A 53,791-nucleotide genomic window follows, 5' to 3' on the forward strand; every position below is an offset into this window, starting at 1 on the left:
ATCTTTAAAAAAAAAAAAAAAAAAAAAAAAGAATAGAATAGAAGATGTATGGTATATCTTATTCAATCTTTTTACTTTTAATCTATCACATTTTTAATTTAAAAGGGATTTGTCTTAGATTGTAAATAGTTGAATCTTTCATTTTGATGCAATCTGACCATCTTTCACTTAAAATTTGATGCTTTTAAATTTGATGCTTAGACCATTTTCCTTTTATGTAATTATTGATAAGGTTTGGCTTATATCTTGCTATTTGATTTCTATTTATCCCATGGGTTCTTTCTATCATTTTCCTCTTTTCCAGCCTTATTTTGAATTGAACATTTCCATGATTCTCTTTTGTCTTTACTTGAGGCTGATTAATAATACCTAATTTTGGTGATTGCTCTGGAGTTTATAAAGTAACATGTAAGGAGGTAAGAGAATGAGCCATGTGGATATTTGAGGGAGAGACACTGAAGACACAGAGACAGCAGAACTTTCACGATGAGGTTGGAGTATTCTAGGGATGTTTGATAAACACAAAGGAAGCCAGAGTGGTTAGCGGTTAGTGCTCCCAGTCTTACTGAGCTAGTGAAGTTATTGGGGAACCTTGAGCAGAATAATATGATCTGACTTTTCATTTTATAAAGATCATTCTATTATATGTTGCAAATTCACTCTAAGGGCATAAAGTGAAAGGGGAGAGATCAGTTAGAAGTCTATTGGACTATTCCCAGCCAAAAAAAAAAAATCTTTAAAAAAAATTGATAGTAGATTAGATCAGGTATTAGCAATGGAATTAAGAATAAAAAAAGGGTCAAATATAGAATATATTTTGGCCAAGAGGATTTAACAATGACATGACAGAAAGAAAGGGACAAAAAATACTGAGTTTTTGATTGTTCATTTTTGTTTTTGCTTTGCTTTTGTTTGGCCTAAATAACTGGAAATATGGAGTTGCCATTTATAAAAATGAGAAAGATGAAGATTGGTGGTTATTTGAGGGAATATCAGAAATTTAAGTTTGAGGTTTTCATTTAGAATCCAACTGGAGGAGCACCTGGGTGGCTTAGTCAGTTAAGCCTCCGACTCGGTTTATGCTCAAGTTACGATCTCATGGGTCCTGGGATCCAGCCCCATGTCAGGCTCTGCAGGGAGTCTGCTTGAAAATCTCTTCCTCTGCCCTTCCCCCGCAGCTCTCTCTCTGGGGTTTCAGTTTATAGATCATTGAAAACCATGAAACTAGATGATATCACCAGAGAAGAAAGTGCGGATAAAAAGAGACCTGAGTCCCAGGACCAGAAGCACTCCACTGAGAAGATCTCAGGGGAAAAGATAGATGGAAAAAAATGTGATTGAGAATGAGAGAGAGATGGAAAATGGGGTGTGTGTGTGTGTGTGTGTGTGCAAGGGAGGATTATGATGACTATAGAACTTAATCTGTATAAGAAATAAAGAGAAATAAGAGCAGAATGAGGAATTTTAAATGCTAGTATAATCCAAGTATTGTAGAAATCGTTAAGTATTGGTGGGAGTGACCTAAAAAGACAGCAGGTTACAGTCAGTAGCCTATTTGATATTGAGATTATAAGGTGTAGTTTTAACAAAAACTACAGTAAGGAAGTAAGGAAGTCTAAGGCATGATAATAAGGAAAAATGGTTTATGCAGAATAGAGGACAAAATCATTAGGGGAAGCACAAGTCAAAGAGGTCCATGTTGCTGGTTGTATTACCTACATAGATTTTGAAATCCCAAATTGTAATACTGAAGTAGTGACCATGAGCTTAAAGTTGAAATTTTTGAAACATGAGAGGCAGTGACTCAGAGGTCAGCAGTTGACTCCATAATGGAAGGGTAATTGGTGATACAGTCTGCTACCATGAGACAGGAGGCCAAAGGAAGACAGAATAGTCTGGCAGCAACAATGATCAAGGAAGACACTTACCACACATTCAGCTACTATGGTATGATTAATGTGGGAAGAAGAATAGAGGAAGTATGGTCCTCAATTAAGTATTGCATCTCAGATGAAAGTTAATGAAAGGCACAGATAAAATCTTCAGGATGTTGCTCGTGATGATCCACAAATTCCAGAAAACACAGTGGAAAGATGATAGAAATTGGGAAGAGGTTGGGAAAAGGACAGAATCAGGGACAGGGAATGACTTACAGAAATTAAGGTGTGGAATGAAGGTGATTGGAAGTGATGACTGATGTGTAGAGAGGGGTAAAGAGCAACTAAAATAGCCAGTCTTAGCAACCTAGGATCCAAGAAGTCATGTGGTAAGGTAGGAACATCTGTAATCATTCATCCTATTTAATGGCATATAAAAACCAAAGTAGAAATCTGGAGGGACTTTTGTACCAGAAATTTAATTTGTGGGAAATAACAGAATTCCTTTGTTGCTGTTTCTTTGTTAGTTATTGCTCCCTACAACTACATCCTCAGGCAGGAATTCTGGGAAAACAGTACAATTAATACCAATTTGCTGCATCATTATTATTTATGTAGTTTTAATAATGTATATTGTGTCATAATTCATGTCCATGTTTAAATGTAGCTTATAATTCCAAATTAAAATTATGTCTCCACCCAGTAATTAACATATATTATTTTTATTGATGGGAAGTTGGCTTAAAGAAGATTAAAGAGTGAGACATTGAGATGCAAGTAAAAAAGAAAAAAGAAAGCCCTCTCAAACTGAGTATACAAATAACCCAATGATGCTCCATTGGAAACCATAGGTATGATTCATTCGTACATCTGTCTCCTGTAATATATGACCCTAAATGTTTCTATTTTTCACACATAATTTAAACCATTTACTCCTATAGAATTTGTGGACTGCCTGTTGCTTATCCATTTCTCACGGTTTTACTTGAAAAAATACTAACTTTGTTCCAGATGATACGCCCAGGTTAAAAAATATGACTCCTCAAGCAACTCTCACAGTGTCCCCGTGAAATGCAGTTTTGTAAAATGAGACATAAAATGAGAAATATATTGGTGAGGCTTCCAGGCCTGCTGTTGTATTTGTTGATAAAAACAGAAATGAAAGTCTGTGGTTTTCCCATCCCAAATGCAACACCCCTTTCTGCCTGATAATAGTTGAGCAGAAAGGTAAAGACTTGATTTCTGGTGGCTGTGAGAAGCCACCATACTAGTCCTAGGCTGCATTCCTCAGTGCTTCCACAAAATTACCAAGATTATATAGCATACAGTCACTATAGTTTATTCTCCATGGTCTAGGTTATAGACTAAATGTTTGTGTCTCCCTATATTTCATATGTTGAAACCCTACCCTTTCATGTGTTGGTATTATGAGGTGGTGCCTTTGGGAGATAATTAGGAATATTGGTGAACCTCATGAATGAGAATAGTGCTCTTATAAGAGTCATGAGAAAGCTTGCTTCCCCTCCCTGCGTTCTGCCAGGTGAGGATGCACTTGCATCTGCAGTCTAGAAGAGGACTCTCACCAGAACTTGACCATGCTGACAACCTGAGCCTCCAGAACATTAAAGAAGTAAATTTCTATTGTTTGTAAGTCACCCAGTCTATGGTATTGTGTTATAGCAGCCCACAGTTCAAGTTCATAACATAGTTCAAGATCACAGTTCAAGAAAAATAATTTAATTTCAGTTTTCCTTCTACTATGCCCATATGGACATAAGAACTTCTAGAGATTCAAATTTTTCAGTTTGGTTTTATTATTTCTTCCATATCCTAAGCTTCATTCACCACTACTACATTGTGGAGCTGTTGTCTCCTACCTCAGTCTCCCTAATTTGTCACAAGAATGGAGCTGCTTTTCCCCAAAGTGCCTACATGTGATATCATTGGCATTAAATTTGGTACCTAGCACAGGAAAAGGCTTGTATTAAGAAATGAATTTTGTAGCAATAGACAAATGGCATTATATTGAGGCAAATACTTTGAAAGACAGTTGGCACATAATTCATATTAATGCCTACAAAACAGCATTTCAAAGCTCTAAATCCATGCCAATTGAGGCTCTGGCATTTCACGAGCTAGATGTGTTTAAAACTTTCTTCTCAATCGTAATAGTTTAAGCAATTAAAAAACTAGGGCTGTTGGGGCGCCTGGGTGGCTCAGTTGTTAAGCATCTGCCTTCAGCTCAGGTCATGATCCCAGGGCCCTGGGATCGAGCTGCGCTGCGCATCAGCCTCCCTGTGCAGAGGGAAGCTTGCTTCTCCCTCTCCCACTCCCCCTGCTTGTGTTCCCTCTTTTGCTGTCTCTCTCTCTCTGTTAAATAAATAAATAAAATCTTAAAAAAAAAAAACTAGGGCTGTTAATTACAGCTATAAGAAATGAATAACAGCAGCAAGAAAAAAATATAGGAAAGTAGATATTTTCTAAGATACAGAAGTAAGTAAACAACATTTAGGATAAGAAAAAAGAATCCCCTGATTTATTTTTTATTTTTTTTAACATTCAAATGACATCATTTAATCTTTAACCCAATGACATAATCAGAAATCTTCTGGACCAGATAGAACAACAGTGTGTTTTAGCTTTTACCCTCATACGTCTTAAGAAAGCCATTGTACAAAGTTAGCAACTACTACAAGAAAGATGAAATATAAATTATTTTTTAATTTAAATTCAATTAATTAACATATAATAGTATTATTGGTTTCAGAGGTAGAGGTCTTATATAATATCCAGTGCTCATTACATTACGTGCCTTCCTTAACATCCATCACCCAGTTACCTTCTGATTTAAAAAAAACAAGCAACATGATGGCTATGCAGACTTAGAAGGGTCACAGATGACAAACATCAACCCAAACATAACCCTTTGATTCTCACTAGTTTCCTATTCTGAAGCTTATATATTTTTATGGACCACTCCTCAGATTTTTACTATAGATTTTCACTTAGCCAATTCATATACTGATTTTCTGTTCTATATCCAATTTTAAACCCATAATAGGAAAATGCTCCATGGAATCCATCCTCAATATGGTTATGGGTCACCGGAACTCCAGCATTCTGAAGTCGGGTGACATACATAATTCCATCATCTCTCAAGACATCATATTGACAAGTGATGACATAGGTCAAGGGTAAACTTCGCAATTTGTTGTCATCAGCCAACAAGGGGGCTGCCCTCACATCTAAAAACCCTGGATATTTTTTAGTCAGCTCAGAACTACCGTAAGTTGGACTGTTATAAAAGTGTCCCTTCTTAAATTTCTCAGGGAGCAAAGAACTCCAATTAACAAATTTGAACAGATGTCTTGATTCCACTGGTACATGTTGATTGAAGAGCATAGCTTTTGCAAGTGATCTGTCCTCAGTAAAGTATCCACTCCACCACCTGACCATCATTGATTTGGACAGAGTTGGAAAATGTGAACATTCCCGATATTATGGTAAATCCATATCAAGAGTCTGAAGGGCAGGATAAATTAAAGACTGGGTCTTGAGTTTGATCTTGATATCTGGGTCATCTATGAGCTGAAAATAATTTAAATGAATTGCTCAAATAGTAATTTTCATTTAAAAGATATTTTTATTTAAAAACAATATATTGATACTGGATAAATCCAGAATCTCAAAAAGATAATCAGAAACCACAAAAATATATCTAAAAGAACTTTCTAATTTTCGATATTGTATTGAATATTAGGTGTGTCTTAAATCATGAATATAAACTGATTTGTACTGCTTTCCTTATGGATGAAGAGAGAGACCACCTAATCTGTGATTAAAAAGCAAAATATCTACCCTGACAACTAGGAATGGCAATCAGAGGAAACACTTCTTTTTGAGTAAAAAACTTATGTACATATATTATTATATCAACAGGCATTAACATTTAAAGGAAAGATCACATTACTAGGAATTCTAATTTGGCTCCGATACTAAACAGACAAATCCTAGGCAAAAGTCTAATTCATTTTAACATTTATGTTTTTTAAATATTCAAATTACATTAGTGCATTAACACAAATTTATCTATAAACTAATATGCATATATATGGGGTATACTAGAAGGTTTTTATTAAGAAGATACATGACCAAAAATATTTGGAAACCAGTAATATTGAGCATTACAGTTTAGCAGTTGTTTTTATGTACATTTCCTTGGTCTTGCAACATTGAAATGGCCTATTGTGTCTCATAGGTTAATTAACTTCTCTTTTTTTGAATTTTTTTTAGTTAAATTCAATTAATTAACATATAATGTATTATTTGTTTCAGGGGTACAGGTCTGTGATTGATCAGTCTTATATAATACCCAGTGCTCATTAACAGTGATAATTAACTTCTCAAAGTGTGGCCCCTGGACCAGGAGCATATGCATCACGTGAGGATTTGTTAGAAATTCAAATTCTTGGGTCCTCACCCAGACTTACTAAGTCAGTTAGGGAGGAACCAGCAATTTGTATTTTAACAAGTTTCTCAGGTTATTCTCATGCATGCAAAGACTTGAGATACGCTAGTATAGATCACAAATAGTAATTATTAAAGCCATATGTACTCTGATGCTTTTCAAAGTATAATGTCTAAATTGAAGTCTATTTCTTGAAACTTAATATAGACTTGAAGAAAGAGAGCACTCTGGCATTTTTTCCTGTGGTATACAGATGACATTTTACACACATAACAAACACATACACACACACACAAACACTAGCAAAAGCAAATGACAGCAGTGTTTTTTTCATTGCCTTTAAAGCACAGTTAGTAATTAGATCTAGTTAGTAAAATAAAATATTTATAAGTCCATTACCAGATTGTTTTATGTAAAAATAATTGTTTTATGTTGGAAAAATGTACTGAATTTAAATAATCATTTCAATGTTTTGTCTCATGTAAGATTACCACATTCCTTTTAGCTCAGTATCTAGTATGAAGAACACTGTTTACATTAGTAGAAGTGTGGTAGTAATTAAATAAGTAGCTAACAGGTGGCTGATTTTAGATTAAGTTAAGAAGAAATACAAAAATATTTTCTATTTCACCAATAAATCGAACTTGACAGGTAGCTAAAATCTTTGAACATATATGTTTTAAAAAACTGTCTTTGTACTTAAATATAATACACATAAAATCAAGTATAGAAATTCCTAAAACAGAAATGTAAAATATAACTATGTTTAAAGATAGGGAGTTTCCCATATCCCTGAATTGACCACACACCCTTCCTCCCCAGTAGGACTGCACACCCATCTTCCTTCTCATCCTTCATTCTATGGAATTCAATAGTGTGTATTTCTTTAAAATTATACCATTTAATCAATGTAGTTTATCTGGTTAAGGACTTTCCATCTATTCTCAGGGAACCAATAATCGTTATTGTGAATTTTACTAAATGCTTTTTCTGTATCTAGTAAGATGAAGATGATATATGATTCTGCTTCCTTTATCTATTAATGTGGTGAAATTCACTTATTTTTATCAAATATGCTTTTCCTTGCATTATTAGCAACTTGATCATGGTCTATGTGTATATATATATATATATATACATGTATATATATATATATGTGTGCATGTATATGTATATATAGTATATATACATTTTTTTCTAATATTTTATTCATGATAGTAATATCTTAGCCATTGTTTTCCTTCCTGAAATTGTTCTTGTTAAATTAGTCATAAAGATCATGCTTCTCTAAAAATAATTAAAAAGAGTGTACAATGTTTTCCTATTCTCTGGAATATTTTGTATTTATTTTGAGTGATTTCTCCTTGATGTTTGATGTAAATTGCCAGCAAGGTTTCTTACCAGGACTGTTTTTATTACTGATTTAATTTGTTTAATGGTTATAAAATGGCTCAGATTTTCATTTCTTCTTGTGTCTGTTTTGCAAGTTATATCTTTCTTGGAATTTGTCTATTGAGTTTAAATATTATTAAATATTTTTTAACTTCAAATTTCAAATATGTCTTTCAAAGACTACGATGTTCCTTCTTAACTCATCAAAGGCTAATTCTTCTTCATATTGAAGGGCTTGCAGTATTGTCCCTTTTTCAATCCTGATGTTAATTATTTATGCCTGACTTTGTTCTTCTTCGTCTTTCCAGAGACTTAAAATTCTTATTAGTTCTTTCAAAGAATTAACTTTTTGCTTGTTGTTCATATTTACTGCTAGCCTGTTTGAATATCATAATTTCTGTTCTTGCCATTACTATTATCTTCCTTCTATTTTTTTTCTTGAGTCAGATGCTTATTTCAACCTTTCTTCCTTTCCAATCTATGCTTTTGAGGAAATACAGTTTCCTAAAAATATTGTTCTAAATGTGGGGAACATATGCAAGACATATATTCTATTAATTAATGGGTCACTATTAGGTACTTAATGTATTTTTTAAATTTCCATACAAAGAAGGATATTTTCTTATTTGCCTTTTTTCTATTGATTTCCCACCTTGCATTGTGGTTAATAGTCCAAATGTGTGATTTAAATTCTGTGATTTTTTTTTTTTGAGACTCGCTTTATGGACCAGTACTTCGTCAATTTTTTAAAACCATCACATGTATTTGCTTGTTTCCCTGTTTTTTATAAGTCCATTGAGTTAAATGTATTGATCATTATTCCAGTCCTCTATACCCTTATTATTATTATTGCCTGCTTTTCTTAATTACTGAAAGAAGTATTGTTAAATCTCTCATTATGGTTTTGAACATGTGTGTCTTCCCCTGTAGTTCTGTTAATATTTTCTTCATACAGATTTAGAGTTATTATATTTTCCTGGTGGTTTAACCTTTTCTGTAATGATGTGATCTTCTTAACCTACCGGCAATTCTTTTAGATGTTATTTCAGGATATACATTTTCCATCCATTTACTTTCAGATTTTCTGCTTTCTAATCTGACAATCTTGGTCCTACAATCAGATTATTTAGACCACTAATATTTACTCTAATTGCGAAAAAAAATTTATTTTGATCTACCTTATTTTGTGAATTCTCCTTCTTTTCTGTTTTCTCTATTTTTGACTTCTTTCAGATTGGTTGACCTTTTAATTATTCTATTTTTTTCCTGTCATAGTTTATAAGTTATACCCTATTTTTATTCTTTAAATGATTACCCTAAGAATTATAATGTGTATTCGTAACATCTCAAAAACAAATGAAGTTATCAAAGGCCAATTCTAAGTCTTTATTTCTTCTTAGATAATAAAGAGAGCTTTAAAAGGCTTAAAATCTGCCCTCCCCTCCACTCTTGAACTTATGGTTTGTTTTTCTTATACTTTAATTCCATATATCTTATTATTTTAAACTATCCAAGTTTAAGATTTACCCACATCTTGCCACATTCTTGCTTTTTGCTTCTTCCTGTATCATAAACTTTTATCTGCATTTTCAGTGTGTCTGAAACATTTATTTAAACCACCTTTTACCGTGTTCCATTAATAGCAGTTTTCTTAGTTTTGGTTTATCTGAATATGCCTTTATATCTCCTTTATTTGTAAGTAATATTTTTGTGCACCATAGGATTTGGTTGACAGTAAAAATTGCTGCACTTTGATAATATTCCACTAACTTAGAAATTACGTTCTCGCTATTGAGAAATAAGCTGTCAGTATGACTTGCACTTCTGTGAAGGTACTCTTTTTTTCTCTAAGAATTCCTCTATTTCATTTTTTCAGAATCTCTACACCTAATGTACTCACAACCCTAAGATCAAGAGTTGTATGCCTTACCGACAAAGTCAGCCTGGCACCCCTCTATTTCTTTTTGTTTAATTTTGTGTTGTTGGTTTTCTATACTTTCACCTTGCTGTGTCTACGTATAGATTTCTCTCTAGCTATTTATTTTTAATCTTTTAAAAAAGTATGTTCAAGATTCATGGAGCTTCTTTTATCTGTATCTTGATATCTTTCATCAGCTCTGCACAATGCCCTACTATATTTTTAAGTATTCCTTTCTCCCATTCTTTCCCCTTTGCTTCTGGCATAACATTTAAAAGTCTATTGGATTTTCTTATCTTCTCTTTTGTATTTTCTATCTTTCTGGGGTTTCCATGCTTCATTTTGCAGAATCATCCATGGGTCATAGGACTCATCTTTCAGCTTATAAATGATCTCTTAGCTATGTAAAATAAACAATTCATAAAGTTTTTATTTTGATAATTTCATTTTTTAGTTTTTCAAAAATTTTTCTGCTGAAATTTGCAATCATGGTTGTGAATTAATTGAAGAAATTAGGATAATTATTTTATATTCTGTGGCTGATAACTGCAGTATCTGAATTTTGTAGTGTTTTTCTGTTGTCTGTTGATTCTGCTTGCTTTTCTTCATTGTTTCTTATTTACTTGTTTGCCTGGATATGTTTTATTCTGTGCTGGATACTGATTTCAAAAAATATTTGCATGAATAATTTGAAATCTATAATGACACCATATTTCTCCAGGGAGTATTTTTATACATTTCTGTCTAGTCTACTTGAATATCAACTGTTCACACTAACTTAATTTAAGTTCAAGGACTGAAATTTCCCCATTCCATCCAGGTGATGTGAAGCAGGGCTCCAAATGCATATGAGGTTTGTTCTATATCACATTTACCCTGACCAGTGAGACCATATCTCTTCAGGGCCTCACTTAAAGTTAGAAGTACTTCATAATTGTCACCATTTTCAGAGGGCCCTGGAACTTGACTTCAACTCTCTAGCTCATCTTGGTTGAACAGTTTTCTTTTGATTGGCATATACTATTAGAGCAGAGAGGACATTGAGTGCTAGGCTTATCTTGTGTGTGTGTGTGTGTGTGTGTGTGTGTGTGTGTGTGTCGTATCCTTAAAAAACTTTTTGGCCTAGAAACTTCTCATATCTTATTATCGGTTTAATGCTCTCCAGAATAGTATAAGGTATTTTAACCATATTTTTAATAATTATGGGTCAGAATTCATTGGTTAACCACTATAGGAGTCTAAACTCCATAAGAGGAAGGGTTCATTATGCAACACAGTAAAAAGAAATTGATGCTTGAAAAGATTAGGTGGCTTGTCCAAGGTCATAGAGCTGGACATTTCTTTAGCTTCAAAAATCCATGTCTCCTGATGTGCCCTTTGTACTGCATCAAGATACCTCTCAGAGTGACAATGACTAGACAATATAGAAGTTAATTTCTGGGAAGTCGCAGATATCTGCTCTGCAGTATATTTGTAACAAATCACAAAATTTATATCTTTCCTTTGCCTACAAATCATGAGAAGGTTATTCTGAAGGTACCAATAGGCAAAATTGATATACTTTAAAATATGTGTAAAAATGAATAATACAATCAACAAAATCAACAGCAAGGTTTGTTTGATTGTATAATAAATTTATGTGCAATATTTATGATTAGAGTTAGTTACTGAATTGCAAACATTCATTCGTAAATCTACAAGTAATTCTTTTTTCATACAGGAACACAGCGTCTAAGCCATCAGTGCCTGGTTTCTTTCTTAGGTCGGATAACAACATCAAAAACACTTTACTCACTATTACACTAATTATGATTGTCACTTTAAATTGATAGCCAGTAGATGCCCAGTTTTAGCTAAATGTCATAGAAATAGTGTGATGGTTGATTTCTGAAAATTTATAATTCCTTCTGCAAGTAAACAGTATCCATAAACCTGCTAACATTTTTTGTCTATAGGCAAATTAAGAATTCTGATAACAACAGTTTTCATGCAAGTTTTAGTATATTCCATGAAGGATCCTGGATTAATCTGATTCTGTAGCTATGGTGATGGTATCATTGATTGTTTCACAAATACCAGCCCTAATAAAGCAAAATAGTGTGGCACTTAGCTGACCATATTAATTATGTTTAAACCAATGATCTGAAAAGAGTGTTTTATCATTTTATTTTTTTAAAAAATCTGGCAGAATGTAGGGCCCCTGGGAAGCACAGTCAGGCAGGTGTCTGACTCTTGGTTTTGGCTCAGGTTGTGATCTCAGGGTCGTGATCTCAGGGTTGTGATCTCAGGATTGTGAGATCCAGTCCCACTTCAAGCTCCGCACTCAGCACAGAGTCTGCTTGAGACTCTCTCTCCCTGCTACATGAGCGACCTGTGTCTGAGTACTAGCAGCACCAGGATGCCACAGCTGAGGAGGAGGGCACTTTTGAAAAGGAGGGGGCCTAGACCTGTCTGGTACCCAGTAAAGCATGGAAGCCCTGTGAACTCTATTCACTCACAACCTGTTCTCTGATAGCAGTGTCTCACTGTGTGAGTCCAGTTGCTTTTCTTCCTGTCTTGAGATTACATGCTGTACAGACACCACCATTAAAGCATTTTCAAAGTGGAAAAAAAAAAAAAAAGGCTCTCTCTCCCTTTCCCTCTGCCCCTATCCCCCACATGCTCTCTCCCTCTTTCTCTAAAATAAATACACAAATAAATAAATCTTTTAAAAAAATCTGGCGGAATGTAGGAATAGAAGCACTCAGGATATAAATGTTCTCTAATATTTATCTGTATGTATCTCTAACATATTAACATAACATAATTGCTTTGATATGTTAATGTATGAAATAGATATTTAAGTGTAAAATATTTTTTAAAAGAAGCAAACCTAAACAATGTACCTGTTGAGTCACTGCGGCCACTAAATTCCCTCCAGCGCTTTCTCCAGAAATACCAATCCTTCCAGGATCCACACCATATTTGTCAAGAACATCTTGGCGCAAGAACCACTTTAGTGCATTATATATGTCTTCAAAGTGATTTGGAAAGTGATATTTGGGTGCTAGTCTGTAGCTGTGAGCAGAATAACAATGTTTTTCAAGTCAACTATTTTTCATTAAAAAATGCGCATCTGTGTAGAGCAGGAGGCATACTCTAACCCTAAAAATCAAATGTAGAAAAATTTTCTTTAGCAAACCTGGTATTTGGGGTCTTTATGAATCCAAAGACAAACTTCATTCTTATGATAATGCTTGATATGAAAGCTTTTACAAATTTTTACATTTTTCCACAAGTAAAGGCTTGAATGCAAAACTTGGATTAGACTTAAGAAAAAAAAAAGTGATCATTTCCTTTAAATAAACTTTTACCAGAATGTTATTTTCTTTGTAATCATTATGCTTCATTACTGACCAATAAATAGCAAACAAAGCTTAGGAATTATAATATTCCAGCTTAATCTAATAACCAAGTTGGCATGCAGTCACTATTATGGGTTTTTTTTTTCATAGTTTCTTCATTTTTCTATTTATTCCCATTGGGGTTGTTTTCTTTATTAATTATTGATCTAAAATGTTTTTTGAGAATAGATTTTGCCTGTATTCCTATATGTTATTTGGTGACTAATTGCATTTAATGAAGGATTGTACCATGAAATACACTCTACTAATTGCTTTAAATGCGTTTTATCACTTAATCTTTAAAATAACTCTATGATATAGAAAATATTATATGATTCCCAGTTTATATCTGAGAAAACTGAGCTAAAATGATATTTAGCTGCCACAAAATCATCCAATTAACTCTACAACCAGGCTTTGAACCTGATTCTCTGACTCCAAAGCCTTCATCTTAGCTAATTAAGAGTAAGCTAGGGGTACCTGGGTGGTTCAGTCAGCCTCTGACTCTTGATATCAGGGTCATGAGTTTAAGCCCTATGTGGAGAGCCTCCTGAAAAAAAAAAAAAAGGGAGTAGGCTAGAAAACCAGTAGAGGTCATTCGTCCCTAAGATGCAGTAGTTTAATTTTATTGTAACAATTTTTTGACTTCCTATTTTCGATCCCTGTTTGACCTAACTATACAACTCTTTTTACTCTGACTCTTTTCTGGTCATGTCAAGATCACTTTGCCTATTCTCACCCTCTCAGTTTCATTTGAAACACTTCCAGCATAACCGAGGAACAACCAAGACAACTGAGAGCATCTTACTGTATAAGGCATCTGGCCAAAACTCAGACAAATCAACAGTGTTCTTACTTGGCTGAAATGACAACAGCATCAAGTCTATCAGCCGTCTGTCTTGACAGGAAGTCATAACTGAACAAAGCTGAAATAAAAGAAAATAAAATCAGAAACTGACAAATGAATTGATGAGTGTTTCCATCAGCAGAAAGCTTATCCCTATACCTTTTCTCCTCCCTGAAATGTTCTGGGAAAAATTTTTCTAAGATTTCACCATAGCTATAGAACATGAATTATTCTGCTCAGTGATCCTTTCACATATGTATTGTCAGCGTTCTTGTCCTTCCCCACATTTTCACACTGGATAATTTAAACCAAATTCATTCTTTTTGAGATTAATCTCTTCTCCCTTCATTCAGCAGGCATTAGGTGTTGAAAGAGTAAACACATTCATACTAATTCCCTGACTTGCTGTAAGTCACAATCTACTAGGGACAGCGGCAGGGAGGGGCAAGCATATAAGCAGAAAGCAGCAATGCAAAATATGAGTGGTTTTAATGGGGAGGTAGTTGTATGGAAATAGTACTGGACTTTATCAAAACCGCCAGAGAAAGATAAGGAAAAGTAGAAGTAGGGAAAGCTAAAACCTGATTTATATATTCACATTTTCTAGGCAGACAGAAAAAACTGTGTTTTCTGGGGCGGGCGGTGGTGGCCATGTGTGTGGAGTGGGGATGAGTAGGCTTGGGTAAATGATCCCTTTTGCAGATAAGAAAATTGTAAGATGAAATAGAATTTGCCAGTAATGAGAGGAGGGAGAAATCATAAAGTGTTATGTGGGAAGTATCAGAATATGTAGTTGTCACAAACGTTAAATCATGTGAGCCATGAAAAGAATAGATATTATCTTGAAATGATTCCAAAGTCAGGTGCTGAATATTCTTTTTTTTTTTTTTTTTTTTTTAAGATTTTATTTATTTATTTGAGACAGAGAGAATGAGAGACAGAGAGCATGAGAGGGAGGAGGGTCAGAGGGAGAAGCAGACTCCCTGCCGAGCAGGGAGCCCGATGCGGGACTCGATCCCGGGACTCCAGGATCATGACCTGAGCCGAAGGCAGTCGCTTAACCAACTGAGCCACCCAGGCGCCCAGGTGCTGAATATTCTTAAAATATCAAATACACACTAAGTTTTAAGCTTTTATTTAACATTTACTATAAAAAGTCATTCTTGTATTTTGAATTAGAACATAAATTGTTATGTCTTTTTAATAGAAAAATAAAAAACGTCAGGAAAATACCATTTTGTTTCAGGGCTTATTCTTATTTAGTTCCTTTATCTTGGTAAGCATACTCCCATTCTTTAATAATACTTTGATGAAAGGATTTTTAAAGAAGTGCTTTGGGCAGCAGGGACTCATGGAAATGGACTGAGGCATAGCATAGTCAGATTTTGCCTTAGAAACCTCATTCATCGCCAGCTAATGACTTTACTACCTGTGTTTATAGAAGATGATAGACAGGATCATATCCTTTACTGCTCTGATTTACGTTTCCAATCTATATCAATACCCATCAACACCTCTTTTTCTCCTGTCACAGAGAAAGTGTGTTTCTCCTCCTATGTGTTGCTAATACTTCTCCTCTGCACTAAGTCCAATTTCTTCTCATATCCTCTAGATCAGGCAAACCTCATTCCATCCTCCAGCCACCCCCCATTTCTCCAGCGTATTTCTATTAACTGCCATCTTTACCTTCAGTTTATAAACATATTCATAGATCTCTCATTTGTAAATATAAAATGCATATAATATAAAATAAATATTAATACATAGATAAAATAAAACATAAAATTTTACATTATATACAGGAACATTATATACATTAAAATATTACATATTTCATATATTTATATAAACATTAAAAATGCATAAAATAAACTGAAATATATATTTTTTTAATTTAATTTTATTATGTTATGTTAGTCACCATAAAATACATCATTAGTTTTTTTTTTATTCTTATGTTAATCCCCATACATTACATCCTTAGTTTTAGATGAAGTGTTCCATGATTCATTGTTTGTGCATAACACCCAGTGCTCCATGCAGAATGTGCCCTCCTCAATACCACCACCAGGCTAACCCATCCTCCCACCCCCTCCCCTCTAGAACCCTGTTTGTTTTTCAGAGTCCATCGTCTCTCATGGTTCATCTACCCCTCCGATTTCCCCCGCTTCATTCTTCCCCTCCCGCTACCTTCTTCTTCTTCTTCTTCTTCTTTTTTTTTCTTAACATATATTGCATTATTTGTTTCAGAGGTACAGATCTGAGATTCAACAGTCTTGCACAAATCACAGCGCTTACCAGAGCACATACCCTCCCCAGTGTCTATCACCCAGTCACCCCATCCCTCCCACCCCACCCCCCCTCCAGCAACCCTCAGTTTGTTTCCTACAATTAAGAATTCCTCATATCAGTGAGGTCATATGATATATGTCTTTCTCTGTTTGACTTATTTCACTCAACAGTTTTTGATGTGGTGATCCACGATTCATTGTTTTTGTATAACACCCAGTGCTCCATGCAGTACATGCCCTCCTTAATACCATCACCAGGCTAACCCATCCCCCCACTTTGCTCCCCTCTAAAACTCTCTGTTTGATTCCTGGAGTCCAGAGACTCTCATGGTTCATCTCCCCCTCCAATTTCCCCCGCTTCATTTTTCCCTTCCTTCTCCTAATGTCCTCCATGCTATTCCTTATGTTCCACAAATAAGTGAAACCATACGATAATTGACTTTCTTTGCTTGACTTATTTCACTTATCATAATCTCCTCCAGTCCCATTCATGTTGATGTAAAAGTTGGGTATTCATCCTTTCTGATGGCTGAGTAATATTCCATTGTATATATGGACCACATCTTTATCCATTCATCTGTTGAAGGGCATCTCGGCTCTTTCCACAGTTTGGCTATTGCGGACATTGCTGCTATGAACATTGGGGTGCATATGGCCCTTCTTTTCACTACATCTGTGTCTTTGGGGTAAATACCCAGGAGTGCAATTGCTGGGTCATAGGGTAGCTCTATTTTTAACTTTTTGAGGCACCTCCACACTGTTTTCCAAAGTGGCTGTACCAACTTGCATTCCCACCAACAGTGTAAAAGGGTTCCCCTTTCTCCACAACCTCTCCAACATCTGTTGTTTCTTGCCTTGTCAATTTTTGCCATTCTAACTGGTGTAATGTGGTATCTCAGTGTGGTTTTGATTTTAATTTCCCTGATGGTTAATGATGTCGAACATTTTTTCATGTGTCTGTTAGCCATTTGTATGTCTTCTTTGGAAAAGTGTCTGTTCATGTCTTCTGCCCATTTTTTGACTTGATTATTTGTTTTTTGGGTGTTGAGTTTGAGACGTTCTTTATAGATCTTGGAAATCAGCACTTTGTCTGTAGTGTCATTTGCAAATATCCTCTCCCATTCTGTGGGTTGTCTCTTTGTTTTGTTGGCTGCTTCCTTTGCAGTCAATGAAATATATATATTTTTATATAAAATCAAGATAAAATACCCTTACTCAACTCTGGGCTTCTTTTCCATCTAGCACCTTTCTCATTTCTTTCTTATCTAAGCTGAATGAAAGACTAGAGTCATCATCTCCATTTCCTCATTTCTCATCCACTATTCCATGTACTTCATTTTGGTTTTCATTACAACATTCCATCATTTCTGCAATTAACAAGTTTAATAATAAATGTCTAAGCTCATGAAACACTTTTTCTTCTGACTTGAGATTTGCTACAGCAAATCATTATTCCCTTTCAGAAAGAGATCTGAAATAATTCCTTTAAACTAACATAGCTCCAAGGAAATGAATTTCAGACAGCTGAAGTGTTATTTTTCTGGGATGTTTAACAGATATATCTTCTTGATATGTGAAGTCAACATCTTAATAAAATATATGCTATACGACAAATTAAGATTTTTCAACAAAAAGCACATACCAGCACTCCCCAAACACCAACCACCACCATGAACATAAAATAAGACCCTTCTTAGGCTCTCTGGCTTTCGTTTTGGCACATATACATGGACAGGAATGTTGTTGAAAGTTGTCTCCGTCACAGTGACATTTTCATCAGATGTGGGTGGGACTTCTTGAAGGTTCACAAAGAAAATTGCAATGTTCATGAAATGGTTCATTCCCAATAGTTCAGCAAACATAATCTAAAAGAAGGGGGAGGTACACCAGGTTACAAATATCAAATGTCAATGTTGTTTATGAACATAGAAGTATGCGGTATGCTCCCAATAGTTCTGTATCGGATTGTCAAACAGGTGAATCTGAATGACACAGTTAGAAATACTGGAGATTCAGAATTTTTACCACAATAGTTGCCTCATATAAATAAAGGTAAAGAAATTACGGAGGTATTACATCTTGGCAGGTTCTATGCTTCCTACCTTGAGTACAAAGACAAACAGGGTGAGTTCCCTACTCTAAATAAGCTCAGAGTCAAGTGGGAGAAATGGATATATAAGCAGTTATAAAGCAACATAAACTGCATGTCTCATAGACATATACAATGAACTTTGGCAAAGGTCAATAGGAAGATAAACTAGTTGCCTGGACATGAGACCTGGGGAGATGTTTTCAAACAGTAGGTGAACTCTGTTATGAGTACTGAACTCTGATATGTAAGAGTTTGGCCAAACAAAGGAGGCAATCTCCCTCTAGGCCAAAGTTAAAGACACAGGGACGCTCCTACTGCAATTGGAGAAAGGCAGGTAGCTTAGTAAAGCTCTGAAGTCAGGTCCACACAAGGATGAAAAAAAGAAAAAAGACCTCAGGAGGTGAGTATGAGCCAAACCATGAAAGATCTATAATGTTAGAATTCCAAGAATCAAAAAGACTCATTTTCCCATCTTAAATTGGAAACATGTGGTAATTAATTAAGTAGCTGGGTCAAATTCTAAAAAAAAAAAAAAAAAAGAAAAAGTTGGGTCGTCCTCTTTACCATCATACAAAGGTAAAACAGGTACAAAAGGAATAAGCAAAATTATCTCTTTTTTTTTATTCTTATGTTAATCCCCATACATTACATCCTTAGTTTTAGATGAAGTGTTCCATGATTCATTGTTTGTACATAACACCCAGTGCTCCATGCAGAATGTGCCCTCCTCAATACCCACCACCAGACTAACCCATCCTCCCACCCCCTCCCCTCTAGAACCCTGTTTGTTTTTCAGAGTCCATCGTCTCTCATGGTTCGTCTACCCCTCCGATTTCCCCTGCTTCATTCTTCCCCTCCCGCTACCTTCTTCTTCTTCTTCTTCTTCTTTTTTTTTCTTAACATATATTGCATTATTTGTTTCAGAGGTACAGATCTGAGATTCAACAGTCTTGCACAATTCACAGTGCTTACCAGAGCACATACCCTCCCCAGTGTCTATCACCCAGCCACCCCATCCCTCCCACCCCACCCCCCACTCCAGCAACCCTCAGTTTGTTTCCTGAGATTAAGAATTCCTCATATCAGTGAGGTCATATGATACATGTCTTTCTCTGTTTGGCTTATTTCGCTCAGCATAATACCCTCCAGTTCCATCCACGTCGTTGCAAATGGCAAGATCTCATTCCTTTTGATGGCTGCATAATATTCCATTGTATATATACGCCACATCTTCTTTATCCATTCATCTGTCGATGGACATCTTGGCTCTTTCCACAGTTTGGCTATTGTAGACACAAAATTATCTCTTTTCAATACTGAATCATCCCCACCTGGTTCCTGAAAGGCAGGTCAGGGAAATACATTTCCCACAACTCCATGCCAAATTAAATTATGCCACAAAGAAGCACTCCTACAAGAATGAGAGGGCAGAAATGAAGAAAAAACCATTATTTTCTCTGAGCCCCTATGGGTATTGATTAAACATGTGGCTTTTTTTTAAGTCTGGCTTAATCTGCATTGTTATGGTTTCTTACCCAATTTTGAGAGCTGCCTCCTAGCATTCCCCCAAGAGAACCAGGTTTGGATGAGTTAATATTGAGGGAAAGGGGAATACCCAGACTTTGGAAAGAGAATACTAGGCACTCATTCTGAAATGGCATTAATTCCTAGAGACCCCAAAGCCACCATGGCCATCAAGCAGAGTGAAGCTTAAGGGTATCAAGTATGAAATAGTGTTCTAGATTGATTCCCAATTAAAATGGTCCAAGGGTATAAATATCCATAGCTGTGCTTATTTTCCCAGTTTCTCTCAATGGATAGTTGAAATAGACATACTTGGCAGCTGACAGTGTCCTTACTTTGGCTCCTTATTCCATTAGTCAAGAGGTGTTATGGAAGTACCTGAAACTGCCTCTCCCTACTGAAATAGTAAAAGAAAAGCAATAATAAATCCCAGGGAATCACAAAGATTTGTGCTGCAATCAAAAGACTTGAAACATTTAGAGGTGATAATTTCTGTGCAAGTCTTAAAATGACACAAGATTTTCTCCCTGACTAAACAGTAGCTGGACTCCTCTGAGTCCCTTTCTCAACTGGGCCTCAACCAGTTGAGACACAGACACTCAGCACAAATGACTACATTCACCCCCTTTCTCCCCATTAGCATAGCTCAATGCTATGGCAAAAATGTACTGCTTGTTTTAGCCAACAACTGACAGATAAGCCCCTGATCATCCTTTCTGAGGGTACTTACTAAAAAAGGCTTACAATGGTGAATCCTTTCTCTGCCTCTTTGAAATGTATATGTATCTCCTACAATTTAGGAGGGTCTTTCTCAAGGACCTGAAAGCCATTCCTTGGGAATGTAATCATTAGGAAGAACTGAGAGAATAGAATCCAAACTTCCATAATTGCCAGTGGGCCTAAATGCATGTATAATAACCAACCCCTTGTCACTTCTCATTTCCTGATCCTGAGCCCTCCCTTGCTCCCTTCCTTATTCCCATTCTTCCTTTAAAACATCCATTCACCTCTGTACAAACTGAAGTTGAGTTCAAATCATGCTGACCCACTTCCCTATTGCAGTAACATATTATTGGTTAAAATCTGAACTTACCACTTTAACTAGGGCCTGCTTTTGTTTTGTCAAAGGGTGTATCAACTATATGACTTAAACAGAAGACAGATGAATGTTTGAGAAATACAGAATTATCTTAAACTTAATCAGGTCATAACTCCAATTGCAGCTGCTATTCCAGATATGATCTCTTTAATGGAACAAATTAACACAGCTTCTGGCTTCTAGTACACAGCATTCGTTTGGGCCTGTCTCCTTCTCTACCAGTTAGCAAGGAAAGCAGTACACCGTTACTGTCTTGCTTCGAGTCTATAGGAACTCTCTTGCTCCCCGCATAATCTGATCTACAAGAATTTCTACTGTCTCTGTATGTCACAGGACATCATACTGGTCCACAACACTGTGTCATCAAGCTTATAGATCTGGTGATTGAGAAATAGCAAATACTATGCATGCCTTGGTAAATCATATATGTGGCAAAGAATACATAGTAAACCTCATGAAATTTAGGGTCTTGTTACTTTGGTTTCTGGGTGTTCAGAAGTCTGGGGCTTCTTGGATATTGTCTCCAAAGTAAAAGAAAGTTGCTATTTTTGTACTCTCACCATAAAAAAGGGGTAAAATGCTCAGTGACTCACTTCAGGTTAAGGTAGCAAAATACTCCCAGTTATTTATCAAGTAAGCCTAATACTCAGCGTGCCGGATTTTAGTGGGAACTAAAGACACAGAGTCTTTGCATCAGGTCCAGGATGCACTGCAAACTGCTCTGTTCCCCAGAGTGGAACCAATGGTGATCAAAGGGTCTGGGGCAACTAGGGGTGTGGTAGGGAGGGTGTGGCAAGAACTTATGATTTTGAGCAAATCCATTACTAGTCCTCTTGCATTCTCTGCAATAATGATCCTGGCTTTATTTTAGGCACTGGTGACGCTTTGTACAAATTCCCAATGAGAGCGCCTTACTCCTTCACTAGTCATCTGCACCACTTTTGTCTTAAAACTTTCTATGTTTGCCTCTACTTAAGAAGCATGTATTACTAAAATAGAAAAATATTTGTATTTAATTATATATACGGTGTGTGTTTATATATGAGCATATACATATGGCTATGTATATGAGTAAAAATATGTATACGCATATATCTATGAGTATAAATATACCACACACACACAAACATATATGTAAGTGTATGTGTATATATATATATCACACGCATACACACACACACCCCCATCTGGCAAAGTCTATGTTTCCTTTATGTTCAGATTTACTTTAGGACCTGGGATTTTTCTATGCTTTCATACTCCTTCTTTCACCCCAGTTGCAGTAAAAGTACCTCTAGTTTCTTCCTTTATGCATAGTTCCTGCTATGTATCCTTCAAAGACTCCAGATTCACCAAAACAAAACTGGCATCAGAGAAATAGTCATTAAAATAACCACACATGGGGCGCCTGGGTGGCTCAGTTGGTTAAGCGACTGCCTTCGGCTCAGGTCATGATCCTGGAGTCCCGGGATCGAGTCCCGCATCGGGCTCCCTGCTCGGCAGGGAGTCTGCTTCTCCCTCTGACCCTCCCCCCTCTCATGTGCTTGCTCTCTCTCATTCTCTCTCTCTCAAACAAATAAATAAAATCTTTAAAAAAAAAATAAATAAAAAAAAAATAAAATAACCACACTTTCACATTTCAGCTATCACAAAATCTACCACTTTACTCTCTTTTTTTGTTATTGTTCATTTTTAAAGTTTCCCATTTTTTACAGACTCCTAATTGAATTCTCAAACTGTACTTCCTGCAGCCTTCCTGGGTTTTAAGAAAAAATACATCAAAATTACTTCTAACCTGAGTGTTTACTGGATTGACAAATTCACCAAGGGGAGTCCCCTTTAAAAGTTCTGGGAGTAATAACCCCCTGGGATCCCTTAGAGAAGAAAGCAGAGAGGAGTCAGGATAGCAGCGAAGTCTGTGCAGGGACTCAGGCCCACATCAGGGGAGTCCCTGGAGTGCAAGCTTCTTCAGTGCAAGTGAATGCGGTCTGACTTCACAAAATATACTGCATGTTCAGTGTGTGCAAAGCCCAGTGCTAGAAAGTATATTGATGCAAGATGCCTGGGATAGAATTTTCTTTTTTTTTTTTTTAAGATTTTATTTATTTATTTGTCAGAGAGAGAGAGCCCACAAGCAAGGGGAGCTGCAGGCAGAGGGAGAGGGAGGCAGAGGGAGAGGGAAGGGGAGAAGCAGGCTTCCTGCTGAGCAGGAAACCAGATGCAGGGCTCAATCCCAGGACCCTGGGATCATGACCTGAGCTAAAGGCAGACGCTTCACCCGCCACCCAGGCGTCCCGATAGAATTTTCAACTTTCATGGACTATCGGTAAAAGTGAACATAAATAACCTGCAATAAGAAGCAAAATGAAGAAAGACCTTGAATAGGGTGGTGAGGTAGGAAGAGGAAGGGGACCAATTCTAACTGACTGATATGAAGATAGTGTCTGGTGGGTGCTTTTAATCTGCAAATTATGAGTGTTTAAAAATTTTAGGATTAGTTAAGAGAGGCAAGACAATTTGATCAAAAGCCTGAAGAAGAATGACTAAAGTGTTTACAAAAACCCAGAAGTTTTCTAGAAGCTAACTAGCCTTCTTAGGCCCTATGGTTGAATTACACTGAATTATACTGGGAAGCTCTGTTGAGGCTGCATTGTGGGGAGCTGTTTTCAGAACACGGTGGTCTATTCTTTCTTTATAAGAGTATTAGCAAGGAGTTTAATATGTTTGAACTAGCTAACAACAAAATAAATGGTATATATAATATATATGTATCATTAAATATAATGATCAAAGAAATTATTAAAATTAAAAAAATTTTTAATTTGTAGGCATTGTGAAATATCTGGGGAATTAAACTGATAATAATCCATTTATAATTTTCTAATTCATGTATTGAAAGGTCATTTCCAGTTATTATCCTGTTTTATTTAGTCTAATGTCTCAGACTAATTTGATCCAAAAAACAATAACATTATGATATGGACATATATTGAGGAATTATTAGATTTTCCTGAAGTTAAGAAGTTAGTTATAGTCAAAAGGATAAAAGACAGCATGCAATCAACTAACAGATTGATGACAGATAGATTGATAAATACTAGCAGCTTCATAGTATATATATTCACATGTATATATTGTACTATCTATATTTATATAGTTATAGATGTTATTAATATCTATGTCTAATCCAAGTCCAAATCTGTAATCATATGCATATCCATATCTGTCTGTATCTATCTCTATAAAACTTATAGGTATTTTTCAAACACTAACGATGTAATGTATGGTGATTAACATAACATAATAAAATTTTTTAAAAATTAAAAAAAATAGGTATTTTTACAGAAATTTGACTTGAACATGATTTTCAATATTTATTTTATTCAGTATTGCCAATGTTCAGCTGGAAAATTTTTTCATACAATTGTATCCGGCTGTAAAATTACAAACATCCATGGGCACCTGGGTGGCTCAGTTGGTTAAGCATCTGCCTTCAGCTCAGGTCATGATCCCAGGTGCTGGGAGTGAGCCACACATTGGGCTCCCTGCTCAGTAGAGAACCCTCTCCCTCTGCCTGCCACTCCCGCTGCTTGTGATCTCTCTCTCTCTCTCTGTGTCAAATAAATAAATAAAATCTTTAAAAAATTACAAACATCCAAGGGGAGGGGAGAGGGAGGATGGGTTAGCCTGGTGATGGGTATTAAAGAGGGCACACTCTGCATGGAGCACTGGGTGTTATACGCAAACAATGAATCACGGAACACTACATCAAAAACTAATGATGTAATGTATGGTGATTAACATAATATAATAATTAAAAAAATTACAAACATCCAGTGATAACACAGGCAGTAGTATGGAGATAGATATAAATAACTACTATACCCATTGTTTTTAAATTTTGCCAGATTTGTGCTTGTACTCATTCAATTCTTATTAAGACCTGATCCGTAGTAATATATTCCCAGATTTTCAGTTGAGCACATTGTGGTAGGAGAGCTTAAAAGATCTGTTCATGTCCATCCAGACAGTTAGTGATGGATATGGGACTCAAGCCCAGGTCTGACTCTGGAGCTAGGTGTCACTCCCGACTAGACAATATGCTGTCCCTTAGTGACCATCATTACATACCTATGAGAGACTAAGTAGAAACCTAACTCTCTGGTCACCTGGGCCTGGCCCAGGGTCTAGTGGAATGGTGTATCCCACCACCAGCAGCATTTCCCAACCAACTCATGCTACACCTGGGTAAGTGTTCAACTATCAAGCAAATACCCCTCCTTACTGGTGCCCAGCAACTGTCCCAAAGAGAAGTCAGTTGTTAGACCCACAAAAAGTACACACTTCCAAGAAATGACTGCCCTCATGTTACAATTGCAGCCAGAAGGGGAGAACTTCATTAGAGTAAACTACAAATGCTTAGTCCATGCCTGACAGGCTTTGGGAGACCAATTATTCTAGCTATGAGTATGCTCCATGTCTTCTCTATATTCTGGGTATACTCCCCAAACAGACAGCTCCACATATGCCAACCATGTTCCCCAACACTTGGGTGTCTCCTCCCTGCTCTTCTCCATAATTACACAAGGGGTGGAGACTCCTACCTCCAGCACACCATCTTCTGTCCTTTTTATTTCTACATAATTTTTACAAAGTGTTAAATAATATCCTCCATGTTTCTGCTGGGTATGATTTTTGTACAAGCCCTCCAACCAATTAGCAAAAATGTTTGAAGAAATCACATAAATATCAGGACTGCTGATTTTAAATGTCACCACTGGAAAGTAATAGATCATAAGCATTTATTTACTTAATTTCAACAAATTTAAAATTTCTACAACCTATGACATAAAGTAGGTGTCATAGGAGTACTTGTTTCTAAATATGCTAATTTAGTTGGCCCTCTGGTTTAAATCGAAGTTAAGTACAGAAAATATAAGGCCCTCTTTTAAAACATAAATCACCGGACTCAAGTATTTTATCTGCAAAGAATGAGGCTGGTTAGCCCAAATAAATATTTTTTAAATGATAGAAAATGGTCAAATTAAATTAAACTAAATTAAAAAAATATAAATTACAGATAAGAATTTAGTTATGAAAATAGTAATTGTAACATGTTGTGTAAGACGGTACTAAGTATAAAATTTTGTAAAAAGACTTTATAATCTCACAAACTTTTGGATCCTACTAGGAAGTGTAATAAATATATAACAAAAGACTAAGAAGTTACCGGTGTGTTAAAAATAATGTCCAGTGTCCCTGGAGTCTGAACTGAATCACAATGATTTTACGGTTTCTTTCATTGTCTTTCCTTTAGTGAACTATGATGAATTAGAGCAATAGCTTAGTGGACCTATCTTCTCGGATCACTTCCTCTCCTTATACTAACTCTATACCCTAAACGGAATTTTTTATGTAGATTTGAAATATCAAAGAATAAAGAGGGAAAATTCTGACCAGCTCTGGAATTTATATCCCTAAATTTATGGGCAAAATTATTTCTTGTATCTTAATCTGTCATAAAGAGATCTAGCCCCGAAAGGAAAAATAATAAAACTGAATTTCAGAGCATTCAAAGTTAAGAAACAGTACTTATGCTACGGGCGGCAGCCAAGTTAGGGTTTTGCATAGGAAGTGTAGGTATTTGGTAATTTGGAAACTAAAATCATCATTGGGCCTCAAAACGTTCACCCTTTACAGGCCAACCAGTGTATCTTTGAGGTCACAGTAACAAAAGGAAGTAAGCTGGGCCAAGTGTAAACAAAGAACAGAGATGATAAAACCAGTATTTTTAAAAATGGCCTTAAACCTAGGAAGCTTCAAATTGTGTTGTGATGAGCGCTGGGTGTTACACGCAACTAATGAATCGTTGAACACTACATCAAAAACTAATGATGAACTATATGTGGGCTAATTGAGCATAATAATTTAAAAAAGAATTTTTACATATTCTAAAAAAAAAACTGTCTCAATTCAACTAAGGAAAACCTTACAGTCTGGTATTGTGGTGGAAAACACTTTTCACAAATGCTTATAATCCCAAGCCCAGGATGCGTTTGATAGTGTTATGTTATCTGACTACAATGTTACTTCTTACCAAGACCAGATACAACCTCCTAGTCCTTACAAGGTAATGCTGAGCAATCTATTAGAGTTGGCATTTTAGTTAACTATATTTGATATTTCTATTCTAGGAGATAATGCTGCACCACAAACAAGTTGACAGGTGATTGTATCCCATGACTTCCATTTATCTTCATCATTGAATTATCAAAAGTGTGAATTACTATTCTTTTTCTTAAGTTCAAACTGATCAGCGAAGCACAAAATAGGACCTGATGGCATTAAATTCAAGCAAGAAACTCTTGGGTTTTTTTTTCTTTTGGGGGGAGGGAAGGAGGATTGGCAAAAAACTGGCTTCTTCATCAATGTGTGATAGATTTTATAGAGGTTTGGAAAGATGTCATATTATATGTTAATCTGATGTATTTAGTAAATAAATTCAACTTTTTCTTAAAAAAAAAGGAGTGAAGGCTTTAAGGTAAATCTACATATTCTGTAGAAAACCACACAGAAAAAGAAAGAAAATAACAAATCAATAATCACGAAGATACCAATTACCTCTGAACCTTCCTGGGTAGTTTCTGAGTTTCTTTACTTTTCCCAGAGTCAAGCCTTATTATGTTTTAATTCTGTTTGTGAGAGTCTTTGATTTGGTGAGACTCTTTCATTTTTGAGAGTATAAATATATATGTATATATTGTAGCAGTTTTGTGACTTAGCACAAAAACTGAAAGAAAAAAAATATATTGACCCTACCTCTATTCCTCAGGACATTCTTGTAATAGTTTGTCCAGGAAAAGCCATTCAGTCAAATAGAAATAATACAAAAGTTGTAGATATAATATTCATGCAAGATACCAGGTACTATATGAAAAATAACAGTTTCCAACACATGAAGAAAATGAAAAAAACAAATTAGAAACAAGTTGCTACAGGGGCGCCTGGGTGGCACAGTCGTTAAGCGTCTGCCTTCGGCTCAGGTCATGATCCTAGGGTCCTGGGATCGAGCCCCGCATCGGGCTCCCTGCTCAGTGGGAGGCCTGCTTCTCCCTCTCCCACTCCCCCTGCTTGTGTTCCCTCTCTCGCTGTGTCTCTCTCTGTCAAATAAATAAATAAAATCTTAAAAAAAAAAAAAGAAACCAGTTGCTACAAAGTGGGTGAAATATATTACACAATATTGCAGAATGGATTTTAAAAATAACATAAGAAGAAATATCACAAAGGAGAAATGCACATATTCATGGAAGATATAGACAGATGTTTGGAGGTAATCACTAGTCAAAAGAAAGGAGTGACTGAAAACCGATACTGGTAGAAATTAGAAAAGGAATATTAAAAACAAAGGAAAATAATTTCAGAAATAAACACCAAATTCAAAGAAACCCAAGGTAGTATATATGATAGAAATGAGAAAAACGAAAGGAAGGAAAAATGTAGAAAAAGATTAAAAAGTACTAGGAGAGAAAGTGACATTGTTTTAGAGACATACAAAGAGGACCATATGTGTATTTAAACATGTATATGTAACTATATACACACATATAATTAACCTAAATAATAAAACAAAACTATGAACAAAAATATTTTATTTTTAAATTTTTTTCCAAAATAAATATTTTAAATATAATTCAAGAATAATTTACAAAAAATAAGACATGAAGCTATATTCCAGTGAAACTGACCCAAATCCAACAACATATGTGCTAATAAAATTACTACAAATGATCAAATCACTAATAAGAAAATGAAAATAAGACATGCATTGCACTTATTCAGAGCTATATTCAATTCCAGAAGAGACCTAATAAAACACCTTAAAAAAAATCCAAGGAAAGAGATAATGAGCCAAAGGTTTAATACCCAGACTGTCCTTGAATTACTGTTATTTTATTTTGGGTTTTATTTTGTTTTGTTTTTTTTGCTATAGAAGGCAATTTACTACAGAGATGTTTAAAGGAGATAAAAAATGGTTTCCATTTCACATAATGAGCCTTGTTAGGAAAGAACCACGGGTCTTTGAGGGGCAGCGCCAACACCAGCAGCCTGCCAACCAGCCGCACCGTCACCTTAGTAGTCCAGCCTTTTACAACTGGAAATCGTGTGCGTCCTGTTGCCCTGGACTTTTTACCAGCTGACTTGTTTACAAATATTTCAATACGAATGCATTTTCTTGTCTGAATTCAAGATTATTGCACAAATTCTGTGACTTATCACCGCGTTGTTCAATCCTACCATTTCTGAAGTTCTTAAAAAAAAAAAAAAAGTGCTTCATTGTGGCAGCATTCATGCCATGAAACTCAGAATAAGAATTTTTGTCTTCCTGTCTTTTCATATTTAAAAGATTATGTTTTGTCTTTTAATATTTAAAATTAAAGCTATTGACTACTTCCTCCATACTCATTCTGTTAGGGGTCTGCATTAAGGAATAGTTAAAAAAAAATATATATATATATATATATGGTTTTAACGTCTTCAAGCAAGCTTTAAGAACAAAATTTCCAAGACAGTAGAAATTTTTTAAATAACAATAATACAAATAATTATTTTCTCCTGATTAAAATGTTAAATATTCAGAGTCATTAGAACTATGTACTTACCAAATCTGTTACAGTTTTCAAACATACGGACAGGCACAGTAGTTTCCATGGCTCTTCAATATTATCTAGGAGAGGTATATAAATATAATATGCCATGAAGACCCCCATGATCAGAAGCAAAAGAGTCTTTCTTCCCATGATGGTTCCCTTCTACTTTTTTTTTTTTTTTAAGATTTTACCTATTTATTTGACAGAGAGAGAGACAGTGAGAGAGGGAACACAAGCAGGGGGAGTGGGAGAGGGAAAAGCAGGCTTCCCACTGAGCAGGGAGCCCAATGCCAGGCTCAATCCCAGGACCCTGGGACCGTGACCTGAGCCGAAGGCAGATGCTTAAGGACTGAGCCACCTAGGGGCCCCTCCCTTCTGCTCTTTGGACTTGGCAACACACTAAGTATGCTTGAAATATTCAGCTGCTGAAATTTATACCCACGTTTTGGCACCACCATGAAGTGTTACCTAACTTTCTGAACACAGATTTTACTGCTCAGTCTGTCATTTCATTGGCTGTCCAGAAACAATTAAACTTAGTAAAAGTACAAAGAACTTTATTGTCTGCAAATTTTATCATATCCAACAACCTTATTATGTTGCCAGGCAGTCAGCGAACAAACATTTTTTGCACACTTACTAGGTTAAGAATACTTTAACTATTAAAGAAGAGGCCATAATAAAATACAGAAACTCAGTATATGCTTCAAGTAACAAATCTCTGTGGTGGAGAACAAACAGATATTTTTAAAGTATTGAGAGCTTTTATAAAGTAAGATAGATATGGTCATATGTATTTTATATTACTTTTATTATCTTGCTACAATTGAACCTATCCGTGAGTAGTATCAATAAAATTTTACAATAATCATGGAGAGAGCTAACAGTTTTTGAGCACTTACTCTGATCCAAGAAAGTGTACTAAAACAATGAAATCTTATTTAATTCCAAAGCATTAAATTGTCACGAGAGAGAGAAACTGAGGCAGAGGAAAGTTCAGAAGCTTGTTCAAGTTCATTCAGTAGTATGGAGTGAAGCCAATACAATCCTCCTCCACAAGTATATGTGAAACCCTCACTTGTCCCAGTCTTCAGATTAGAGATTGGAGATTGAAAAGATTAAGTAACTTGCCAAGGTCATACAAAATCAAGCAGACATTCACTGTTCACTAATTACCCAGGTGCACTTGTAATTTTTAGATCCCTTCTCTTGATGCTAAGTGAGGTTATGGGACTAGTGCTGGCAAAAGGGAGCTGATAGAAAATCACATGTCGTTTCCAGACAGAAGATGCATAAGACCAGGAAACTATCTTTTGAAATGGTAGTATCACAGAATATAAGTAGTGTGGATTGTTAAGGGACCCAAGGGTTTAATCGCTCAAACTCCGTAAGAGTCTTCTTCTGGAGCAAGTAAATTTCATGGTGGACTTAAGATGTGTGACATAATCGTCATATCACTTTAAATATATTGCATCACTTAGTTCTCATATTGACACTGGAATGTAAGAACTAATATTATGAAAGGTTTCTTTCTTTCCCAGAGTTACATCATTATATATTTCCAAAGCTATCACTTTAGCCTAGATCCTCTGGCTCTGAGGTCTTTATTCTTAACTCTCTGCAAATCAATGAAAAGTGGAAATCCATATGAGCTCGTTATGTCCATACAGTGTCACCATTAATTTTATTCAAAAAATTTCTTGAACTTTTAGGACTTGCATCTCTTTTTACCTACCTGTATCTGTCTTTTCTCTCTAACTATTCACTGGGAAGGTACTAACATCAGCTTTTCTTTCCATACTTAATTTCATCTGGGACACAGATTTATTTGGGACATAATAAATCGTTCAAGAAAGTTGAGAGAATTTTGATATATAGGGCATCTGGATTAAAGTGTGATTAACACTTCAATTACTTGATAACACATCAAGTCTGTCTACTGTCCATCTTGACAGAAAATCATATCTAAAGAGTTCAAACAAAAGACAAAATCAAAATATTAATGAGAAATAACAAATCATGTGATTTAGTTTTTTTCTTCATGACAATTTTATTTTTCTACAATTTACATAGAAGTCCTAGGGAGAAAATCTGAGTGGTCTCAAACATCAACTAATACTGCTCAGGGACTTGCTCCTGACTATCTTTCTTTTCCATTTCCACATTGGTTATTCCAAACAAGTTCCATTCTCTCAAGACCCAACCAAATCCTCTACCAGCATCCACCATCAATGTAAATGCCTTCATTCAATGTGACTGACATGGTGTTAGGTGCTGGGAATGCAAAGATGAAAATATGTTTTCTGATTTCAAAGAGCTCATCTCTATGGGGGACATATGTTCAAGTCAACACTCTCCTTTAAGGAGGGGAGAGGCTAAAGGAATTTTATAAATTTTCAAATTTTTTTATGAACGAAGATAAATATAAGAGTTACATAATGTGCAAATTGTAAAGGCTTATGGCAAAAATTATACTGAGCCACATGTTTGGGAAAGGGTTATGGGTTGGTGAGTTAGAGAAAGTAACGCTTTCCAGCCAAAACTCTTTCCAAATAAGGAGAACTGAAGGAGATTCAGTAAATACAATTTTTTAGAGAGATTTCTGTTTTTTGTTTTTTTATTTTTATTTTTTTAATTTTTTTTAAAGATTTTATTTATTTATTTGAGAGAGAGAGAATGAGAGACAGAGAGCATGAGAGGGAGGAGGGTCAGAGGGAGAAGCAGACTCCCTGCCGAGCAGGGAGCCCGATGCGGGACTCGATCCCGGGACTCCAGGATCATGACCTGAGCCGAAGGCAGTCGCTTAACCAACTGAGCCACCCAGGCGCCCCAAGAGAGATTTCTGTTTAATACGTAACTATTCTTTCATACAGGTTTTATCATAGTTAATATAAAAATTTGGCTGACAGTGTCTTGTTCTATTCGTTGTTGGTTAATTGCACTGATTGATAGCAAGCTGGGCTTTGGGCGAATGTGTTTTATTGCCTAGAAGTTGGATGAGCACCTCCTTCTGCATTACTAAGGAGATTCCTGCATTGAAACAGGGGGAGTGTAAAATGAAAACTTTGGATTTATAGTATTACTTGCTAAATGCAGTACTTCACATCAAGTGTTCTAACACTAATGCTCTGAAAGAAACATGATCTTAGTAACCTTGCTAAGTCAGATACTTATTGAATGTAAGTGAAGATTTTTTCTAGGCCAAAGAACAATGAGACTTGTTTAACCAATAGTGTACAGACCTATGGAGTCATTTGCCTTACCCTTTGAGCTCATTTTCAATCATTATTTAACCATTAGTTACCATTACCTCCATGAACAATTCTCCTCTTTCTAGCACTTAAAAATTTTGACTTTGACTTTTTCCCCTCAGAAACCTTCCCAGTGCAATTCTTTTCTATCATGTGTAGTGTTGCCTGGCAATGAAGTTGTCTTTTGAAAAATTTTCTGTTTATGTGTGTTCACTTGGGAAGAGTAGTAGACCAGATTAAATGACTGTTTGAGACCCAGCTCAAGGGGAAGTCATGTTTGAAGAGCACCTATCCACGTTCCAGATTCTGTGCTATGAGCTTAAAAAAATTTTCTTCATTCAATTTTTACAACTATTTTCTGAGCTGTGTATTGTTTTACCAATTCTTACTAATGAGGAAACTGAGGATCAGGGAAGAATAAGGACTTTGCCCATCATTACATAGTAAGAGGTTTGTTAAACAAACATGATGCTTCCTAGTTCTTGACTCTCCTGTCAAGAACCGGGGTCCAAAACTAGATATGTTTGACTACAAAACTTCTGCTCTTTCTTTTATTTTGGTGATTTCCTACCATCCTCCAGCCTCAACAGAGTTAAGAAACATATTCCTTAATTAACTTCATTAGTAATGATGATTCGCAGTGGGGTTATATTCAAATGAGATGTTCAGGTACCCCTTGAGCAAAGCATCAAACCCTTAATGGTGCAGGCAGTGTATGTGGGGAGGAGGATGGGGGTACCATAAAAATTTAAAAAAAAAAACGAACAAAAAAACAAACAAAAAAAACCTCTTAAATTATTCTCACATGGCCCTTCCTCCCATAGTATTAAGAATCATTATTATATTGTCCTGCATCTATGAAAACATTCAAAGTAATGTTTATTTAATAGTTCTAACTTAGATTTAATAGAAGGAGGATGGTGAAATATTCCAGTTGATAAAAGTGAAAATCTAGGTAAGTGATTGGGAAATATGAGGTTGTATAAATATATCAATCAAATGTTTTTAACTGAGAATATATTATTACAGAAAAAAAAAAAAGCTTTAAGTCTTCCTTAAACTTGCCAAAGGAGTTTGGACACCAAGAAATAGAAGCTCTCAAGGTTGGATGACCACTTAGACAACCTCTTGTTTCCTAATCACCTAAAGTGCCATGAATATATCTTATTTTGTTTCTAAGTGTTCTTCTAGAAGTCCCCTTGTGAAAAAAAAATAGGATATAGTTTTGGAAGAAACAAAATAAATACTACTCAATACAAAAAACATAAAAGTCGAATACCATGCAAACCACCTTTTCTTCTCTATCCCCTTTTTTGACTTGTTTTAAGTATATTATAAACAAAATTTAAAAGAAACCAACTCTTCTTCCTAAAACTGAAAGCTGCTGATCCATGGGGAGAGTTCTTGCATGGTCACCCACCACCCAGTGTTAGGGAAAGAAAATCTCTGTTTTGATTCCTGCCAGGGAGGAGCTGCTGGGAACCAGAGGGAGGGCAGGCAGAGTAAAAGCAACCTGGGTGTTGGTGGGTTAGTCCCGTGAACAATGCACTGAGAAGTGTGGAGATCAGGTCCTCACCTGGAATCTATTTCCTACCCACACCGCCACTCCAACCTTGAGTTTTGATTTTGCGCTGAGCCAAGGGTCTAGCATTGCCAAGTTCCTGAAGGGTTCATTTGGCCCCTTCTCGAAGACTATCGTCCCAGTGTGAAAGGGTCTGTCAGGAGCTTTGAGGAAATGTTTTCTTTCACCTTACTTTCCAGCCCAAGTGATTGTGTGCACTTTTGCTTCTCTGGGTATGCTCTGCATATCCCACCCTCCCTTCCCCTTCACACCTCTCCTCAAAATTCTCTTACTTTGTATTAGAACTACCTGGCCTTCATCAGAGCTGGGGGTGTGGCATGGTCCATTTCTTGATGGTCTGTAATAGGTAGGCTGTGTCCAGGAGGTAAACTGTGAGGAATGGAGATGGTTTGGAGATGTAAAGCAATTTTATTGCTGAGGCCAAAGTATCCATGTAAGCTGGATCAGTTTTTTGGAACTTGGTTAAAGTCACTTTGATTTCTTTTTCTTTTAACAACTTTACAACGAAATATGTTACAGCATCATGATCCATTGTGGCTGAAATCTGCATAAGGAAGTCCAATTTATCTAAATGATATCAGGCAGGATCCTTTGTGTCATATGAGAAACAAACTAGCAAAACGAGGTGAAAACTGACTCTGTGGGGGGGGGGAGGGGTGGCTGTAAACCAAGAGAGATTTCTTAATGAATATGTCTAACAAATACATCTGTCTTTGCCACTTTTGTTGACATTTATTTCAGAGTATTTTGTGAATTAGTTCAACCAACAGGATGGTTATTTTGTTGTGTTAAAAGTACTTTCCATGATTTTTTAATGTATTTGTTTCAGCATTGTACTGGATTTTTCTAACCTGTGTTAACACCATTGAACGTGTATTTCCTAAGAAAATACAAACCTCTTGCACCATTAAAGCATTACTTTAGCTGATAAGGAATACCAGAAGTTTTTCAATACAGCTGTTCATTAAACAGTTAAAGATGTGTATAAATGTTGCAAAAAATAAAAATAGATTGCTGTCTCTTTAGTACAGTTTTCAGTGCAATTAAACTGAGACGTGTCTTTTAAAAAAATAGTATTTAATAGGTTTCGGACTTTGTGGATCATTTTGCACATAGCTTTATCAACTTCTAAACATTAATAAACTGATTTAAAAAATAACAATAAAAGAAAAAATAAAATACCCACAATATACTACAATTAATAAAAATTCCTAGTTAGCTATGAGTTTAATCTTATCAAGAATACCTTGTTTAGTAAAAATGGATATATGAAAATTTGGTTCTTCATCTTTAAGTTCTATTTTTTGGTTTGTTCTTGCTACAACATTACTAACTTAGAAACATAAGGAGAAGAAAAATTTTAACTTAAATTTGTTAAGATAAATTCAGAAGCAATATGAAGAAAGGATGCTGAGATCAGCAGCCTCCTACAAAGCAGCTCTAGGAAAGCAAGCACCTCACAAACATCATGTTGTGGCCAGGCCACTGCAGACTAGCAGTTGGAGTATGTTAGAAAGCAGGGAACTTGAGTTCTATCTAAGGAAAACCAAGACCCAAAGAACAAAATAAAACTTCCATTCTATCCTATTCCATGTAATAAATGTGCTGGGCATTCTAATAGAAAACGCCACAATAAAACACTGCACTGTGATAGTATGTTGAGCATTTTATGGATGAGGTAACTGAAACAAACAGAATTGCTACCTATATGATATAATGAAGATTACTGATGCAAGATTCTATTCCCCTGGAAGACAGGCATACTAATTCTTAACCTTCACGGTTATTTGTTTAGGTTTAAATTAGGTAATGAAGTTAGAGAACTTAGCATAGGTTTTGACACATAGATAGTCATCAATAAATGGTAACACCACAGTTAATGTTATTACTGTTGTTCATTTTATTACTATTATTGTTATTGTTATTACAGTGAGAAATGACACAGTCGAGATTCAAGCCCAGATGCATCTGCATCCATACTATGTATTTCCTTTCCCCATGCTGTTGCTCAGACTCAGGGACTGGGATAGATGGAAATTCAGCATTTTTTATAAGTCATTTCCAGATATCCCAGGGCTCAGAAGTCATTATAAGAATTGGGAAGGCCATGTTTGTACAGCACAGAAAGGGAGGAGGGGTAAAGGCATATGGACTAATGGGTGTCAAAGTCCTATTTTCTGTTTCTTATGAAACAATCTTTTTTATAATTTTGCAAATGGATAAAAGAGATAATATACAAATTAGTTCTAAGCAGAATTTTAAGATTGAAAGAAGTGCAGCTTGCATATAGACATGAAGAACTATGTGGCTAAACTTTGCCCACTCTCCAGCAGTGTCTTATTCTTCCTTTTAGAAAAGAGTATAAAAGATTGATGCAAGTCAGCCCTCCAAAATGTGGCTGAAGGGAAATGCCTCCTTACTTTTCTATGGGAAATACTGAGTAGAGATGGCACAATGGGGAGTGCGAGCACCTGAGGGAAAGAACAGTGCATTCAGTGGCTAAGGAGCACACGTTTTTTTTTTTTTTTTACAGCTTCACTGAGGTATAACTGATATAGCAACACAGATGAAAAAAGCCCTGAACATATTTATACAATTTTATGAGTTTGGACGTATTCATACAGCTATGACATCCTCACACAATCAAGGTAATAAACATAATCATCACCTCCAAGTTTCCTTGTGTCCCTTTGTTTTTTGTGTGTGTGATAGGAACACTTAACATGAGATGGAGCCTCTTGGCACATTTTTTAAGTGCACAACAGCATATTGTTAATTTCAGGCACTATGCTGCACAATGGGTCTCTAAAACGTATTCATCTTGTATAACTATAACTTTATAACCATTGAACAACTCCCCATTTCCCCTGCCCCATCCCCTAGCAATGACCGTTCTATTTTCTATTTCTATAAGTTTGACTATTTTTTACTTATTCATGTAAGTGGAATCATGCCGTATTTGTCCTTCTGTGACTGATTTATTTCACTTAGCACCATGTCTTCCAGGGTCATCATATTGTTGCAAAGTAAAAGTTTCTTCTTTTTTAAGGCTGAATAACATTTCATTGTATGTATAGACCACATTTTTTTAAAGATTTTATTTATTTATTTGAGAGAGAGAGAGCACAGACAGGAGGAGGGGCAGAGGGAGAGGGAGCCTGCTGAGCAGGGAGCCTGATGCGGGGCTTGATCCCAGAACCCTGGGATCATGACCTGAGCCTAAGGCAGACACTTAACTGACTGAGCCACCCAGGTGCCCTAGACCACATTTTTTAAATCTATTTGTCTGTACACACACATTTAGGTTGTTTCCATATCTTGGCTATTGTGAATAATGCTGTAATGAACATGGGAGTACATATATCTCTAAAAGATTCCAATTTCAATTCTTTTGACACATACACAGGAATGGGATGCTGGATCATATGATAGCCCTATTTTTAAGTTTCGAGTAGCTTCTAGGTTGTCTTCCATAATGACCACACCATTTTTGCATTCCCACCAACAGTGAACATGGGTTCAATTTCTCCACATCCTCGCCAACACTTGTTGTTTTTTGTTGTTGTTGTTTTTTATAATGGCCATCCTAATAGGTATGAGGTGATCTCATTGTGTCTTTTTAACTGAAGTGTAGTTGACATAAAATATTATATTAGTTTAAGGTGTACAACATAGTGATTCAACATTTATGTACATTACAAAGTGATCACTGTGATAAGTCTAGCTATCCATCATCATACAGAGTTATTAAAATATTACTGTCTATATTCCCTATGATGTACATTACAACCCCACGATTTACTTATTTTATAACTGGAAGTTTGTATCTTTTAATCCCCTTCACCAATTTTGCCTGTCTCCTCCCCTCTGGCAACCACCAGATTGTTCTCTGTATCTTTGAGTCTGTTTCGTTTTATTTTTAGATTCCACATATAACTAAAATCATACAGCATTTTTCTTTTTCTGTCTAACTTATTTCACTTAGCATAATACCCTCTAGGTCCATCCATGTTGTCTCAAATGACAATATTCCACTCTTTTTTATGACTGAGTAGTATTCCCCTATATGTATGTGTATGTATATTTATGTGTGTGTGTGTGTATTTCACATCTTCTTTACCCATTCATCTATCTATAGACACTGAGGTTGCTTCCATATGTAATAAACAAATTCAATGAAGTTGCAGTATATAAAATCAACATACAACAATCAGTTGTGTTTCTATATACTAACAATGAACTATCTGGAAAAAAAAATTAGGAAAGCAATCCCATTTACAATAACATCAAAAAGAATAAAATACTTAGCAATAAACTTAACCAATGAAGTAAAAGACATGTGCACTGAAAACTGCAATACATTCATAAAAGAAACTTAAAATGACACAAATAAATGGGAAGATATCCCATGTCCTTGGATTAAGAGACTTGATATTGTTAAAATGTCCATACTACCCAAAGTAATTCAGTGTCATTCCCATCAAAATCCCATGACATTTCTTACAGAAATAGGAAAAACAATCTTAACATTCACATGGAACTATAAAAGATCCAGAATAACCAAAGTGAGCTTGAGAAAAAAGAACTAAACTGAAGGCATCACACTTCCTGGTTTCAAAATACATTGCAAAGCTATAGTAACTAATAGAGCATACCGACCCATAGAACAGAATGGAGATCACAGAAATAAATGCATGTATGGCCATCCAATCTTTGACAAGGGCACCAGGACTACACAATGGAAAATGGAGTCTGTTCAATAAATGGTGTTAAGAAAACTAGATATCCATAAGCAAAATAATGAAACTGGACTCCTATCTTACAACATACAAAATCAACTTAAAATGGATTATAGACTTAAACCCTAAGAACTAAAACTATCACACTTCTAGAAGAAAACTTAAAAAAAAAAGCTTCATGACATTGTTCTTGGCAATGATTTTTTTCTTTGGATATGACACGAAAAGCACAGGCAATAAAGAAAAAATAGACAAATGGTACCACATCAAACTAAAAGCTTCTGCACAGCAAAGGAAACAATCAACAGAGTAAAACGGCAATCCACAGAATGGAAAAAATATTTACAAACCATGTATCTGATAAGGGATTAATATCCAAGATATATAAGGAATTCCTCCAGCTCAATAAAAACAAGAAAATCCCCAAATAATCTGATTTAAAAAGTAGCACACACTTTTAATTGAATCTCTTAAACAGGATCCCAATAGCAAAAGGAAAAATATTATATCAGAACACCATCAGTGACGACCCCAGGATAATAACAACAAACAAAACCGATTTGTGAACCTGGATATTTCTGTGATATTCAACTCTCACCCAGTCAGAGTATTGTTAATGTCTACACCTGCCACTCTTCCAGCTGTGAATAAAGTTCTAAAATGTTCATGAAAATGGTTTTGAAATTTAAATACTAGCTAAAATGTAGAAGTTCATCTACTATGACTCCATTAGTTGCTACCATTTAAATGTGATTCCAAGAGCATGTCAAGGCTTTTCCCAAGTGTTTGGGAGAAAAAAAAAAATTCTGGTTTAGGAGTGAATGATTTGGTTAATAGCTATCTTGTTTTTCCTGATTCTCAACAGTTGAATTTATCAACTGGCTCTTACTGGATGTTACGGAACAAAGAGGCCAGCAACAAAATTCATGGTTATTGCTGCAGAAAGACCTAGAACTAACCCTGATGTAAAACATGCAGCTCATCACCACAGACATTCAAGAGTAAGATGATTATTAACATTTTATCTCTGCAGTCCTCCCCATAGAACCACAAATTGTGCAAAGGAAAGCAGGGAAAGTTGCAAACAAGGAGAGAGACAGTTTGCAGGCTGATTTCATGGTCTGTCCCCTGGAGGAGAGCATTGAATAGACTAGACTCTCTCCTATATATCCAACACTGAGAGATACATTTCTATTAAAGCTATCAAAACATGTATCATGTTTCATTGTAATTATTCCTCTGTCTCTCTGTCTCTGCAAGTCTAGGTCTCTGTGTCTACACTGCCTCAGATTTAACACTAAAAGTCTTGCATCCTGAGGAACTCCTCAACCTCCAGAAAACCACAATGGTTGGCACCCTAACAATGATTTACCATAAGAGCTGCTTTCATCGTTATGTGCCTAATCCCTAACCCAGGCATTCAGTATTCGTTTTCTGAATAAATAAAATTTTTATTTAAGGGTGAGGACATTTTGATGCCCCTTTCATTGTGAAAGATTTTAATTCTCTCCGTCTGTGTTTATGGCCTGGTTACTTTCTAGCACCTCTTCCAAAAAGTTTTAACTGCATAGAAAAGATTTCTAATCATGTAAGATAATATTTTAAATGTATTCTCTAAGGGTCTCTCCCTTGCCAGAGGTAAATAATTTGCTAGAAATCCCCCATGTACCTGCCGACAAAATATATACTCATTATTTGTAAGTAGTTGAATAATAAAAATAAAATATGCTCCAAGAAATTTTCTAATGAATTATAATAAATAAAAGTTAAGAGACATCTAGTTCATTTCTTTTTTTTTTAAAGATTTTATTTATTTATTCATTTGAGAGTGCGAGAGCACATGAGAGGGGGGAGGGTCAGAGGGAGAAGCAGACTCCCTGCCGAGCAGGGAGCCCGATGCGGGACTCGATCCCGGGACTCCAGGATCATGACCTGAGCCGAAGGCAGTCGCTTAACCAACTGAGCCACCCAGGTGCCCCATCTAGTTCATTTCTGAGGCCTTCTCTATTAGTCAAAAATTTTAATCTAAAATTTGCTGCAATGTTTGATAAAATGCTGTGTTTAAAAAGATTAAGTTAATGCAAGTATTTTGCCAAACAGGGTCTTAAAGATATTAATCACAAAATCTGGAAATTAAATGGTCTTAAGACTTTATTTCCATATGACTTAGTTATTATCATAAAGGACATTATTCCAATTCAGAATAAATGTTTTGGCTCTCCAATTAGATAAAGCCTGATTAAATGGTTAAAATAGTCTATTATTTTGATTGTTTGGGACCTGTGAACCTAAAGTATTAAATGAGCTTGGCGCTTAGGATTTTGCACCAGTCTAATACTTTGCTTCCCTTTGCTCAAACCTCCTCCAAGGTGGTGCATCCTCACTCTCTTTTGCCCTTCCCAATTCTCTCTTATAAATCAGTTTAACTGAGGTATATTTTACATCAAATAAAATTCACATATTTTAAGGGTATAGCATGATGAATTTGGCCAAACATACACAGTCCTGTTACCAATACCATGGTTGTTATTAACCGCTCCCCCCGCCCCTTTGCTCTAGGTGTTGGTAAGCACTGAACTGCTCTTTGTCACTATGGTGTTACCTTTCCAAGAATTTTACGTAAGTGAAAACCTACAACTGGTATTTATTCTTTGGTGTTTGGCTTCTTTCATTTAGTAAAATGCTTTTGAGGTTCATCCATGATATTTCATGTATCAGCATTTAGGGTTTTTTATTGCTGAATATTGTTCTTTTGTATAAACATACACAATTTGCTTAGCCATCTGTCCAATGATGGGGATTTGGGTTTTCTCTAGTTTGTAACTCTTATGAATAAGACTTCTGTGAACATCTGCCTACAAAGTATTTTTTTTTTTGAGAGAGAGAGAGAGAGAGGGAGAGTGAGAATGGGGTGGAGGGGTTTCAGAGGGAGAAGGAGAGAGAGAGAATCTTAAGCAGCCTCCATACCCAGCATAAGCCCAATGCAGGGCTCGATCTCAAGACCCTGAGATCATGACCTGAGTCAAAATCAAGAGTCGGCCGCTACCTAACTGACTGAGCCACCCAGGTGCCCGGGCCTACAAAGTATTTTTGAGGACATACTTTCTCATTTCTCTTGAGTAATTTCTAGGGTGATATTCCTGGGCCATATGTTAAACTTTATAAGAAATCTCTAAACTGTTTCCCAAAGTGACTATACAATTTGCATTCCTGGTAACAATATACGAGAGTTTGAGTTACTTGCTCCATATCCTTGTTGACACTTGGTATCCTCAGTATTTTTAATTTTAGCCAATCTAGTGGGTATGTAGATATATCTCATTGTGTTTTAATGTACATTTCCTTAATGACAAATGACATTTACTTTTTCTATATTTTTTGTCACTCATATATTCATTTAGTGAAAAGTCTCTTCAAATATTTTGCTCATTACTTTATCTTTTTATTGAGTTGAAGAGTTTTTTACATGGTCTGAATACAGTTCTTTCTCAGATATGTGTTTATCAAGTATTTTTTCTCTGTAGCTTACCTTTTTTTTAACATTGGCTGTTGAAGGTAAAAATCTTAATAAAATCTAATTTTTTTTTCTTTGTTTAGTTCATGCTTTTGTGTCCTGTTGAAGAAATTGTTCCTGTTCCATGACCACAAAGATTTTCTCTTGTTTTCTTTTGGAAGTTTTAGCTCTTAAATTTAGGTCAATGATTCATTTCAACTTAATTTTTATATATGCTGTGAGGATAATTTTGAAAAAAAATTTTAAACATACAGTTATCCAATAGCTCTAGCATCTTTTGTAAAAAGACAGTACTTCTCTCACTGAATTATCTTGGCAATTTGGTAAAAAATCAGTTGACCTTATGTGTGTGGCATCTATGTCTGGTTTCTATTAATCTGGCAAAACTAGCATTTTGTCCTGAAACCTCTAGCTGCTTTGGTCTCCTCATAGTCTCTCATATCAGGAAGATCATTAGTATCCACCTGGGTTTCCCTTCCTCATACCAAAGCCATGTAGCTCTAACAAGGGAATAAGATGGAACACACATAGGGCTCACCTCCTCTGTTTACAGCCATTCAGAGATCACTGTCCTTCATTTCTTGACCTCCAGTTTCTCAAAAACCGTTGTTTCATATATTGGGTCAAGTTGTTTATTTCAGGCACTGGTACAAATCCAGTCTCTGTTACTGACATCTCAGTAATCTATGAAACTTATTTTATAGCCAAGAATATGGCCTATAGTGGAAAATTACCTACATATGCTTGAAAGGAATGTGTACTCTGGTATTATCGGGTGGAGTCTTACTGAAATGTGAGTTAAGTCAAAATGGTTGACAATGTTCAAGTCTTCTATATTATTACTTATTTTCTGCTTAATTTTTTTCAATTACTTAGAAAAAAAGTGTTGAAATTTCCAACTATATCTTATTGAGATATAACTGACAAATAGCATTTTAGCTTCAGATATACAAAATAATGATTCAATATTTGTATATACTGTGAAATGATCACCACAGTAAAGTCTTGTTAACATCATCACTATGCATAGCTACACACTTTTTTAAGTAGCTCCACACCCAGCGTGGAGTCCAGTGTGAGGCTCGAACCCACAACCTGAGATCAAGACCTGAGCTGAGAAAAAAGTCAGATGCTTAACTGACTGAGCCACCCAGGTACCCCCACAAAATTTTTTGTTTTGTGATAAGAACTTTTAAGATCTATTCTCTTAGCAACTTTCAAATATGTGATACAATATTGTTAACTATAATTCAACTATAATTTTGGATTTGTCTATTTCAGTGTTTAGTTGTATTATTTTTCCCTTCTTCCACTTAGAAGCACTCTTAAGTGAAAAAATATTTATGATTGTCATGTCCTTTTAAAGAATTAATCCTTTTAGCATTATAAAATGTCGTTCTGTATTTCTGGTAATTTTTTAATGTGAAATCTACATTGATACTAATAAAACCAATCTAGTTTTTTAAATTAGTGTTTTATTAGTGTTCTCACTAATTATTGATGTGATTGAGTTTAAATCTATCATCTTGTTAAATATTTCCATTTATCATCTTTCTCAGATTACCTGAGTTTTTTTTTTAATGATTCCACTTTATCTCCATTATTAGCTTAACAGCTCTTTGTTCTATATTTTACTTTATGCTGTATGCTTTACAATATGCATTTTATCACTCACCTTTCAAATATTACACCACCTCACATACTGTGTAACAACAACATAATAACCTGCTTCCATTATCCCCCATCAAACACTGTGCTAAAATTGCCATATATCTTACTTCTACATATGCTATAAATCCCATTTTGTTTAATACAGTCAATTATCTTTTCATTAGATTGTAAATAGGAAGAAACAATTTTTTTAAATGTATCCACATATTTCCCATTTCCAGGAGTCTTCATTGCTTCATGTAGACCCAAATTTCCATCTATCATATTTCTTCTATCCGAAGAACTGCCTTTAACAATTTGTATAGTGCAGATTTGTTGGTTATAAATTCTCTCTCCTTTTATTTGGAAAATATCTTTATTTTGCTATTTTGCCTTCATTTTAAAAATAATTTTTTTCATCTGTGAAGAATTCTACATTGATAGATTCTGTTTGTTTCCATTCAGTCCTTTAGTAATATCACTATATCATCTTTTCCTTTCATATTTTCAGATGATCAGTCTGCACTCTTTGTATCTCCATCATGAGCCTTTTTCTCTCTGTATTTTTAAGATTTACTCTTTATCACTGATTTTCTGGAATTGATTTTGATGTAGCTTGGTGTGATGTTCTTTATATTCAAATTTGGGTTTGAATATAAAGAACATCTGTGAGATTTTTAAAGAACATAAAAATCTGTGAGATTTTTTGAATCTGTGGGGTTTTAGTTTTCACATTTGGGAAGATTCTCAACATTTTTTTCTCTAAATATTCTCTTCTGACCCCTCTTTCCACTTCTACTTTTGGGAATTCAATTACATTTATATAAACAGTTTGATATTACTCCTGAAGTCATTATCACTTTCTTCATTTTTTCCTATTATCTTTGTCTCTCTGCTTCATTTTGGATATTTACCATTTCCATATTTTCAAGATTATGGATCTTCTGTTAATCTGCTATTAATCCTATCCATATATTTTTAATTACAGATACTATAATTATCAACTTGAGACCTTCCATTTGGGCTTTTAAATATATGCTTTTTTATGCTTTTTCCATCTCTTTTTTCATCATGCTCATATTTTTCTCTAACTTCTTGAACACATGGGGCATATTTATGATAGCTGTTTAAAAGTCCTTGTCTGCTAATTATAACAGCTCTCATGATATCCAATAGGTCAATTATATAATTTTTTTTTTGGATTTGAGTCTTATTTTTCTGCTGCTTTAGATGCCTCTTTATTTTTTATTAAATGACATTGTAAATTTTATATTGTTAGTTGTAAAATATAGTTTATGCCATTAAATAGTGTTGGGATTTTTGGCACATAGTTAAATTAGATTGCCTTTTTATACTCAGCATAACCCCTTTGAGATTTTTCTAAGCGTTGACTGTAACAGGCTTTTTTAGATAAATTGTCTAAACAAACAAAAAACCCAGTTTTTATTGTGCCCTCATCAGTTTCACTTCTTCCTCAGAGTGGAATGAAAGGACTGTTTTTACAACAAATACTATGTAAAAATACTTGAAGGGTAAAGGCATAGGAGAATGCTTATTTCTTGAGCAAGTTCTAGCAAACAAGTTATTTTTACTTTAAATAACAATTGTTTGCTAGTATGAACACAATATAGTATTCTTTTTTTTTTTAAGATTTTATTTATTTATGTGAGAGAGAGAATGAGAGAGAGAGAGAGCATGAGAGGGAGGAGGGTCAGAGGGAGAAGCAGACTCCCTGCCGAGCAGGGAGCCCGATGCGGGACTCGATCCCGGGACTCCAGGATCATGACCTGAGCCAAAGGCAGTCGCTTAACCAACTGAGCCACCCAGGCGCCCCACAATATAGTATTCTTATCTGCAAAATACAACACCAAGAATTTCTTTTGTCAAATTTCCATTTAAGGTCTTGTCTCTGAGCGTTGAGCCCCTTGCCTTCTCCTCTCTTTCACAGCAAAGTTTGGAGTACTCTTTCATCCCTCGGTATAAGGATTGCTGGCCATTCCAGGCAAGTGGTGACCCTGACATGATCATCTTACAAGGAACACCACTGGAACCTCCCAGAAACAAAAAGTCTGCACAGGCAGAGTACAGCAAGGTGGGAAGAACTGAATTAGGAATCCCAGGAGCTGAGTTATAGCCTCTGCTCCTTCATTCATTCGTTTCCCTGCATTGGGATCTAGATAGAATATACATTTTGAAGTTAAAATAAACTGGTTTTGAACCATTGCTCCACGTGACTTGGGGCACGTGGTGCTGCTGCTGAGCCACTCCAAGTCCACGGGCGGGGAGTGGAGGCGCATGCTGACCTCAGAGGGAATGAGCTGCATCTGGAAGAGCTTCCTCCCCGATGCCTACAAGCAGGTGACATTGGGTGAAGATGCCCCCAATTCCAGTGTGGTGCATGTCTCCTATTCTGAAGGAGGTGACAACAGTAGAAATGGTGCCCAGGTGAAGATGGTCGATGGAGCCAAGTACCACCTTCTTGACTTTGCCAGCCCTCAGCACCCACTCGTGGTCAACTTTGGCTCAGCCACTTGACCTCCTTTTACTAGCCAGCTGTCTTACTTGAGCAAATTGGTGGAAGAGTTCCCATCAGTGGCTGACTTCCTGTTGGTCTACATTAATGAGGCTAATCCTTCAGATAGTTGGGCAGTGCCTGGTGATTCTTCTTTGTCTTTTGAAGTGAAGAAGCACCAGAACCAGGAAGACTGTTGTGCAACAGCCCACCAGCTTCTGGAGCAATTCTCCTTGCCGCCTCAGTGCTGAGTTGTGACTGACCACATGGGCAATAATGCCAATGTAGCTTATGGGGTAGGCTTTGAACGTGTGTGTATTGTGCAGAGACAGAAAATTGCTTATCTGGGAGGAAAGGGCCCTTTCTATTACAACCTTCAAGAAGTCTGGCATTGGCTGGAGAAGAATTTCAGCAAAAGATGAAATCTAGATTAACTGGTTAAAGGTATGATTGTAAAAGAGTTGTTTTTTTTTTTAATTATGTAAAGGAAAGGAAACTAAGAACTGAATCCACTATTTCAACTGAGTCCCATTGTCTTGCTGAAAGACAGGAATTTACATGTCAGAAGAACATAAACCTCTAACATTTCCATACTCCTTTTACCACTCAAATGGCATTTGGCTAAATAGTAGCCCCAGCACATCTCTTCCTAGTAAAAAGCCCTGAGTGAAAAGATCCCAAGATGGAGAGGAAGAAACCCTGTTTCAACATGTGTTTATTCTGCCTTGGGAAAGAAATAATACAGCTGATGCATGCTTTGGGATTTGAAGAAAAGATGTAACTGAATAACTACTATGTTAGGGAACTATTGTCCTTATTAGAATAAGGGGTATTGCCTACGCTTTATTCTATCACGGATAGAGCCCATCTGGAAAGTTCCCCAATATTTACTTATAATGAGTCCTTGAGCCCAGTCCTTGTGGTTAGGGCTTTCATGTTTAACAGTGTTTGAGTAGTTTCTGCTGTTCTAGTTTCTAGCAATGTGGTGCTCTATACCAGTCTAAATATCCCAGAACTCACAGGTGTACTTGCAGATATCAAGAATGATCCCTACCTGGAGGATTAGGATGATTATCTGAAATCTGAGGGTTCCTTTCTAGGCAAGGGGGGAAAACCCAAGAAGAAAATCAAATTGACAAGCTAGGGACAGGAGGCAGAAAGATGAGGAGGCTTCACAGGATTTCACTTTGAAGCTATAGAGAGTGGGACTAATTTGTTAGTCACAGAAACGTGGAAACACAAAACATACATGGGCCAGAAAAAGCAGCAGCTCAACTGAAATTAGCACTGAGAATGTACATATGAAATCAATGTACTTATCATATACTCCTCGACTGAGGGAGAAAAGGTGATGGAAAGGAAAAAAAAAAACCATACTTCATTATTTGTAATTATAAGGATTCTTTGTTAGAAATAATTACTTTTTGAAACAGGTTTGTGGTATGTATATTTTCAGTGGGTGAACTATACCCCATGATACTGATTAAATGTAAAACCAGTAGGTTCAGTCGTGCTGGTCTGTCCCTCCATTCCTACAATTATGATGTGGCCCCACTCATTCTTGGTGTCAGTCTCCATAATGGTGGCTGAGTTGGGGAGTATATTCTTCATAACATAATCTTTATAATAAATAAATATATTCTCAGCTGCTGTGGGAGGTAGATGCCCTGGCCACTCAGCTATAGCACTGTTCTCCTAGGTGCAAATAAACAATATATATATACACACACATTTCTCTTTAAAATAAAATATTATAGTTTTACCTATAATATCTAAATATCATAACCCCCAAAATAGAACAATTAATTTTGTATTATAAATTTTTTATTGTAAATTTGAGGATGCGGTCAAATCACAGTATATGGTTGTATTGATATGTACAAAGGTTCTTATGACCATTCCATTAATGGTTGAATCATAAAAAAAGTCATAGAAAAAAGAATTTCCATTTAATAAGCAATTTCCACTTCTTTGTTTCATTTGAATTATTGTCCAAGTTCTTGTCAAAGCCATTGCCATTATTCATACATCATGTATTTTTTTTCCTAACTAAAGACTAATGATCCTTCTATCTTTCTGATGAAGGCCAGTAGTATCGTTACCTTACACTATGCTACAATTATTTTTTGTATACAAAACTGAAAGATGTTGACAAGATTATATTCTTATAATTATTAAATCACTTCTATATTTATCATGAGATCTAGAAATTACTTGGCAAAGAAATAAACAAAATCTATTTATCATGAAAGAATTCCTCATTAATCCACATTGCTGTCAAATTTTAAAAGTTGAAAAGTTGTTCAGTTGATTCTGCATATCTAAATGTATGACATATGTTTAAAGTGTTCATTTGATAGTATCACTCAAGATGAAAATCAATGATCCAATCACCTATTTCAAGACATTACGAACAGCAAATAAAACTTAAAGTGTGCAGAGATTATTAATAAAGATAAGAACATTAATTAATGAATAAAAATAAATATGAAATAAAGAGGATCAACAAAAAGTCCTAACACCTTTTGGAAATGCCAATAAAGTGGTAAATCCTTGAGTGGCTCATCAAGAAAAAATTAACAGAAATAAGGAAGAAGGCATCACTACAGATTCTACTGGCATTTGAAAAGATAAAATATTATAAATAACCTTATGTCAATAAATTTAAAATCTTGGATGAAATGGATACATTCTTTGAAAAAAACAACTGAATAAAGTCATCCAAGAATAAATTTAAATCTGGATGTCAATATAACTGTTAAATAAATTTAATCTGCAATTTAAAAAAACTACCAAGAATGAAAACCATAAGCAAGATAGGTTCACTGTTGAAATCTACAAAACTTTGAAAGAAGAAAGAATACCAGTCTTACCCAAAATTTTCAGAGAAGGAAAAAATATAGATGGAGTACATCACAAATAATTTTTTTTAAAGATTTATTTATTTGAGAGAGTGCATGCACAAGTAATGGGAGGGAGGAGGAGGGACAGAGGGAGAGGGAGGAGCAGACTTCCCACTGAGCAGGAAGTCTGACCCAGGACTCATCCCAGGACCCCAGGACCATGACCTGAGCTGAAGGCAGATGCTTAACTGACTGATTCACAAATCATTTTATGAGACCAGCTAAACTAGTTTCAAGGCCAGGCTAAAAAAAAGGAAAGAAAGAAAGATAAAAAGAAATTAACAGATGAAAATTCCTCATGGGAGTGAACACTGCAATTCTAAACACAATGTTAGCAAATAGAACCAACTACTATATATATACTATATATATTAATGATATATATATATCACAAATGGGATTCATTTTATTTATAGATGTTGGCTTAACATTTGAAAACCATACTAATGGAGAAAAATATGATAATAGATTATAGAAAAAGCAGTTGAAATCATTCAACATGCATTAATAATGATAATAATAACAGTAATAATAATAATAAATCTCTCACCAAACAAGCAATAGAAAAGAACTTCTCCAAGGGTAGCTATGAAAAATCTAGACCTAACAAAGTATCATATTTAATGGTGAAATATAAAATCCTTTATTCCTAAAATCAAGGGAAAAAAAATTAAGATACTCACTCTCATCACCCCAACTCAACATTAGAGGTCTTAGCCAAGGCATTAAGGCAGAAGAAAAATCAAAGTCATACATATTGAAAAGAAAGAAATAAACTGCCTTTCTTGGAAGATGACATAATCATGTGAGAAGAAAGTCCTAAGGAATTTACAAAGTCACAGTTAATAAGTAAATTTAGCAAAGGCTTAATATACAGGCCAATATTAAAATATCAAACATATTCCTATATACTATAACAAAAATGGGAAAATAAAACATCAAGACCATTCATAATAGCAACATAAAACATCAAATTCCCATAATTAAATCTAACAAAAGATTGGTAAGACTATGATGCTGAAAACATTGTCAAGAGAAATTAGAAAAGACTTAAATCAATTGAGAAATATACCATGTGCATGTATTACAAAACGTACTAATTTTAATTTACCAATTCCCCAAAAATTAATCCACAGATTCCACAAAACCTGACTTAAAATCTCAAAAGTTTTTTTGGGGAAAAATTGATAGGCAGATTGTAATTTTTTTAATGTAAAGAACATAGAATAGTCGAGACCATTTTCAAGCAGAACAAAGATAGAGTATATACCAAACCAGATTTCAAATTTAGTACAAAAATCAGTGAACTTGAATAACAATAGAAAGTATTCAAGATTAAGTACACAGGGGAGGAAAAATGGAAAAACGAAGAGTGACCTCTGGAAAAATATCAAGCCACTGAATATGTGTAATTGGAGTTCCAGAAAGAGGTAGCAGATATATTGTTGGGGCAGGAAAAGAGAGGATAAATTATTTGAAGGTAAAAAGGTCAAAATTTTCCAAATCTAAAAAAAACTATGAACTCAAAGATCCAAGAAATTCAATAAGTCACAAGAGAATAAAAATATAAATGATAGCAAGTCACATTTTAATCAAAATGCTAAAAAACAGTGATAAAAAGAAAGTCTTCAAACTATCCAGAGATAAAAAGGAATATTAAATACAAAAGGACATAAATAAGAGTGGTCACAGACTTCTCATTATAAAATTTGTAAGAACAGATCAACATCATGCTATATATGTTGTTCTGAAGAAAAATCACACTATAATCCTATTCAAAGTAAAACCATTTTTTTTTAATTCAAGCAAAATAAAATTGTATTAAAGAAACAAAAGCTTGAGAGAAATCACTGCAAGCAAACATACACTACAGAAAATGATAAAAAGCAGTGCTTCAGCTTAAAATCTAATTTGTCTGATATAAGAATTGCTACCCCAGCTTTCTTTTGAGGTCCGCTGGCATGGAAGATGGATCTCCATCCCTTCACTTTCAGTCTGGATGTATCTTTAGGTTCAGAATGAGTCTCTTGTAGACAGCATATGGATGAGTCCTGTCTTTTTATCCAATTTGCAACCCTGTGCCGTTTCGTGGGAGCATTTAGGCCATTCACATTGAGAGTGATTATTGAAAGATAATGATTTTATTGTCATCATGTTGCCTGTGAAGTCCTTGTTTCTATAGATTGTCTCTGTAAATTTCTGTTCTATATCAGTCTTGGGGTCTTTCTCCTTTTATAGAATCCCCCCTAATATTTCTTGCAGGGCCGGCTTCGTGGTCACATATTCTTTCAGTTTCTGCTGGTCTCGGAAGCTCCTTGCCTCTCCATCCATTCTGAATGACAGTTTTGCTGGATAAAGTATTCTTGGCTGCATGTTCTTCTCATTTAGTACCCTGAAGATGTCTTGCCAGCCCTTTCTGGCTTGCCAGGTCTCTGTGGACAGGTCTGACGTTATTCTGATGTTCCTCCCACTAAGTGAGAAATCTCTTCTCTCTTGCCAATTTCAAGATTGTTTCCTTGGATCTAAGATTTGCAAATTGTACTATTATATATCATGGCGTCAGTCTGTTCTCATTGATTTTGGGAGGGGTCCTCTCTGCCTCTTAGACATGAATGCTTGTTTCCTTCCCAAGATTAGGGAAGTTCTCAGCTACAATTTGCTCAAATATATCTCCTAGACCTCTCTCTCTCTACCCCCTCAGGGATCCTAATAATTCTGATACTGGAATGTTTCATTGAGTCACTAATCTCTCTCAGTTTGATTCCTTGGGTTTTAATTTGTTTTTCCCATGCTGCCTTGATTTCCTTCTTTTCTATCATCTTATCCTCTATCTCACTAATTCATTCTTCTGCCTTGTTTACCCTGGCAGTCAGGGTATCCAGCTTAAACAGCATTTCATTCATCACATTTTTAAGTTCAGCCTGATTAGATCTCATTTCTGCCCTTAGAGATTCTACATTATCATTAACATTTTTCTCAAGCTTAGATATCGCCTTGACAATTATTACTCTGAAGTCAATTTCTGACATCTTGGTTATATCCATATCCATTAGTTCTGTGGCAAAGGCCACATTCTCTGGTTCTTTCCTTTGTTGTGGTTTCCTCCTCTTAGTCATTCTGCTGAGGGGTGGTTGAGGGAATGTACAGAGTCCAAATTATTGACCAAAATCCAAGCAAGATGCACCTGTTTTATAGGGACCTTAGGGTTGTCAGCCTCTTGTTCTTCTAGTCTGTCTTCTGGGGGAGGGGCCTGCCACGCTGTTTCTCAGGCAACCCTGTTTGGGCAGAGTTGCCCTTCCCCTCTGTGAGGAGGGGATGGGCTCAGTGAAAACCATTTTGGGGGGGGCTTTTTTTCTCTGGCGGCTTTCCTTGGTGGCTTTCCGTGACTCTTCCGAGAGTCAGAGCAAAAGCAAGCGTATCCAAACCTTTCTATGCTGCCCAGAGCAATCTATACTTTCAACGCCATCCCAATCAAAATACCAATGACATTGTTCAAAGAGCTGGAACAAACAATCCTAAAATTTGTATGGAACCAGAAAAGACCCGGAATCACCAAGGAAATGTTGAAAAAGAAAAACAAAGCTGGGGGCATCACATTGCCTGATTTCAAGCTATATTACAAAGCTGTGATCACCAAAACAGCATGGTACTGGCACAAAAACAGACACATAGATCAATGGAACAGAATAGAGAGCCCAGAAATGGACCCTCAACTCTATGGTCAACTCATCTTTGACAAAGCAGGAAAAAACATGCAATGGAAAAAAGACAGTCTCTTCAATAAATGGTGCTGGGAAAATTGGACAGCTATATACAGAAGAATGAAACTCGACCATTCTCTTACACCATACACAAAGAAAAAAAAATGGATGAAAGACCTCAATGTGAGACAGGAATCTATCAAAATCCCAGAGGAGAACATTGGCAGTAACCTCTTCCACATCAGCCACAGCAACTTCTTTCAAAACACATCTCCATAGGCAAGGGAAACAAAAGCAGAAATGAACTTTTGGGCCTTCATCAAGATAAAAAGCTTCTGCACAGCAAAGGAAACAGTCAACAAAACAAAGAGACAACCCACAGAATGGGAGAGGATATTTGCAA

General features: G+C 35.7%; 1 protein-coding gene and 1 pseudogene across 1 annotated transcript; one reads left to right on the forward strand and one right to left on the reverse strand.

The window, feature by feature from the left end:
* Positions 1-4,669: 4,669 nt before the first annotated feature.
* On the reverse strand, positions 4,670-29,766 carry AADAC (arylacetamide deacetylase). Its single transcript, XM_044915155.1, is given in 5 exon segments — positions 4,670-5,465; positions 12,541-12,712; positions 13,895-13,964; positions 17,819-18,041; positions 29,549-29,766. Coding segments are annotated over 5 exon segments (1,200 nt in total). The 5' UTR covers positions 29,687-29,766; the 3' UTR covers positions 4,670-4,868.
* Positions 29,767-40,080: 10,314 nt separating this feature from the next.
* On the forward strand, positions 40,081-47,206 carry LOC110576749 (annotated as a pseudogene).
* Positions 47,207-53,791: the final 6,585 nt, after the last annotated feature.

This window comes from Neomonachus schauinslandi, chromosome 1 (assembly GCF_002201575.2).
Source record: "Neomonachus schauinslandi chromosome 1, ASM220157v2, whole genome shotgun sequence".
NCBI classification, from domain to species: Eukaryota; Metazoa; Chordata; class Mammalia; order Carnivora; family Phocidae; genus Neomonachus; species Neomonachus schauinslandi.